Here is a 72,089-nt window from a genome sequence, read left to right on the forward strand (position 1 = left end):
GGGTAAAAAAAAAATCACTTAATCTTTGTCTGTTTCAGTTTCCCCATCTGTAAAATGTGGATAATAAGTGCATCTGCCTCCCAGGTTTGTTGTGAGGATAAAATGAGGTAACATTTTTAAAGTGCTACACAAAGGCTAGCTATTATTATTTAAAATTCATGCAAATAGTATAACTAGAAATTGCATGTAGTAGTTTCAGTAATTCACTACTAGTGAGAGATATAAATATAGTGACCACATTAGCAGACAGTACCACCCACAGCTCCCCAAAAAGAGAACAGAATGTAATTTTTCCATGTAGGTAAAGAGCTGTGGTTAAATATACAGTTTAACAGAGTTTTATAGTTTGGAACATGGGGATTTAGTGTACTGAGAAAAATTACCTATGATTAGGTATCACCTGCTGAAACCCTTCTTTCCTCCAAGGATCAGCTCAGGCTCCAGTTCCTTCCTTCCCTTTTATCTCCAGCTTAAAATTTCTCTACTTTGGATTTTTCCTTTATCTTCATCACAATCTACCTTGTCTTATTCTATTTGTGTATGGAATGAAGGTTTTGGATCCTTATGTATAAAGCTAGGTAAAAAAGGTTAAAAACTTCCCATCTCCCATGTAGCAGGAAGGGTAGTTAGGTATCCTTTACAGGTAGAGATCAACTTCATATTTGACAGTGGTCCCATATGAATATGATACAGTTTTAGAATAAACATTCACACCAATTGAGTTAATTGCATGGAGGACCATCTAGGTCCTGTCCTAGTATTTTTGGAATGCTCCTTGGTGATTCAGTAAATCCTCTTTGGAATTAAAGAATCATATAATTTAAGAATGAAATATTTCATAGACCCATAGACTTTTGAGATCATTAAATCTAGCCAATGGTCACACCGTGAAAAGCTTAGTGACTTTGAAGAGGAACTGGATTCAGCCATTCCCCAATGGAAAAATGGTCAAAAGATATGAAGAGTCAATTTTCAGAAGAAGAAATCAAAGCTATCTATAGTCATAAAAAAAAAGCTCTAAATCACCATTGTAGAGAAATGCAAATTAAAACTACTTTGAGATCCACTTCACACTAATCACATTGGCCACCACGACAAAAAAGGAAAATGACAAATGCTGAAGGGAATGTGGAAAAATAGTAATATTAAGGCACTGTTTGGTGATATCATGTTCTGGACAACAATTTGGAACTATGCCCAAAGGGCTATAAAACTATGCATACTTTGACGCAGCAATACCACCACTAGGTGTATAACCCAAAGAGAAAGGGTAAAGGACTTATTTGTATAAAAATATTTATAGTAGCTCTTTTTGTGGTGGTAAAGAATTGGAAATTGAGGGAATGCCCCCAATTGGGGAATAGCTGAACAAGGTGTGGCATGTGATTGTGATAGAATACTACTGAGCCATAAGAAATGACAAGGGAGGCGTTCTCTCCGCGTCTCCCAACATGGGGGCTTCAGCTAAAAAGAAGAATAAGAAGGGGAAGACCCTCACCTTGAGAGACTTCCTTACTGAAGATGGTGGCACCGGTGGTGGAGGAAGCACCTTTGTGCCCAAACCAGTCAGCTGGGCTGATGAAATTTACGACCTGGAAGGAGATGTTTCCACCACTTGGTACAGTAATGATGACGACATATACAGGGCACATCTAATTGACTGTTCCATCCCGCCCACAGCTCCTCGGGGCTGCTCAGGAACCCAATAGTGACTGGAGCCGTTTTCCCAAATTGCCACCCTACACTACTTTTCTAGGGAACTTGCCCTATGATGCGACAGAGGATTCTATCAAGAAGTTCTTTAGAGGATTGAACATCAGTGCAGTACGTTTGCCATGGTAACCCAGCAACCCAGGAAGGTTGAAAGATTTTGGTTATGCTGAGTTTGAGAACTTGGACTCACTGCTCAGCACTTTGAGCCGGAATGAAGAGTCTATAGGCAACAGAAGAATACGAGTGGATGTTGCTGATCAAGCACAGGATAAAGACCGAGATGATCGTTCCTTTGGCTGTGATAGGGATCGAAATCGGGATTCTGACAAAACCAACACAAACTGGAAGGCTTGTCCTGCCACAGACAGCTTTGATGACTAACCTCCTTGAAGGTGTGATGATAGCTTTGGAGACAAATATCGGGATCGTTATGATTCAGATTGGTACCGTGATGGTCCTCGACCGGACATAGACTGATATGGAGGCCAAGATCAATATGATGACAGGGGCAGCAGAGAATATGATAGAAGCTTTGATTCTAGGATAGGCAGTGGCAGAAGAGCATTTGGTAGTGGGTACCATCGGGATGATGATTACAGAGGAGGAAATAGCTGCGAAGACAGATATGATAGAGAAGATGATCAGTCATGGAACTCAAGAGAGGATTACAGCCAGGATGATTTTAGGCATGAAGACAGAGGTCCCCCCGCTCAGCGACCCAAACTGAATCTGAAGCCCAGGCAGTGCACCCAAGGACGAAGATTCATCAGCTAGCACCTCGAAGTCCAGCAGAGGAGCAAAGCCAGTCGACAGCTGCAAGGGAACAAGAAGTAGAAGAACAGCTACAAAAGGAGTAAGAGAAACTGCAGCGTCAGCTGGAGGAGCCGAAACTCGAAAGACGGCCCCGGGAGAGGCACCCAAGTTGGCGAAGTGAGGAAACTCAGGAACGGTCAAGGACAGGAAGTGAATCTTCACAGATTGGGAATACAGCTCCATCTGGCAGAAACACACGAAGGAGGGAGAGTGAGAAATCCCTAGAAAATGAAACATTCAGAAAGGAAGAGAACTCTTAGTCTCCAACTTCCAAGCCTTCTATATCAGATCAGCTTCCCTTAAAGGTGATGCCTGCACCCCCACCAAAGGAAAATGCCTGGGTGAAACGAAGCTCCAATCCTCCTGCCCGATCTCAGAGCTCAGACTCTTGGGTGCACTGCAAGTGGTGGAGGAAAGGTAACATCCCAGCAGTCTGAGGAAGGACCAGCTAATATTTCAAGGAAAGATGAAAATAAGGTAGATGGGGTGAGTGTGCTGAAAGGCCAAAGCAGGAACTCCAACTGTGGTTCAGTGGATGGAGGCAGTAAAGACCATTTGAAGGGGCCTGATAGGAAAGATGGTAGAAGAGATCAAGACTCAAGACCTGCATTTGAGCCAAAGAAACCTGAAGAAAATCCAGCCTCTAAATTCAGTTGTGCAAGCAAGTATGGCAGCTCTCTATGGATGGGGAGGGTGAGAACAAGGGCAAAGACTACAACTTTCTGGTAGGGCAAGATAAATTTCTATACTCCATTGCCTGTATATCTTATTTCCCAGTTGCATGTAAAAACAACTTTTTTTTTGAGCATTTGTGTTTAGAACTTTGAGTTCCAAATTCTCTCCCCTCTTCCCTCCCCACCCACCCTGCTTGAGAGGCAAGCAATTCAACATAGGCCACACATGTATCATTATGCAAAACACTTCCATAATAGTCATGTTGTAAAAGACTAACTGTATTTTCCTCCATCCTATCCTGTCCCCCTTTATTCAGTTTTCTCCCTTGACCCTGTCCCTTTTCAACAGTGTTTGCTTTTGACTACCTTCTCCCCCAATCTGCCCTCCCTTCTATCATCCTCCCCCTCTTATCCCCTTCCTCCTACTTTCCTGTGGGGTAAGATACCCAATTGAGTGCGTATGTTATTCCCTCCTTAAGTCAAATCCAATGAGAGCAAGACTTATTCATTCCCTTTCATCTGCCCCCTCTTCCCTTCCCTTCCAATAGAACTGCTTTTTCTTGCCACTTTTATGTGAGATAATTTACCCCATTCTATCTCTCCCTTTCTCCTTCTCCCAATATATTCCTCTCTTATCCCTTAATTTTATTTTTTTTTAGATATCACCCCTTCATATTCAACTCACCTTGTGCTTTCTCTCTGTCTCTCTCTCCACACACACACACACACACACACACACACACACACACACACATATATATATATATATATATTCCCTTCAACTACCCTACTACTGAGGAAGGTCTCATGAATTACAAATATCATCTTTCCATGTGGGAATATAAACAAAACTGTTCAACTTTAATAAGTCCCTTATGAATTTCTCTCGTTTACCTTTTCCTGCTTCTCTTGATTCTTGTATTTGAAAGTCAAATTTTCTATTCAGCTCTGGTCTTTTCATTGAGAAAGCTTGAAAGTCCTCTATTTTATTGAAAATCCATATTTTGTCTTGGAGTATTATACTCAGTTTTGCTGGGTAGGTGATTCTTGGTTTTAATCCTAGCTCCTTTGATCTCTAGAATATCATATTCCAAGTTCTTCAATCCCTTAATGTAGAAGCTGATAGATCTTGTGTTATCCTGACTGTGTTTCCACAATACTCAAATTGTTTTTTTCTGGCTGCTTGCAATATTTTCTCCTTGACCTGAGAACTCTGGAATTTGGTTACAATATTCCTAGTTTTCTTTTTGGGATCTTTTTAAAGAGGCTATTGGCGGATTCTTTAAATTTTTTTCCCCCTCTGGTTCTAGACTATCAGGGCAATTTTCCTTCATAATTTCTTGAAAGAGCATGTCTAGGCTTTTGTTTTTATCATGGCTTTCAGGTAGTCCAATAATTTTTAAATTATCTCTCCTGGATCTATTCTCCAGGTCAGTGGTTTTTCCAATAAGATATTTCACATTGTCTTCCATTTTTTCATTCTTTTGGTTCTGTTTTATAATTTCTTGATTTCTCATAAAGTCACTAGCTTCCAGTTGCAAAATTCTAATTTTTAAGGTGGTATTTTCTTCAGTGGTCTTTTGGACCTCGTTTTCCATTTAGCCAATTCTGCCTTTTAAGGCATTCTTCTCCTCATTGGCCCTTTGGACCTCTTTTGCCATTTGGGTTAGTCTATTTTTTAAGGTGTTATTTTCTTCAGTATTTTTTGGGTCTCCTTTAGCAAGCTGTTGACTTGTTTTTTCATGAGTTTCTTGCATCACTCTCATCTCTCTTTCCAATTTTTCCAATATTTCTCTTATTTGATTTTCCAAATCCTTTTTCAGCTCTTCCATGGCCTGAGACCAATTCATATTTTTCTTGAAGGCTTTTGATGTAGGCTCTTTGACTTTATTGACTTCTTCTGGCTGTATGTTTTGATCTTGTCACCAAAAAAAGATTCTATAGTCTGAGTCTGAGTCCTTTTGATCTGTTTGTTCACGTTCCAAGCCAACTACTTGACCCTTGAGCTTTTGGTCAGGGTATGACTGCTTTTATAGTGGCAAGTGCTTTGTCCCAAGCTTCAGGGGTTTTCTGAGCTACTTCTACACAGCAACCTCTGCCACTCCAGCACTCCTCCTCCCCTAAGAACTGCCAACCAGAACTGCAACCCAGATCTAAGCAGGCAAAGCAAGAGAACCCTACCTCTGCACCAGCAATGTGATCCCAGCTCTGATCTGCCACTTGATTCCTCCCATGGTGTGGGCCAGGGACTCTGGAAGCAGCTGATGCTGGAGTTCTGGAAACAGCTGCTGTAGTTTCCTGCTGCTGCTGCCATGCCACCTCCACCTCCCCCAGGGCTGGGGCTAGACCACGCACCTCTCTCACCCAGATCCAGCAGTTTTCCCACTAACCTGCTCTGTTTTTGTGATTTGAGAAGTCTGGTAACTGCCACAGCTCAGTGATTCAAGGCCCTGAGGCCTGCTCTGCCAAATCCTGGTCTGGTCTGTCCTGGCGGGGCCCATACTGGGCTGCGCTCCACTCCCGACATGGTGTGATAGACCCTTCCCAGCGACCATCCAGGCCGTCTTGGGCTGGAGTTATTTGGTGCATTCTGTAGCTCTAGAATTTGTTCAGAGCCATTTTTACAGATATTTGGAGGGATTTGGGGGACAGTTTAAGCAAGTCCCTGTTTTTCAGACACCCTCTTGGCTCCATCCTTCGTGCTTTTTATTTTTTGCAACAGGGTTAATATGGAAATAAATTTTGCATGACTTCACATGTATAATTGATATCATATTGCTTACTTTCTCACAGGGTGGGGAAGAGGCAGGATGGAGGGAGAGAATTTGGAACTTAAAAAATAAATAAGAAGAAAAGAGAACCTGGATTCAAAGTCAAGTCCAATTATTTTCTAGTTCTGGGACCTTGGGTTGGTCATTTTACCTCTCTGTTAAGTGAAAGATTAGATTAGAATTGAGGTATCAGTTCTCAGCCCTAAAGGGCAGTACAACTCCAGAGTGCAGTGTGGACCAGATTAAAATATATTTGGGAAATGTTTAACAAAATAAATTAAAAATACAATACAACAGAGGTAATATTGATTTGTGCTTTTCTAAGTTAAGCAACTTCTATCTGCGTTTTGCACCACTGGACTAGATAGTCTTTAAGGTCCCTTCCAGCTCTAAATCCATGAATCCTAATTTTATATATGAGATGGTTAAAGCCCAGACAGGTAAAGTTATTTGAGCAAGCTTAAGGCTCAGTTTGTGGAAGAGCCAGAGATCTTGATTTCTTGTGCAATGCTCTTTGAACTAATGCTACTGTTGTAGTAATAATAGCTAAACTTTATATAGCATTTAAGGTTTTGTAAAACATTTTATATAATATTATATACATATATTATATGTTTATAAATATGAACATCTATTTGTATAAAACCTGAATTGATAAATATAAATATATTATTTATAGAAAATTTATATAATGTAGCATATATTATAACATATCACACAATACATATAGTAACATATACATGAAATACATGTATAAACATATGAAACCATGTATTTTATAGATATATGTATAATTTATATAATATATGATGTTTTAATGCAACTATATTAATTCATATATAAAGTTATAAATAATACATTTTATGCTTAAATTTATTTCTATTGTTATTTCTTAAATTTTAAATTTTCTTAAATTGATTTTCATTAAACCATATTTATGTTTATATACTAAACTAAAGTATATGCAATATATTTTATATATAAGATATACATATAAGTATATTTTACATATTGGATATAAGTATATCATTTCTATATGTTTGTATGTATTTCCATATAGTATATGTTTGTGTGTACGTGTGTGTATAATTTCATTTTGTCTTCACAACAGCCTTTTGGAATGGTTGCTACTTTCAAATGGGTAAACTTAGGACCATAAAATTAAGTGACTTGCCAAGCATCATATAGTTATAAGTGTCTGAGTTTGGATTTGAACTCAGGTCTTCCTGATTTCAATAAAATTCAATGCTCTGACCATTATATCACCTAGCTGCCCTTAATGAAATTCTTCTTGAAATGCAGCTAGTAAAACAACTGTAGCCTATATTATAGACAGCAAACTACTGCTCAGATATGCCTTGCTATGTAGCAAGTGTTTAGATTGTTTTTACAGTAGTTATTACCACTGAAGCATAGTAGGTTTACCATTCCATTATTCATTTACTAGTCATTTTGGAAGAGGGAATCCCTGTAGATGATGGAATCTAGCTGCTCTCTTGCTGCCTCTTATATTACCCATTGACTAGTCATTATGAAGAAGGAATGCCTGTAGATAGTGAAATCTCTAAATGTTCCTGTTGGCAGATAACATCAAACTGATTGCTTCAACACGCTATAGGGCCTCTTTAGTGAGACACATGATCATACAAAAAAGAAACAGGCCTGACAATCCACACAGGAACTTAATTCAATTTGATAAACATTTATTGAATACCTACTATATGTTAGGTGCTTCATATCTACACAAATGACCCACTAAATGAAGGATGACTATTATCCAGAATACAACATATAGTTTGATGGGAACTTCATTAAGTTCATCAATATGTAGGTCTTTGATAGGCACTATAGAGGATAATATCAAGAATTAATAGTATTAACAACTATTACAACTAGTATTTGTACCATTTTTTAAGGCTTTACCTATGTTATCACATGGGCAATGAGATGGATCCAGAATTTAACAGAAAAAAAGAGTGTAACTGATTGTATTTTCAAAAATCCCAAGATACTCCCAGAAACAGAAACCCATCTTTTTAACATCAGCTCTTTCACCAAATATCCACAACCTGGAATCCTGAGTTTCCTTCCTTCCTTCTTGCGTGAGGCCTTTCCTGGTTCTCACATCTACTACAGTCTTTCCCTCTGGAGTCATATTGTATCTGATTTGCATGTGTTTTGTCTGTAACTATGTTTATATACATTGTCTCTTCTGGTAGAATGTAAGCTTCTTGAAGGCAAGGACAACTTAGTTTTTGACTTTGTATCTCCAATTCTTAGCACAATGCCTGGCACTTATTAAATGCTTAATAAGTGTTCATTGATTGAGTGCTTCTTATCAGTGAGGCCTATGGGATAGGTCATCTACATACATGTCTTTCCTCTCTGCCAGATAATTGATGCTGGACTGAGAGTTTGCAAGGACTGATATCCATCTCTAGTTGGCGAGGTCCAAGTTAGTGCTTGTCAGAATGTTGGTGGATTATTGTCTGTTCATATTTGTAATTAATCTTTATACACCTAGTCTCAGAACCCATCAGCATCAGCCATATTTAAAGCCCCAAACTCCAATTTGTGGATGGGATAATGAATCTCACTTTTAATAACAATCCTTTGTTTCTATTTTCTATAGACTTCTGATACACAGAAGTCTGGTATCTCATCGTATACAACTGTTCCCTCTATGCTGCTGTAACATAAAAGACTTACTTAATTTGACAAAAGCCCACACTGGGACACATAAAAGGCAATTAAGCAAATCATTAAATGTTCACATTCTCATAAGCTCATAGATTTAGAGTTGGAAGGAACCTCAGAGACTGACTAGTCCAATCTTCATATTTTACAGATGAGGAAATTGAGGACCCAGTGATGTTATGAGACTTTCCCAAGGACACATAGGTAATATCAGTTAGTACTTGAATCCTGCTCCTCTAACAAATGAGTCAGTTCTCTTTCCACTGCTTTGCATCCCAAAGATATTTAATTGGTGCTAGAAGCTTCAGGCAAAATATTTCCTTCTTCTCTCTGACCTCTGGTTCTTCTCAGTCATATGCCCAAGACTTAGATTGTTGATTTTTCAATGATGGTGCAATTCTCCCCTCTCATTCTGTAGCCAGTCCTTTTCCTTCAGATATCTCCCCTAGCTGATACTGAAGGAAGAGACAGTGTTAGCCACTTATCTTCCAGTCTGGTTCTCTGGGCACTCGAAGACCTCCTGGATGTGTGATCCTACTGCTTTTCCCTTGGCTGTTCTCCTTTACACCTAGCACAGGAGCATGGCTGTCATGCCCTGGAACCAGTACCCCATTTCCCTTTCTTTGCCCATGTCCTTTCTTCCCAGATTTGCATATCACTTCCATCTAACATAGCTTTCCTTATGTTATGTGTGTTTGCCTTCTGGTTCCTCCCAAACTCCCAGTTTCTTTCTTAAGTAAGCACAACCTGGCTCTCATTCAGCCTCAGAGGAAGAGGGGCCCCAGAGAAAAGTTCTGAAGGTATAGTTCTTCACAAATCACTATAGTGGCCACAGAATTCCAGGAAAGACTTCAGCTGTAGATAATGTTTTGGTTGTGGCCAGATAAGGAACATTTCTATTTCCTTGGGATTGGTATTCATTCCTTATTACGATACTATATGACTTGTGTTCTTAAAAGAAATGGAAGAACTGGCATTTGTCAACTTATAACTTTATACCAGAGGCTTCTACTATAGCTCATCTAACATTTTCATTAACCTACCCTCAACAGTCTTCCAACATCCTTCCAAATACATAGAACATATCCAGATAAACCAGAAAGTCTAAGTCATTTCTGTCACCAATTCATTTTTCTATGAGCTGCTGAAAAGCATCAAGACCCACAGGACATGTAAGCAAATTGGTAGAATGTCATTGGAATCTGTTTTTTTCCTTGTCATCTTCTGCCATAGGGATTTGATAATATCCACTATGCAGGGCAAAAGCTGAAAACCAGTAGATTGTTCAGTAGATAGTTCAAGGAATCTTGAAGTCTTGGTGCAATATACTGATCTACTTCAGTCTTCTTATCCAAAGGCCGAGAATCCACACACATCTAAGTCTTTCCAGTATACTTCTATCTTACTACTATGGCACAGCCTATAAAGCCTTCCAATGGTCTCTGATGGAGAATTTTCTAAGATCACTTTCAAAAATGTCATGAGTTGTTGAGAGGGATTGTATGTGTCATTCTGAGGGCATATCCTGAGTATACACTGAGAATGTACCAAGTGAGTTGCTTTTTTTCTTTTTTAAATTCAGATGATCCTTATATTTCTCAGGCAATGGAAAGTCTTCAAAGTTAAACAACTCTGGGTCCACTCTTGAGTTGGAATGTTAAATACTTTCTTGATTTTATCTGCCAGCATCAGTCAGCATGTTACCTTAAGCTTCTAAACAGGTGTGTAAGTACTGAGTGAGCCCCGCGCACTTCATGCAGTGTTCTGTGAAAACTCTAGATAGGCTGGAGTGGGTCCCAATTAATGCTGAAACTCTAGCCTGAAGGACACTTACCTGATGCCAATGCTCAGTGGAGTCAGGACATGTCTTTTCTGGTGCATGCATGTAATTCCACTAAAAATGATGCCATAGACCTGCTGTATATTTGCTGGATTTGGAGGTTCCAGTACTATACTTACTTTCTTGATCACTCCACACTTCAATCAGTCAACATTTATTAAGCACCTACTGTGTGCCAAGCACTCAAACTACAAGCATTAGGCAACTACTAGGTACCAGATACTTTACTAAGCACTGAGGATACAAATACAATGATTCATTATGAGAAAACCCATCTGTGAGTAGTCCTCACATAATCCAAAGAAGCCTAGGTCCTAAATAGAATCAAGGGTTCTTAACCTTGGGTCCATGAATTTGATTTTTTTTTGCATCTTGGTAACTGTATCTCAGTATAATTGTTTCCCTTTGTAATCTTATGTATTTTATTTTATACATTTAAAAATATTTGTCTGAGAAAGGGTCTATAGGTTTCACTAGTCTGCCAAAGGAGTTTATGACACAAAAAAAGGGTAAGAACCTTTGCTATAGAGGTATGTATAGCAAAAATCCTTCACAAAATATAAAATATTTGTATAAAATATGTAGACTATAATTGTCATGTGGGATCCACTGTCCAGAACAGCAGGACAACCTACATCTTCTATCCTCAAGCCTGTCTCTGTTTCACATGGTCCTTTGAATCCAGGTAGGAAAAACCCAGGAAATACTGATGGGTCAGAGAGTGAGCTGTTTTAGCAAAATACATTTTTTTGTTATAGTCTATTTTTGTTCTTCCTTAGGTGGGTCTCTTCAACTTCAGGTCCTAAGCCCCTTTGACCTTCTGGGAAGAGTGGCTCTGTATACTGATCTGATCTTCAGTAGACTTGTCTTGAGTTTCTAAAATGGCATCTTCTTGGGCTCTCTTTTGGTCTTTATAGTCCATAGCTGATGATACAGGCTGATATTTATCATTTCTAGTCACTTTCTCTGTCTACCATTGTCAACCTTAGATTCCCTTGATCAATCTTATGTAAAGGAAGATTCCCTGTTCCTTTAGATTGATGTTGTCAAGAAGAGTCCAGAGTATAATCAATAGGTTTAAAATAGGTATTGAAGGATTTTTGTACAACCTCACACCAAAGTATGAGTAAATCTTTAATCAATTTGAGAGACTTAGAGGACCTTGGCCATTGAATGACGGCAACTGACACCACACAGAAAACATAGTTGGCCAAGAAAATAATTCATGCACCTCAAGAATAAATATGCACATATTAGGGTGAAGCTAGGTGGTGGGTGTGGATAGAGAGCCAGATTTGGAGTTAGAAAGACTCCTCTTCTGAAGTTTAAATCTGGCCTCAGATAGTTACTAGCTGTGTAACCCTGGGCAAGTCACTTAAATCTCTGCTTCAGTTTCCTTATTTGTAAAATGGAGATAACAATAGCACCTATTTCCCGGGGTTTTTGTGAGAATCAAATGAGATAATAATTGTAAAGCACTTAGCACTTAGTACTATATGCTAGCTTCCACACCATGCAGTGTCACCAATGGCTAATTACTTTGACCACATGCGAACTTATACATATGCCTTAATAACAATGAACTTAAGTTTGAGTCTATTCTTTATGCTTTGTATTTGTGGTCTGATTAGCCAAAGGTAAAGGGTGTAAAGAGTGAAAACTTTTCTGTGGAATTTTCAAAGCCTTCAAAAAGTGATACTTTCTCTCTACCTTTCTAACTCTAGTCAAGTTGGAGAGGCAGATAAGAAAAACAGGTAAGAAGAAAAGCAATCTTTCTCCCCAGTCTGCAGAAATTTATGGCATCATAAACTAATTAGAGACTAAATTTGTGAGTAAAATATAATTTCTCTACTGTGAATTTCCAAATTGTGGTTTGAATGTTTTTATAAATGCTAAAATATCTTAGTAATTTTGGGATACCACTCTGTAGAATTTGTTTTAAAGAAACATAAGAATAAAACTTTATGAAATTTTTATGAAAGTTACATGGAAACAGCACTTAGATCTTTTATCACTCTTTCCCTGAAGACTAACAGATTGATTAGTGCAAGGGAGGAAGGCAATCTCACTGACTAAAGAAAAAAAAGAAGAAAGGAAGTAAGCTAATTTCAAAGTATTATCAGTGAAGTCTAAGAGAGAGAAAAAAAGATCAGATTTAGGTCTAGTTATAGAGCACAAAAAAAATATTCAAAGGATCCTTGAAATACTCAAGGAAAATATACAATGAAGTAGCCTTGGCTTGATCCAATATTAATTGGATTAATATCCTTAAATAGATCCTGCAGGACTACTCACAAACATAATAAATGCATTACATTCACCTTGGGCTCAATCTAGGGATAATATAGCCTGTCCAATGCCTATTATAATAATAGTACAGACAGTATTTACATACAGCAAATACCAAATTTAATTGGGGCAGAATAGCCAAGTAAAGAATAGTAGACATCAAGTAATAGATTAATTTTAACCTTATTTCTCCCACTCATACAGAAATGAGAATAATTTTCAATAGACAAATGTCAATTGGGTTAGGTCTTAAGGGGCAAATTCCTATTGTTAGCCTCAAAGCCCCATCAGGATGGCACATAATAGGACTCCTTAGGCAGATGTAAAACTTCCATACCATAAGATTTCCCTATGTTAAACATTCAGTGAATTGTTCCTAACGTTTGGGCACCTGAATTCTATTTACCTATTTCCCACCTTGGGGTATATGTAGACAGATTGCCTCCCACATGCTCAGCACCTCCTGGGCCAATGAGATCCTAGCTCTTAGAATATATGCAGTGTGCTTGACTTGAGGCAATCACTTATGTGGACTTGGAAAGATATGCAGGTGCTATTTTTAGCCTTTTGTTAACCGAGTAGTTGAGAGGCCAGCTTTTGATTGGCTTCTGAGCCATAAACAGGCATGCCTTCAAAAATCACTAACAGGTCAAGAAGTTTCCTCTTTCTTACCTGGTTGTGTTTCAGTGAAAGCTTCTGGATGGAAGGAAACCCCAGGTCCTTTCTATCTGTCCAGGGAAGATATGTGGCTCATGAATACAGGCCTTTGTTCTTTGCTTCTTTACATTTGTTCTTTCTAATTGTAGGTGAAAGGGTAGTAGAGATAGTTTTGATTTTGTGAGCTTTTGTCAAAGAGATTTGATAAAAGAGTAAGAGAGTGCGGTACCACAAGTCTAGGGATGGAAGTCTAGGTCAGTTTCCTACTAGCAAAGGCATCATTACAGCCCTGAATATCACAAGGCAGACCCAGTTATAGCTAAGATGCATATTCATCCAGTGCATTGTGGGAGGTGTTCTGCAGAACTAGCTCCTCTGGTGTGAGGGCTTGCTGAGCCCTTTCCAGGGCTGCTCATCCACCTTTGGTGTCCAGCTGATTCACCCAACTCTCACCTGTGGCTCCAAGAAGCTATAGCATGCACACCTGGTAAAACCATCTGGAAAGAAAGGGCAGGTTGAGGGTAACTGACAGGCCTCAAACCTGTTGGTGAGTTAGGGGGATGTCTACCCCAAACATGTGAAGACTTCCCCCTGCAAAATGGGTGGATGAGAACAATTTGTTCCAACAGACATGAAGGTGACTGAAGCAGGCACTGTGGGGTATTAAGAGTGTGGCCAGACATCAAAGACCACAAGGTCATCCACTGCATCCTGGGCCATTGTGAGTCACGCTGACTTTTGTCTTCCCACTGGACTTTGATGACCCAGGAAGAGAGAGTGAGGCTGATGACTTTGTGCAATTCTGCCTCACTTAAGTCCAATTCACATTCAAGTCAAGATATCACCCATGATGTCATTGGTCCTCTTTGAAACTGGAGGACAAACAACAACTTATCCAGTGGTTATGCTGAGTCTTTCAGATAATTCCAATCGTAAACCGGCTTAATCATTTATAGATACACCTTAGAGAATGACAAAAATTTCTACAATCAATCTGAACATAGTTCCTGTATGGTATCATTCTAGTTCCAACTAGAGTGGCACTTAGTTTAAAGCCTATGACTGAGTGATAGATTGAAACTCAAACCTATAATTAAGACTGATTGATTGATTGATTGATACCTTAAGGTATCCAGGAATCTTATAATTTACTTTAAGTAAGTGTTGGAGTACAGTGGGTTGATTTGATTGATATACTCAGTCAGTTCCACTCTTACACACTTATACCCCTTGACATTTGTCTGTCTAAATACCATTCCTGGCAAAGTCCACGTCCTCCTAACATATTAGATTTAAAGTATAGTTTCAGAAGTAGTTTGATAATCCTAGGACTTGTGTTTTAGAAATAATAATTTGGCTACTATGTGGAAGATGGATTAGAGGCAGGAAAGACAGGACAAGGGCAAGCCAATTAATAGGCAACGGTCTAGGCAAGACAAAATGGGGACCTGAACTAAAGTGGTCCCCATGAGAATGGAAAGATAATGTAAAGGTAGAATATAAAGCCTTGGAAATTAATTGAATATGGGAGTAGGGTAAGGGAGAGGGAAGAATGGGGTATGATTTTGAGGTTGTGAAACAGCTGGCTGCCTAGAAGTATGGTGGTGCCTTCAGTAGAAATAGGTAAGTGTGGAGGAAGGTTTGTTTAGGGGAAGATAGCGAGTTCTGTTTTAGATATATTGAGTTTGAGATACCAATGGGACATGTAAATGCAGAATTAACATCAGTAAATTGGTGATGTAAAAATTCATCGAGAAGTAGGTGTATAGATTTGGGAGTCATCTATATAGAGATGATAGAAATTGACTCATAGGAACTGTCAAGATCATTAAAAGAGAAGAGGACAGGTTCTAGGACAAAGGTTGGGGGACACCCACATTTGGTTGTCTGGAAGTAAAGGTTGATTTAGTATAAGAGACTGAAGAGTAGTCAGAACTGACAGCCATTCTGAAAAGCAATTTAGAGCTATGCTCAAAAAGTCACTAAACTGTGCATGCCCTTTGATCCAGCAATAACACTAGTAGGCCTATACATCAAAACATTCAAAGAAAGAAAAAAAGGACCCATATGTACAAAAATATGTATAGTAGCTCTTTTCATAGTAGCAAAAAACTTGAAACTAACATGGTACCCATGTATCGGTGAATGTCTAAATAAATTATGACATATGAATGTAAATGAATATTATTGTGACATGCAAAATGATGAAATGGATGGTTTCAGAGAAAACTGGGAAGACTTGTAAGAACTGTGTAGAATGAACTGAGTAGAACCAGGAGAATAATTTCAACTTAGTGATAAAAACATTCTGAAGAAAAACAATTTTGACAGACTTTAGAACTCAGTCAATAAACATTAAGTGCCCACTATATATGCCAGGCACTGTGCTAAGCACTAGGGATGTAAAAAGAGACAAAAGATAGTCCCTGCCCTCAAGGAACTCACAATCTAATAAGGGAGACAAGCAAATAAATATGTACAAACAAACTATATTCAGGGTAAATAAGAAAGGGAATGGACTGGAATTAAGCATGGTGGGGAAAAGCTTTTTGTAGATTTTAGCTGGGACTTAAAGGAAGCCAGCTGACAGAGATGAAGAGGGGCAACATTCCAGGCATGGGGGGGCAGCCAAAGAAAATTCCCAGAATCAGGAGATGGCGTATCTTGTTTGAGGAACAGCAAGGAGGCTAGTGTCACTGGATGGAAGTTGAAGAAAAAGGTATAAGAAAACTGAAAAAGTTTTTTGGGGGGAGAAGTTAAGCCAAACAAGAAGATTTTGTATTTGATCCCAAAGTCAACAGGGGCCACTGGAGTGGATGGGGGTGGGGTGACATGGTCAGACATGCACTTTAGGAAAATCACTTTAGTGATTGGAGGATGGATTGGAGTGGGGAGAGACCTGAGGCAGGCATACCCACCAGCAGGTTATTGCAATAGTCCAGGTGTGAGGTGATAAGGATCTGCACCAACGTGGTGGCAGTGTCAGAGGAGAGACAAGGGGGCATATTCAGGAAATATTGCAAAGGTGAAATCAACAGGCCTTGGTAACAGATTAGATAGGGGCAACACTGAGGGATAATGAAGAATCAAAGATGGTGATTCCTAGGTTTTGAGTCTGAGGGACTAAGAGGATAGTGTTGCTCTTGATAATAACAGGGAAAGCAGGAGATAGGGAAGAGTTAGGGGAAAAATAATGAGTTTAAGATGTCTACTGGACATCTAGTTTGAGAGGTCTGAAAAGGCAGTTAGAGATGTGAGAATGAAGTTCAGCAGAGATGTTAGGGTAGGATAGGTAGATTTAAGAATCATCAGCATAGAGATGGTAATTAAATCTATGGATGCTTGATAAAATCACCAATGATATAGTATACAGAAGGAGAAGAGAAGAGGGCCAGGGACAGAACCCTATGGGACACCTATGTTTAGAGGGCATGATCTGGATGAGGATAGGTAGAAGAACCAGGAGATAGTGGTGTCCTGAAAATTTAGAGAGAAGAGGGTAATAAGGAGAAGAGGATGGTCAACAGTGGCATAGGCTGTGTGATGGCAAGTAGTGTGGGACTTTTTCTTTTGTTTTTTCTTTAGAAGTGCTTCTCAGCACTAAGGCAGTCAAGTACCTTTGATGAGTCTTGCCTTTCAAATGTAATGGAAAGGGGGTGGAGCCAAGATGGCAGCTGGAAAACAGGGACTCACTCTCTCCCCCAAATCCCTCCAAACACCTGTAAAAAATGGCTCTCAACAAATTCTAGAGCTACAAAACCCATGAAATAACAGAGGAAACAAGTCTCCAGTCCAAGATGGCCTGAGTGGTCTCTGGGAAGGGTCTGTCTCACCATGCTAGGAGCTGAGCGCAGCATAGCATGGGCCTCACTAGGACAGACCAGATCAAGATTTGGCAGAGCAGGCCTCAGGGTCCTGAATCACTGACCTGTAGCAGTTACCAGACTTCTCAACCCACAAACACCAAAGACAACAGAGCATGTTAGTGGGAAAACTGCTGGATCTGGGTGAGAAAATTGTGTGGTCTGGCTCCAGCCCCCAGGGTGGCAGAGGTGGCACAGCAGCAGCTGCTTCCAGAGCTCTAGCTGTGGCTGCTTCTGGCCCCAGACCCACTCAGAGTTCCCAGGTCAAGGAGAAAATATTGCAAGGAGCCAGGAAGAATCAAGCAGTGGATCAGAGCGGGAGTGCAGGGAGTGCTTTGCTGGCCCAGAGGCAGGGTTCTCTTGCTTTGCCCTTTTTGGATCTGGGTCATGGTCCTGGTTGGCAGTTCTTGGGGGAGGAGGAGTACTGGAGTGGCAGAGCTTGCTGTGTAGAAGTAGTTCTGAAAACAGCAGCGCAGCCCCTAAAGCTTGGGTCAAAGTACTCTCTACTCTACAAGCAGTAATACCCTGACAAAAAGCTCAAGGGTCAAGTAGTTGCCTGGGAACATGAGCAGGCAGTGCAAAAGGACTCAGACTCAGACTATAGAATCTTTTTTGGTGACAAAGAAGGTCAAAACATATAGCCAGAAGAAGTCAACAAAGTCAAAGAGCCTACATCAAAAGCCTCCAAGAAAAATATGAATTGATCTCAGGCCATGGAAGGGCTCAAAAAGGATTTGGAAAATCGAGTAAGAGAAGTAAAGGAAAAATTGGGAAAAGAAATGAGAGTGATGCAAGAAAATCATGAAAAAAACACATCAACAGCTTGCTAAAGGAGACCCAAAAAAAATACTGAAGAAAATAACACCTTAAAAAAATAGACTAACCTAAATGGCAAAAGAGGTCCAAAAGACCAATGAGGAGAAGAATGCCTTAAAAAGTACAATTGGCCAAATGGGAAAGGAGGTCCAAAAAGAAAATACCACCTTAAAAATTAGATTGGAGCAAGTGGAAGCTAGTGACTTTATGAGAAATCAAGAAATTATAAAACAGAAACAAAAGAATGGATCTTGTATTATTCTGGTTGTATTTCCACAGTACTCAAATTGTTTCTTTCTGGCTGTTTGCAATATTTTCTCCTTGACCTGAGAACTCTGGAATTTGGTTACAACATTTCTAGGAGTTTTCCTTTTGGGATCTTTTTCAAGAGGTGATCAGTGGATTCTTTCAATTTCTATTTTCCCCTCTGGTTCTAGAATATCAGTGCAGTTTTCCTTGATAATTTCTTGAAAGACAATGTCTAGGCTCCTTTTTTTAATTTTTAGTTCACAACACTCAGTTTCACAAGTTTCTGAGTTCCAAATTACCCCCTCCTTTTCTCCCTCCCCAAGACAGCAAGTAATCTGATATAGGTTCTACATATATCTTTGCATTAAACTTATTTACATAATAGTCAAGTTGTAAAAAAAATATAAAAAAATAGTTAAGTTGTAAAGCAGAATTATAACCAATGGATTGTATCACGAGAAAGAAGAAACATAACCAAAAAAGAAGAGGAAAAAAAAAGAGAGCAAATAGTTTGCCTCAATCTGCACTCAGACTCTATAATTCTTTCTCTGAATATGGATAGCTTTTTCCATCATGAGTCTTTTGGAGTTGTCTTCGAACCTTGTATTGCTGAGAAAAGCCAAGTCTATCAAACTTAGTCATCACAGATACCATGTGTCTGTAATAGTGTATAATGTTTTCCTGGTTCTGCTCCCCTCACTCAGCATCAGATCATGTAAGTCTTTCCAGATTATTATGAAGTCCGTTTATTCCCCATTTCTTATAGTACAATAGTATTCCATCACATTCATATACCATTTTATCCATTCCCCAATTGATGGGCATCCCCTTGATTTCCAATTCTTTGCCACCACAGAAAGAGCTATAAATATTTTTATATGTACGGGTCCTTTTCCCACTTGTGTGATCTCTTTGGGATACAGTCCTACAAGCGGTATTGGTGGGTCAAAGGGTATGTACTTTTTTATAGCCTATTGTGCATAGTTCCAAATTGCTCTCCAGAATGGATGGATCAGTTCACAACTCCACCAACAATGTAACAGTTTTCCAATTTTCCCACATCCTTTCCAGATTTATGATTTTCCTGTTTTGTCATCTTGGCCAATCTGACAGGAGAGATGTAGTAAGGTACCCAAGAGTTGTTTTGATTTGCATTTCTCTAATGAATAGTGATTTAGATAGGCTCTTTTTTTGATCATGGCTTTTAGGTAGTTCAACAATTTTCAAATTATCTCTCTTGGATCTATTTTCCAGTTCAGTGGTTTTTCCGATGAGATATTTCACATTGTCTTCTATTTTTCCATTCTTTTGGTTCTGTTTTATAATTTCTTGATTTCTCATAAAATCATTAGCTTCAAATTGCTGCATTCTAATTTTTAAGGAATTATTTTCTTCAGTGATCTTTTGGACCTCCTTTTCCATTTGGCCAATTCTGCTTTTTAAGGCATTCTTCTCCTCATTGGCTTTTTGGACCTCTTTTGCCATTTGGGTTAGTCCATTTTTAAGGTGTTATTTTCTTCAGTATTTTTGGGGTCTCCTTTAGCAAGCTGTTAACTCATTTTTCATGATTTTCTTGGATCTCTTTCATTTCTCTTCCCATTTTTTCCTCTACTTCTCTTGATTTTCCAAATCCTTTTTGAGCTCTTCCATGGCCTGAGACCAATTCATATTTTTTCTTGGAGGCTTTTGATATAGGATCTTTGACTTTGTTGTCTTTTTCTGGTTGTATGTTTTGATCTTCTTTCTCACCAAAGTAAGATTCTATAGTCTGAGGTTTTTTATGCTATCTGCTCATTTTTGCAGCCAATTACTTGACTTTTTAGCTCTTTGCCAATGTAGAAGTCTCCTTCCAGAGTGGAGAGTACTCTGTCCCAATCTTCAGGGGTTTTGCTCTGCCATTTGCAGAGCTACTTCTACGCACTGTAAATTTTCAGTTCTTCTGAGGTGGTAAGATTCAATGAGCGGTGTTTACTTATGTCAAGCACTCTTTTCTGCCATGTAACTACCAGGAGGACTCCCACTCTGCAGCCATCACAAGCTCTGCCACACCAGTGCTCCTTCCCACCCCGGGATCGCCAACTAGGACTGTGACCCACATCCAAACAGGGTGAAGTAAGAGAATCCTGCCTCAGCACCAGCAAAGAGATCCCTGCATTCCTGCTCTGATCAGCCGCTTGATGCCCCCTACCATCTGTTGGCTTGGAGCTCCGGAACAGCTGCCACCACCACCACCACCACTGCTGCTGTCTCTGCTGACATAGCCACCTCCACTGCCCCGGGGCCTGGACCATGCCCTTTTCTTACCCAGGTCCAACAGAGTTTTCCCACTGACCTGCTAAGTTGTCTTTGGCATTTGTGTGTTGAGAAGTCTGGAAACTGCAACAGCTTGGTGAGTCAGGGCCCTGAAGCTTGGTCCCTCTGCTCAGTCTGCTCTGGCCTGGTCTGTCCCAGCACGGCCCACATTGGCCTTTGCTCTGCTCCCAGCATGGTGCTATAGACCCTTCCCAGCGACCATCCAGGGTGTCTTGGGTTGGAGATTTGTTTCACTCTGTCATTTTGTGGGTTCTGTAGCTCTAGAACTTGTTTAGAGTCATTTTTATAGGCGTTTAGAAGAATTTGGGGGAGAGCTCAAGCAAGTCCCTGTTTTCACTCTGCCAACTTGGCTCTGCCCCCTTGATGATCTCTATTTTCTTGGTAAAGTAAGGGAGATCATTTGTTGAGAGGCAGAGTGGAGGCAGTCATGTAGGGGGCTTTAGGCGAAAAAGGAAGGTTTGGAATAGTCACCCTGGTGAGTTTGCTTACCCATTAAGTATCAGGAAACAATAAAAGGATTGCCATAAAGCAGTGATGGCTCAGTTCAGATTAGGTCCAGTAACCTGGGCATAGAAATTCAGGTGAAAGCTTATAAATTCCTCCCTTTTTCTCCCTATATGTTGCTAAGTGATGTTTCAGGGTAAATTAATGGTATAGCCTTGGACCTAGCTGCTAAGAGAATGATTACAGTTAAAATGAATTTACTCACTCCAACTCAAATATCAAGCAGGCCTAAAGGAGTTCCCACTGAAGAGGAGCAAGGTTGCCACACAGACCTGACCTAAAGGACTTTTTTTTTGCCATCCTGGCTGGGTGAGGCTGTGGGCCTGATGCATCAAAGAGCTAAAATAGCTAGAACCATGAGCTACCTCCTCCAAAGAACTACACACACTCCCTGTGGGTAAGAAGCAGTGTTGGCAGCAGCAATTTAGAAGAAATGCATATGTAACAATTGCTAAGACAGCTTTCCACTGGGAAGCAGTGTAGGGAGTTAGTGCCGACCCCGGGGCTGCTCGGACCCTAGCGCTTGGCCTGTTTCCTGGGTAAAACCAGACAGGCTTAGTAGGAGTTGGAACGGTAGGCGCCTGGAGGAAAGACTTCCGTCCCTAGCAGCCCCCCTAACAGCACCCCTCTTGCTCTGATAGCCATCCTTTCTCATGCAGGCAGAGTCCATCCACCAAGGACTCACAAGCCCAGTAGGAGGAACATAGCTGGCCACTACCTAACGCTCTTGAACCAGTGCCTAACACAAACATGCTTTAATTAATGGGAACTTCTTTGATACTTTACAAGGGCATCCTGCCCTGTGCCTCACATAGCTCATACAGTTCTGATAATCAGTTTGCATCCTGCCCGAGCCTTCCCAGGCCTCTTTAGATACTGTAGAACAGCACTCCCCTCCTGTTCCCAGCCTTCCCTGTCACTGTAGAATAGCACTCCCCTCCTGTTCCCATACTCCTATGGAAACCACCTTACCACAGCCCTAGTTTTCCCATACGCTTGTAGGCAGCATAGTTTACAATAATCCAGATTCTTCCCACCAGATATCTAAGTGCAACAATACATTACTGAAGCACATCTCTTTTCCCATGCTTTCATCCCCTTGAACACCTGCTTCTGCTTATGTAGTGCAAAAACCTATAAATATGGATAATGGCTTCCGATAAATCGGAGTTATAACTATCATTGCTCCCGCCTCATCATTGTGTACTGAGATAGGGCAACTTGCTGGTCAAGACCCTAACAAAGCAGGTAATCTGGTTTTTGCCTGTTCAATTTTCAAGTGTTTAGGTACCAAAGAGACACAAGTTGACAATTGAAGACCCCTTGGGGTTAATCACAAAAGACAGCTATCAGTTTTCCCCCAGGTTGGGAGGTCTAGTACAATGTTTAGCTGGGCATAATCAATGCTCCCCTATTTTAATGCTCTTTATGTCTAATTTATGATAAAAAGTTAGCATTTATATAGCGCTCATTATGTGCCAGGCACTGTGCTAAGCACTTTATAAATATTATCTCATTTGATTATTTTTTGTTGATGGTTATTCCTGGCGTTGAGGCTATGAGTATAGGAAACACCCAGGGTTCTGACTGTGTGGTTGGCTCAAAGTAAAGAGTTTCTCCAAAGCCATTTCATGGAAGTACCTAATAAATAACTTGCCTCTTTGTTTCTAGCTATATTGGCTAACTATCATGAATAGACATGGAAAAAGGGAGGTGACCACACAAACTTCCTAGGTAGGAATTTTCCCAGCATTAGCAGCCAAAGTATCAGACCACAGGCTTCATCCACTGGGCTGCCAGCTGGAAAGTACAGATCATTAAACACTGGTCACGCAAAGGGCAAGGGGAGCTGAAGTTTGGTCAGTCAAATTCCCCTCTCAAATGTGTGCATGGGAGATGGAGAAGAGGATGCTTAAAAATTCTTCCTTTCAAAAGTCTGTCATTATACATATTTGTGTCTATGTTTGTAGTAAATGTATTTTCATTTAAATATTGAGTAATTCTTTGGAGCTCATGTTGAGAAGGGAAAAGGACTGGGATCTACTATGTGAGGACAAGAAACCAAGTGAATTATGAATCATATATTATTGGAATATCCTTGTGTGTGATCAACAGGTAGTAAATAGAGGTTGAAAGCTTAGATGGCTGATATTATTTGTGCATGTAGCGTCAGTAAATTGCCATCTTAAAGTTGGGAGTTGGGCAGATTTGTTTGCATATGCCCAAGAAAAGGGGCTTGTACCACTCCACCTCAGATCACCACACAGTGGCTTGACTGGATATAGCACACTGAGCCACTCTTTTAGCCAAGCCCACTAGTGCAAGATGAAACATTAGCAAAAGTATTGAATAGAAGATAGTAATGATCTTCAGAGAAGTAGTATACAGCAATTGTTCAGTAGAGGAGGCTCTGCAGAGAAAGCAGCTCAACAGCAGGGCACAACAGCTGTTCTGTACAAATGATGGCTTTGGGATTGAGTTTTCTAGGGAGGATTATTCCCTCTCTCATTGGCACTGATTTCCTTAGGTTTAGCAGGGTTGGGATTTTTCCTTTATTTTAATCTTTTTTTTTTAAATCCTGTCTACATCAATGCCTTTTGCTATGAATTAATGTATAATCTGATTTGATCTGTTAAAGGGGAACATCAGCAGGGGATTTATGAGCTGTGGATTGAACAGATTCAGATCCAAAGAATATCTTGATTCTGGGTGTAGCTTTTAAAAGATCATATTGAGGGGAAGTTGACCTACAATGACATAAATTTGTAGTGGACCTATGAGCATAGTTACTTGATTTTTTAAATAGTGTTCAGCTTCACTGAAGGAGTAGAGAAGGAATACAGTGAAGGTAACTCAGGGTTAGAGTTTTCAAAGGCCTGAGCTGAAAAAGAACAAGAGGATAAGGAATTTAAGAATAGATGATAATTGATTGTTGAACTGGTCAACTGTAAGATTAAGTTTGTGGTGAGTGAGGTGAACCAAGTGAACCAAGAAAACAGTGGAGAGTGGAGAAAGTTGAGGTTCCAATGAAGACAAAGAATAGATTTATGAGGAGTGAGGGGAAAGGGAGAGATGGAAAGATGGGTTAAGATCAGAAAGGGGAAGTTCAGAACTCAAGATCATGGAGGTAATACATTTATAAATATAAACATCCCTGTAGGTAAATAAGGTAAAGATGTAGGCCACGGGAGTTGAGGAAGTTGATAAAATAGGAAGACAGTATATTCAAGGGGGCAACATATATATTTAAGTTCCAAAGTATGAAGCCAGGGGTTGGGGTGGAAAGGAAGATTAGGAACAAGTTACTGAAGTCTTTGAAAAAAGAAGGGAAAATGTTATGGAGGTATACAGTGACAGCCAGAGTGGGAACATGACCTGTGACTCCACAGAAGAATGTAAATTACCTTGACTAAAGGTAAACATCAAAAGAAGCTCCAACTATCCCCTGGGAAAACTTGTGTGTGTTCCTGGGCCATCCCTGACACTATGCCTTCTTTGTTCTGGTCAGAACATGGGGTTGGTGGGAGGATAAATGATGTTATTTTTTCCTGCTGCCACCCAGGATGACTGGCCTCTTCTGAGTAGACACCCCAATTAACCTAATTAACCCTAATAAAATGTATTAATAGCCAAGCTGGCATGGACCCCTCTTTCAATATTCTTTTGGAGGATATGCCACCCTACAATTGGCATAATCAGGGCAGAAGATTTTCCCCCTTACAGAATGCCAGTAGATGTTAAAGTTTGCAAAGACCTGATATGAAACAAAACAAAGGCATAAGCACAATTTAAGAATAAAGGAAAATATATGGTTAAACTGGTCAATCACAGGATTAACACAGGTGAGATGAGAGAGAAGGTAGAACAGGGCTTCCTTTAACAAGGGTCAGGACTAGTTGACATAAATGGATGGAGTTAATGTCAGTGGAGGAGAGGTTACTGAGTGATAGTGACAAACTTCAGAAGTGTGAGTAGGGAATAAGGAATATGCCCACTCCTCCTGTTGGTCTTCAGTATTTGGGTATAGGTGGCTATGGAATAAGGATTAACAGGAAAAAAAGAAGCAACTAGTATTGGAAAAGGCAGTCAGAGAGTCTGCGTATTCTGGAGGAAGTCAGTCTCCCCTGAATGCCAGCAAATGGAAAGAGTAGGAGATTAAGAGATACAGCATACATTTAAAACATATGTGTGTGTGTGTGTGTGTATATGTATGTATTTATACATGCACATACTGTAGCCAGAATGGCCTTTGTTTTCTTTGAATGACTCAGCTTACCTCATTGAGCCTCTGGACACTGTGGCTTGCTCTTCCGGGGCAGGAGGCCCGGGGGGCATTCCAGGCAGCAGACAACTTCCTGTGTGATGAGTCATGGGGCTGGCTGAGGGGAGGTGTTAACGGCTATGCTAGGGGGAGGGGCCAGGTCAGGAACCAATCGGCCCTGGTCGTTTAGGCGGTGCTTGATGATGTCAAAGACTCTATGAGAGGGGAGAGGACAGCTGGAAGATTCTCTTTTCCTTTTCCGGTTGGAGCCAGCGACAGTTACAGCGACAGTTACAGCGACAGTTACAGCTACAGTTGGAGCCAGAGGCAGTTACAGAGGCAGTTACGACAGTTACGTCAGTTACAGCCACAGCCACAGACACAGCTGAAGCAGGAGCTGCCAGTAGCAGAGCTGACCTACGGGAGAAAGCTGAACAAAGACTTCAGGCCAGTGGGTAATCTTATTACCATAGAGGGGGAAACATGATTTTGCTTTACGCAATCATGCTTCTCTGTAGCCTCCTGGTTACTCTTTCAAGGCGTACTTATTGGGCCTGGAAGCTTTTGATCAATATATCAAAATGGGGTTGCTGGTTCATGGGTTGGTTACTGTGGAGCCTAAATAAATGTTTTGATTCTTCTGCCTTCTACTTTGAGAGTTTCTTATATCCGGCGGTTCCGAACGTTTCAGACATGTTTATGATCCTCTTTGAGATTATAAACTCTGCCCTCCTAATACACATACATACATACATCTTTCTCTCTCTCTCTCTCTCTCTCTATATATATATATATTGATATAGATATCTGGAGATCTAGAGAGCTCAGTGAAATAGAAGCACAGAGGACAATATTAATTATGGAGCTGTATGCCTGAGGGGGATAGGGTTTAAGGGAGAGGCAGAAAGGAGTTTTTCCTTCAGGAGGCAGCAACTGCTCATCACAAGGACAAAGGAAACAGGAAGTAGGATAAAGGAAGACCCAGTTGATCTGGCAGGGTCCACAAAATATAGAGTCCAATGAAACAGCATAGTGCAGCCTTCCCAAGATGGCAAGTAATGAGGAGACATCCCACGTGAGCAAGGAGCATTTAGCTCCCAATTTATGAGTCTCCCAATCTCAGGTCCTCCAATATCTTTGGTGTCCTGAGGTTCAGATATCTTACAGATCTTCAAAGCTTCCATTTGCTCAGGGTGAAGCTCTCAGGTACCAAGGCTCTCGTAGGTAAGTTCTGATTCTGCATACTAGGTCTAACAGGTCTAACCAGATTAGTTCTGGAGTCTGACCTACACCTAGAGAGGCCTTTCATATGCTCACCTGTAGCACCAATGCGATGTTCACAGAGCCTACCGTGGCTATGAGCGCCATAATGAATTACAAACTATAACAGATTCTCCACATGGAAGGCAGAACCAAAACATTTATTCAAACACCAGAAAGCCAAATCCATCATAACAACAAAGAAATCTATACACATTAGCAATGCAGGGGGCACCGCCATCCCCAGGCCTTCCCACAGATGAACACCCTCAAGTAAAATCACTCCCTCTCTCACTCACACTGGTTCCTCTGCCTGCTCCTCCTTCCCAGCTCTGACCAACTTCCTCTCAGCTCTGCTCCACCCTTCCCGCTCTACCCCTTCCCATTCCACACATTCAGCAAGCTCCTCCCACCACAAACTTCATGTGACTCAAACTCATGTGACTTAGGCTTCCATGTGACTTAAACAGGTCACATGGGCCTATTAATGGATGGGAAAGATCTTCCCATTTATTTTACCATTATACCACCTGAGAAGAGTCAATCTGAAGCTTTCTACTATGCCCACCAATAGAAGCAGAAAGACCTGGAACACCCAGTGCTGGCCTCCTCTGCTCACGATGAAGGAGGTCAAGAGACAGCAAGAGGGACAAGTTAGGAACTTAACCAGATGCAACTAGCACATCTCAGCTCAAAAGTGAAGAAAATAAGATGGGCTAAGAAGCCTTTGTTCGCTTGAACACCAGGGAGATCAAGGAAAAGGGCTTTTTGTTTTACTCTCCACTAGAAAAAAGAAAAGCAGAGCCAAGAACCTTTGCTTTCTTGCTCATCTATGAAGATATAGGGAGAATAAACTATCTACCATGCCTGCCTTTGCTTGCAATTATGCCTTTAGGCTTCATTTACTGAAGAATTTTCCCTTTATTTTTTCCTTTGATATTTTCATTCTAAAATCAGGTGATCTGGTCTAACACCACTAGGTGATCTAGTTTAATACCCCTCTGTGGGAATAAAACTTGTGAAGTCCCTCCGTGGCCTTGGGAAAATGGGCCTTGGGCTTGTTGGAACGTACTCTCTTACAAAGCAGCACCCGCAGCTAGCTGACCTGGCGAAAACATGCTTTGTAGCAGCACAAGACCCTGTTTTCGGACATGTGGGAAAACCTTCTTTGTTCTTTGTCTCTGGGCAAGACCCTGTAATTTTCCACTGCCTTTTGTTAGAAGATTCCCGAGAACATTCTGTGAGCTCCAGGCTCAGCCACTGGGATGAGGAGATGGAGTTAGGGAGGTGAAATGTTGCATTAGGGGTATAAGGCAGGGGCACGGCTCCCCAAAATCGTACTCCCTGGCGCTACGCTAAGCGACAAGGGGCTGTAGCCTTTCTTGTGAGAAAGTAATAAACTACTTTCTGCTTTCAAGGTATCCAAGTCTTTGTCTTGATTAATGGAGTAGTGGTCTTTTGTCCCACACACCACCAGTAATCTTCATTGACTCAATTATTTCCAATTCCAATTGAAAAGAATAGTGCTTCATCCTGAGTTGTGAACTTGTTTTGAGAAGTTGGGTTACAGACTTTGAATTATATGCCCTCCAAGGTTCATTCCAACTCTAAAATTTAAAATACCATAATTTTATAAGTGAAACTGAGATGCAGTAACTTTCCTACTTTCCTTCAGTAATGTTTTAAACCTATGTTGCTTATCATTTCCCTGTTGAATAAACTATAGTGGCCTCCTGTTACTTCTAGGATCAAAAAAAAAATTCCCGTTTTGCCTTTAAAGTCCTTCACAACCTAGACACTTCCTACTTTTCAGTCTTAGTACACGTTACTTCCTCCTATGTACCCTGTGAACTAGTGATACTGGCCTTTTTGCTGTTTCTCACAGAACATTCCACCTCAAAATTTCTCTTTTCACTTGGCTATGTGTCCAAAGCCCTTTTTTCATTTCTGCCTCCTGGCTTCCCTGGATTCTTTCAAGATAGCCCAAATCCTACTTTCTGAAAGAAGCCTTTTCTGGCATCTACCCCACCTGCTATTTCTCCTTTTCCTTCCCTTTTCTCTCCCCCTTCCCCCCCCTCCCCTAACTGTGGTGCCTTCCCTTCCAAGATTACCTACAATTTTCTCTAAATATGCCTTGCATGTACATAGTTGATGATATATTGCCTTTCCTGTTGGAATGTTTGCTCCTTGAGGACAGGGGCTATTTTTTTTTTGGATTTTATGTTTTTTTGGAGGGAGGAAGACAGGGTAATTGGGGTTAAGTGACTTGCCCAAGGTCACACAGCTAGTAAGTGTGTCAAGTCTCTGAGGCTGCATTTGAACTCAGGTCCTCCTGACTCCAGGGCGGATGCTCTACCAGCCACTGCGCCACCTAGCTGCCCCTATTTTTGCATTTCTTTGTATCCCCAGCCCTCAGCTCAGAGCCCAGCACCTAGTAAAGAGTTAAATGCTAATGGACTTGACTTCACTAAGCAGTTTCTACAACATATATTTGTGACTCAGAAACTGAGGGAAATGATTTAAATGTACTCCAAACATTGTTAAATTTAGGATTTCTTTTAAGTTTCAGGTTTGGACCAAGGGAAGGACCTGTGTGGGACAAACCACAGGCTCAAAATAAACAAAAACAGAGGTGTCTCGGTTTTCTCAAGGTAGAAACAAAACAGAAGCTTTATTTGATCAAGTCTCGCGAGAATTGGGCATCTCCCACTACCAGGGCAGGATGGTAGTGCAGAGAGGCAAGGGGGAGAAGGCAAGCAAGGGGATATATAACCTTGTACAAACAATTCTAAGAAATTCCACCCCTAGAGGCTGGACCCCTGTCCCTATTTGCTGGGACAGGTGGCCTCACGATATATCCCAGCATAAGTTTACCCAATACTAGCATAGAAACTACAGAATTAACTTATAGGGAAATTTCAATGTTAAGATGACGGCATGGGAGTAGGCTAGGGGAGGGGGAAAAGGGGAGACCACCTGATTTCCCCGAAATCATATGATTTACAGGAAAACGAAACTTAGGCCTAGTGAGGTTTACATCCTAACTAAATTTGTACTATTTGAGTATTACCTTGCCTGATTTATTCATGGGAAGCTTTCACAATCTTGTATCCCACACAGACCTATATAGCTAACCAGGTAGCTGTTGTAGCCATATTACATGTATAGTTCTAATTTCTAGAAAGTACGCTACCCGTGTCATTCTTTTACTCCTTTGCCCACAGGAACCATGGAGAAGTTTCAATTCAGTGGTTAAGAGGGACTAGCTATTCCTCTCTAGAGCCTGGAATAGTTTTCCAGTTCTATCAAAGAACACTATTAGGGTGTATGGATTCAAAAGGGATACCAAACTTAGGAGTGAAGAGGGTAAGAGGCAACTAGAAAAAGGTAGAAGAGTGAGTGCAAGAGTATAAATCATTCAACAAACATTTAAGAAGCACTTACTATGCATAACACACACAGGCAAATATTGGGAAAAGAAACAAAAATACAATTACCAATTACTTACCCAGGCAGGGAAGCCAGTAGGCAGAGCTGAGGAGAGAGTGTATTCCGGACATGGAGGACAGTTAAAGAAAATGCCCAGATATTAAGCAACACTTAATATCTCTGAACCTGAGAGATGCAGTGTCAAACAGTGAGGAGGCCAGTGTCACTGGATCAAAGAGGATGTTTCAGGGATTAAAGTATGAGAAAATTGGAAAGGTATGTGTGTAGGAGGGGAGTAAATTATGAGGTCTTTGAATATCAGAGGATTTTATATTTGATCCTGGAGGTGACAGAAATCATTGGAGTTTATTGGGGGTGGGGGGAGTGACATAGTCAGACCGGTACTTTAGAAAAAAATCAGTCTGGTGGCAGTATGGAGGCTAGATTGGAGTGGGGAGAGACTTGAAGCAGGCAGATCCATCAGCAGGCTATTGCAATAGTCTAATTGTGAGGTGATGAGGACCTGCATTAAGGTGGTGGCAGTGTCAGAGAAATGGGGGAATATTCAAGAGGTGTTGCATGTGTGAAACTGATAGGCCTTGTCAAAAGATTGTAGATAGGAGCTGACAGTGAAAAGTCAAGAATTACATCTAGGTTACAAGCCTGAGGGATTGGAAAGATGGTGTTGTCAATTGTAGTAATAGGGAGGTAGGGAGGGTTTAGGTGAAATATAAGTTTGGTTCTGTACATGTTAAGATGTCTGTTGGATATCCACTTTGAAATGTCTGAAAGGCATTTGATATTGGAGGCAGCTGGGAGGTTAGGACAAGATGCATAGATCATCAGCATAGAGATGGTAATTAAATCCATGGGAACAGATGAGATCACCAAGTAAACTAGTATAAAGGGAGAAGAGAAGGCAGCTCAGGTCAGAACCCTGTGGAATATCTATGTTTAGAGGGCATGACCTGGATAAGGATACAGCAAAAGGCTCTGAGGAAAGGTCAGATAGGTAGAAGAACCAGGAGAGAGAAGTGCCCTGAAAACTTAGAGAAAAGAGAGTATCAGGGAGAAGAGGGTGATAAACAGTGTCAAAGGCTGCAGAGAGTTCAGGAAGAAGACTGAGAAGAATCCACTGGATTTGGCAATTGAGAGATCATTAGTAACTTTGGAGAGAGCAGTTTTGGTGGAATGATGAGGTTTAAGGGATGAAGAAGTGAGGGGAGAGGGAGTAAAGGCACCTATTGTAGACAGCTTTTTCAGGGGGTTTAGTCACAAAGGAAAGAAGAGATATAGGATGATGGCTAGTGGAGATGGATCAAGTGAGGATTTTTTGAGGGTGGGGGAGACATAAGCATATTTGTTGGCAGTAGGAAATGGGCCCATAGACAGGGAGAGGTTGAATAGAAGTAACAGAATGGGGATGACAGAGGGGCCAGTCTGTTGGAGGATAAGGGATGGAGTGAGAATGCTTCTGCAGGTAGAGGGACTTGCTCTGGTAACGAACAGGGCTACCACTTTGTGTGAGATAGGGGTGAGGGAGGAGTTAGTAGCAGAGTGAAATGAGAAGAGGAAGAGGGAAGAGGAAGCTCACGGTAAATGGCCTCAATTTTTTTCTGTAAAAGATGAAGCAAGGTTTTCAGCTGAGAGAGTAGAGGGGAGGGGAAGCCATGGGAGGTCTGGGGAGGGATACAAAAGTTCAAAAGAGCCTCTGTGGAGAGTGGGATATTGAGTTGATAACAACAGGTGTAGAAGGACTATCTAAGCAGCAGAAAGGACTCATTTGCAGTTATGCAACAAATATCTAGTGACCCAGTTAGAATGGTTGTGTGATTTTCTCCACCTACATTCAGCACATGCATAGAAGTGAAGGTGACAGATGGTGATAGTGATCCAAGGCTAAGGTTTGGCAAGGCACATTTGGTGATTTAAAGGGACCAGCAACTCAAGAGAACAGGATAGTACAGAGTTGAACTGGTTCCCTGAGAGGTTAAGATGAGGAACAGAGGAGAAAGTTGGTAGGTAGTCTAGGGAGGATGGCCAGGGAGAGAACTGAAGGGTTGAGGTACTAGAAGTCAAGGTGTAAAATGAAAGACGGTTTGTTAATAGAAGACATGGGGAGAATAGATGGTGATCAGACCAAGAGATTTCAGCATTCTTGAACTTGGAGGTGGTGCTTATGTGGGTGATGGCAAGATCGATGGTATGATTATCTTGTATATGGCTGAGGTAGAGTGAAAGAGTAGGTCATGTGAAGTGAGCAGGCTGAGGAGCTCAGTGGTTAGGGTGTCCTAGTGAGAGTCAATATGTGTATTGACTGACGTCCCCTACTGTAAGAGCAGGAGTTGGGGAGGAGAGTACAATTGTGAGCCAGGTATTGAAAGCATTGAGGAAGAGAGTAACCTGCAGGTCTGTAGACAATAACTAAAGATTTTGATTGGAAGAGGAGTAAATATGAATAGCATAAACCTCAGAGGTGCGAGGTTACTGAGTGATAAAGGCAGAGGGAGAAGCTGGAAGAGGCAATGGGGGAGGGTGGGGTAAAGAGGAGTATTCCAACTCCCCTGTGAGCTGAGTCAGTGACCTGAGGGGGCTAAGTATTAGAAAGAGTGGGCAGGGAGTCTGTGTCATGGAGGGAACCACTGATTCCGATTTCTTGTTTAAAAGAGAATTGATATGAGACTTGAATGAAAAGATATGAGAAAACATTCCCAGCTTACTCTTTTGCAGAGGTGAGAGGTCAACAGGTATTACACATTGTATGTGTTTTCAGACTTTTTCAATGTACTGATCAGTTGTGCTGACTTTGTTTTTCCTCTCTAAATTTTTCAGGGATGCTTGAGGGAGAGGGGGAGGGATATATTGGATACTATGGTAAGGTAAGAAACAGAAAATATCAATAAAAACTTATAAAAAGAGAGATTTGATAGATGCATAAAAATCTTTTCAATCACTAGTAACACTAAATATCAAACTTATCTATCGTACTAGACATGTTATTAGAAATAACAGCAGGGCCAATAGCCAAGTACTGCAAAAAAAAAAGTCAAAATAAAATTCATTTAACATTTATTAGGGCCTTACTATGTGAACAGCACTGTACTAGGTCCTGGGGGAGGGGAGAGTTTACAAAGACTAAATAGGACCCTGTACTTGGTCTCAGTCCTCAAGGAATTTATTACGTCCTAGGGAGGTAGCATATTAAAAACTGAAAACGCTTATTCAAGGCAGCTAGGTGGCGCAGTGACTAGGGCACTGGGCTTGGAGTTGGGATGAACTGAATTCAAATCCAGATTCAAATCCAGATCCTGTGTGACCCTGGACAAGCCACTACTTAACTTGCTTCAGTTTCATCAATTGTAGAATGGAGATAGCACCTACTTTGCAGGGTTGTTGTCAGAATCAAATGAGATATTTGCAAAGCACTTAGCACACTGCGTAGTGCCCACAGTAGGTACTCATTCGATTCCCTTATTCCAGGGTCTGTAAAAAGACTTGGATAGACTCAGAGTGAAGAGGATGACATGGCATCATTTCACAGGTCATGAGATCATAGGAAAACAGCTTTAGAGCTGAAAGAAATCTTAGAAACCATCTGGTCCAATCACCTCATTTTTAAGATGAGGAAACTGAGGCCCAGAGAAGTGAAGTGACTTTTCCCACAGTCAAACTGGTAGTAAGTGACAGAGGGGATTCAAACCCATGTTCTCTGACTACTCTAAGTTTATGGATCTTTCCTCTGTCTCCCACTGCTTCCTGTGTCCCAATATTAACATTCCCTCCACTTTGGGAAAGATTAGCTCACATTTACATGGCATTTTAAAATACCCGGCTCACGATTTCATTGGTATAGACAACTCTCCATGGGGTGTTTCCTCTACTAATGTCAACTAGCACCTTCTCTGCAACGTACAGTCTTAGTCTTCTCTTAGAGGGAAATGCCTTAGTAGAGATCATACAGCCAACATGGACGGTTAAAGGATTGGACTTGAATTCAGTTTTTTCTGAAGCGGAGCCCAGCTCTCTATTACCATGTACAGTTTACAAAATGCTTTCCTCACAACAGCCTCACCTCCTCTGACAAAAGGTGAGCTTTCCTCAACTGTGAGGAAACAAATATTATTATTGATGGAATCCTAATAAAGTTGCCCCCAGCCCCAATATTCTAACTTCCTTATGGGCCCCACTAAACAGCAGGCACATCCTGATTTAACCACAATCTGGCTTTAACCACACCTCAGGCCCCCGGATCCAATACAGCCACTGCCCCTAGCTAGCCCCTGCCCTCAGATCCAATTCACATATTTGAACAGACGGGCTCCTGTACTCAACCACAATCATATTTAGCCCAAGACAGGACCACAATACCTAACTCTCCATCTTGACCAGACAGGAACACAATAGCTAGCCAATTAAACGGCAGCACAACCAGAATATATGACCACCGAACCATAGAAGGGATCCCTCCTCCATTACCTAATCCCTTAACAAACTCTTCCTACCTTTTTGATATTAATCATATTCCTATAGTCTATGTAAATTTTGATTGTGTAATCAGCATCTTTACCCTATAAAAATCCATCTTGCTTTCTCTGAAGTTGCTGGTTCCAATAAATGCCTATACTTGGATTAAAGGCAGTCTGACTCTGAATTCTTTGAGACAGTTCCACCTCAACATATCATGAAACCAAAAGTTTTTGGCATCCCTGAGTGGGCAGAGTCTCTGACTGACCTTCCCCTCAATGTGGAGTAGAGTCTCTGAATTGTACCCCCTCCAATCCAAAGGTAAACCTATCTTTTCCCCTTCTCTTAGCTGGGAGGTCCTTCAAGCACCTAGGATGGCTTGACTGGATTGCTTGGGCCCTAATGCCCAAAACCCCTGAGGCCAGCAAATTCCCTCTCTACAGAGGCTGTTTTGTTTGGGAATTTTGCGATTTTTTTTCTTCTTCATCCGTCAGTGGGACGCCACTGAAGAGATCAATGTGGCTATGGGGGGATTTCCTTAGGTTTACTGGCATTCAGTCCCAACTGCCATCCCACAGGACTCTTCAGTTGTAATAGCAACGGGTTTCTGAGTAATCTGAAGACCAAGAAAAGTTATCACTTATCTGTGCTTTCTGTTTGTATTTGTCTGCTCTGTGTCTGTATAAAAATCTCTGAGTCTGCCACCATAAGATTTAAAATGCAGCCAGCCAGAAAAGAAAAAAAAAACTACACCTGGGCCTGAAAGATTGATGGTCTCTTAAAGAAAGGTTGTCGGCAAAAAAACAAACAAACCCCCAACTCTCTCTCTCCCTCCCTCCTTGGACTCTGGCCAAGTTCTGGAGGTGAAGGGAGAGACAGAAAAAAGAGGGTCACTTCACTGATCAAAGAGAGGCAGGTTTCAAAGCTGCACTTTGGAATAGGACTAACACTTAACCCTTTCCTGGATTCCAGAAAGAGAACTGTGTAATATCACTGGGAATATAGATCCAGGTAACTGAATCTGATTGGAAAATCTCACTAGAACATTTGTGTTAGCAGAATTTATTATATTATTTGGCACTAAGATAAATTGGGAAAATGCATACAGCGGAAAAAAGAGACGCCTCAGAGACTAAGCTTTGAGCTCTTCAGTATGAGGGAGCTGGGACTAGAAGCCACTGGATCTTTTCCAGAGTCCCACTCACCTTGACTGGCAGGTTCAAAGCGCTCACTTTCAAAGAAGTTTTTAAGGATTGGTCACAGAAGTGAAGTTTACTTGAATAAAAGTTAAAAAAAAAACCCCACTAAGATTCTCTCCCTTTGGTCCTACTTGTGACTAGGCTAGAGGCTCGGGTGCCTTCTCCTGTGGTCCAGACCCCACAGTAAAAAGTCAGAACCCCTAAGGCCCCCCTCCCCGTGGTCCCAGTTCTTCCTAGGCTAGGGCTAAGTGCCTTCTCCCTGTCCTGGCTCTGACCAGCTGAGGGTACAGGGAAAAGTGAGAGCCATTAAGATCCTTCACCTTGTGCTGGCTCTGACCGAATACGGCTTCAGTGCAAAGCCAGAACAGCTAAAAACATTTTAGCAGATTCTGTTAACTCCTCTCATTCCAGCTCAGATTAAGGAAAGAGGGTGCTGAAGAATGGCAGGGAATATGAGTTACCCTCCCCCACCTGGCAAAAAGAACGAGAGTGGAGGCACAGCAGCTACACTGGGGACCCCACTGGCAACAGCCCTGGGTCCCTGGAGCCCAGCCCACTAGGGATGATAACAATAATCCCAAATAATTTAACTGACACCTCAACATTATCACTCCCATTTTACAGATAAGGAAACTAAGGTTCAGAGATATTAAGAGACTTGCCCGAGGTCATATGGGATAAATGCTGGGACAGGAATTCGATTCCAGGCATTTTGACTGCAAGACCTGAATGCTTCCTACTTTCCTAACCTCGTGACATAGACCGTGGAGGGAGGGATCTCTTGGGATCTGGGAACTTGAGAGACACCTCTGGAGGCACAACAATCTAAACCGCGCAGCCTGGCAATGACAGTTCCATGACCTGCCTGCCCTTCCCCCGCCCAGCCTCTGACGTGCGACATGCTCATGCGTAGTGCTGGCAGGATGCAGGCAGCCGTCAGCGCCCCCTTGCCATCTACATCCGGGTCGCAGCGGCCCGAAGCCGTTGACTTCCCCTCGAAGTAGCGACTTCAAGGGTTAGCTATCTCCGGAGGTTGCCCGTTTCTCTCTAAGGACCACCGCAGCGGCTCCCCTTTCCCTCTACCTATCTCCCCCTAGCCACCCCGACGTCTTCCCTGACTTCCGGTTCGGACGACCAATTCCGGTTCCTGTCCGCCACTTCCGGGCGGCGCCGCCGGTTCCGGTGTGGCAAGTTCTTGCATCCGCCGCGGCTGCCAGTCGGGACTCCGTTCCAGGTGAGGGGGCGGGACGCGCTGCGCTGTCCCGAAGCGAACTGACAGAAACCGGCGGAAACCTCTGTGGGGAGCCGGTCATCCCCCTTCCCTTCCCAGAGCGGTTCAGATCTCCTCTCCTGAAGGGCCTCGGGGCCTGTGGCGCGGGGACCCCGGCCCGAGGCCGAATCCGCTGCTGTCCCGCGGGCTCCCTGTGGAAATGAGCGAGATGGGAGGGGAGAGGACAGGACCCGGGTGTTGGTGAGGCGGCCTGGAGGTGCCGGGGTAGCTTTCCTACCCGTTCCCCCGCCCCAGGGCCCTCACAGCCTCAGACCCTCTCATAGACAACTTGTTTCCCCATCCTGTTTCAAAACCTCCTTTGCTGAAGTCCTGCCCTCTCGCTTCGTCTCAACCCTCCACAATCCTCCCTCCTCTTCTCCGCCCCCCCCCCCCAACCAATTCTCGGCAAGTCCCTCCGCCCTCCCTCCTGAAGCATCTTCAGCCTTCTGCCCTGATCCGAAGGCATCGCGAATATTAAGGGGCTCCTGCTTTTTTCACAGTTTTCTGCTGTGCCACTCAGTATGGCTAGTCGTCTTCTACACAGCCTTGCAATTACTGTAACTGCAAGTTCTGGCCCGCCTCCTCTTGTGCGGGGTGTGTGTGTGTCTGTCTGTCTGTTTGCACCAAGCTCTATGTGTGCATCTCTTTGCGTGTTTGCACGAAGCTCTATGTGTGTATCTCTTTGCGTGTTTGCACCAAGCTCAGTGCTTTGCGGAGAGCAGACGTTTAATAAATATTTTTCCAATTGGATTCCCCTGCTTCCTTCCTTCCTTCCCCGTGGTCTTTGAACTTTTCTTCAAAGTGTGGGTGGTAGCATGCCATTTATAGAGCTATTACAAATTACTGGAGGTAGTAATGCCGTGAAAAGAGCGCTGGATGGGGAAATCAAAGGATTCCCGCTCTGCTACTCATACCCTGTGTGACTTTGGTCAGGTCGAATACTCTTGCTCGGTCTCATTATTCTCGTCTAGATTATGAACGGGTTGTGCTAGGTGATGTCTTGAGATATCTTCTAATTATAAATGCTACTCCCCCCCTTTTTTTTAGATTTAATGCTAGTTTGAATTCTGATCTTTTTTTATATTCATTTTTTTAATGTGTTAGTTTTCCCCTAAAGTTTGTTTTTAAATAAATTTCTGTAACTATTGTTAGAAAATGTTTGTAGAGAGGAAGATCAAAAGAAAAGCCTTACTGGAAATATAATTGTGTATATCTAATTATAAACGTGCATTATTGCTGGTTTGCTAATTTTCATTTGAACATGACATCTGTTGGGTCTTCGAGCTGAAGAATATTGTACAGTGCAATCTCTCTATTAAGGGGGTTAAGAGAAAAGGTTTGTGACCTTCTGCACTGTTACTTTGCCCACTTTCATGAAGATGTCTAAGTTCTTTACGGAAGACGGAACTTCTTGAAGCCAGACAGGTTAAGTAATTTACGTGGTCACACAGCTAATTAATATTAGAGTTGAGATTATAAATCCAACTCTTAATACTATGTGCTTTGTACTCTACTATTTTCTTTTGAGGATTATAAGATTTGGAGCTTGAAGGGACTCTAGAAATCAAGTCTCATCCTCTTCTGTTTTACAAATGAGAAAAGTGATACGTAGAAGTTGTGACTTGCCCAAGAATTTGAAGTCATAATCCTAGAGCAGCAGGTTTGAATCCCAGCATCCATTTGTTGCTTAGTGTTTATGAATTTTTAAATATCTTTTATATTTATAGGGATGATGTTAATTGTAATGCTTGTACTACCAAATATGGTATACTGTTCTAGCAAATGATGCTTCAGCAATTGGCATTATGCAACACATTTGACTTTTTTCTCCCTCAGAGGAAATTGATTTTACACAAAGTTATAGGTTATTATTTTTATGCTAAATAGATCATTTCATTTGTATTCCGAGTGTTATTGGGGCTTATAACATTGAGGAAGTAAAATTGAATCTGGTATCTTGAATTATATTAATAGTGATTTAAAATGCATCAAATTTTGTTCTAATGTCAGTATAGTATGTTTAAATAGTTATAATAGATGTTACAGCTACTAAGACATGTTGAAGATGCCTACAAATAATTTTCATGCCAATACTAAGAGATTTTGAAATTCAGAGCTTACTTTTACCCTGACATTTGCTTGTCATAAATGGAGAGAGGAGGAGGTAAGGAACTAGATTTTGGAAGAATCCAATTAAATGTTTCATTAGCCAAATGAAAGAGTTTAGAAATACCTATATTTATTTTATTTTATTTTTTTTAAACTGGAATACCTTAGGGACTTATGAAGAAAAATGAGTTTTTAAAAAATCTGTAAGTGCTGTATGTTAGCTATGGTGATGATGATGTGATGATGATGGGAGTGGAGGGAGAGAAATGCATGATGCTACTGAATAACACAGTATCATAAATAATTATTTTAAGCAACCACATTTTAAATAACATTATGTCACCAAATTTTGGAACTCTACTTAGATCTTAAAGTATTGTGTATATATGTATATGTGCATTCCTTTTAATTTTTTATTTGCCCATTCCTTCCTTTCTAGGTCTTTTGACAATAAACTGCTTGATCGCATGCTTCAGGGATGTCGCTCTCTCTCATAATCAAATGGGGTGGACAGGAATATTCAATAACCACACTTTCCGAAGAAGATACAGTGCTAGACCTCAAGCAGTCCCTCAAGACACTTACAGGAGTGCTACCAGAACGCCAAAAGTTGCTTGGTCTCAAAGTTAAAGGTAAAAAACATTCATATTTTTTTAAATAAATAATTGTGTAGCGCTTTCCAGCCTTCTTCATTGAAGTATATATGTATTTTTTCCTTGAATGTTACTGTAATATTTAAATATCCTTTTGCTTTAGTACAGTATTTTCCCTCCACTTTGGATATGTATTTTAAGTGGATGTTTTGTTGCTCTTAAGTAGCATAAATAAGCCTGTAACATTTTAGTAAGCCGATATGTGAAAAGCTATATGAAAGAACTGTTAATAATGATAAGATTACTTTTTATTCTCTTGAGAATTGCCAATCCTTATTCTTTTTATAATTATTTTTTTCTTACAGTTCAATTTCTGACACAGAAGCATTAGATGAAACTGAATCTAGAGTATTTCTTAAAGTTCTGGGCCTTTTGTCCATCCCATTTAATATTTTCTCCCTTTAAAGTAAGGATGGTGTTCCACTCACACTAGCTCTGTAGTGGCCTTTCACAGCATTTATGGCATTTAACTGTTGTAATAATAGCTTTTGAAGGGTAAATTTTTTGTAGTTGAAGTGGTGACCATTTGGGGGAGGGATGGTATTGTTCTTGAGAAGAGTGTTTTCTTTAATTTGAATTACTGAAGAATGAATTTATAAAGGTGTAGGGTATTTTGTGGGGCAAAGGGGGCAATAGCACTACGATCAGCTACTGCTTTTTAGTATTTTAGACATATGGCTGTTACTTTACAGTAACATATTGCTCTGCCAGTTTAGTTTCACCTGCTGTGAAGTTGTACAGATTTTTATGTTAGGGTTTGTGTCATGGAATAGTGAAGTTGGCTTTTGAACTTTAGTGAAAAAACAGTCATTTGCTTGTATTGTAGGCAAACCTGCAGAAAATGACGTTAAGCTTGGAGCTCTCAAACTGAAACCAAATACTAAAATCATGATGATGGGAACTCGAGAGGAGAGCTTGGTAAATGTTTACAAACCATTTGTTCCTTTGAAGATGTTACAATCTACCTTACACTGTTGTACCATAGTTATAATTGTGATAGGGTTGTCATAGTCTAGGAGTAAATAAAAAAAAAGTAGCATAATATTATAGGCAAGCTATTGACTCATAGCAGAACATAAGTATATATGAAGTTGTTTTACATAGAGCCATATGTAGGTACTAAAGTAGCTGGAATGGGGATCACATTTAATATGCCAAACCTTACAGTGAAATGTTATCATTAGAAATCTTTCACAATATATTTTGAAAGACATTCTCCCTCAAATTGCTCACTGTTGTTTAACTTCATAATGTATATTTTTTAAAATAGAAAAACTATAGATAATTTTGGTTTAATTTGTTAAAATAAAAATGACAAGAAATATTAAAATAAAGGCTATACTCCTTTTCGATATTTATAGGAAGATGTCTTAGGCCCACCACCTGACAATGATGATGTTGTCAATGATTTTGATATTGAAGAGGAAGTAGTTGAAGTAGAAAATAGGTGAGTACTTACCACTTTCAGAGAAAAAATTGGATTTAAAATGAAAATTGAAAACTTCAACCATGTTTTTACTTTTTGCATTAGGGAAGAAAACCTGCTAAAAATTTCTCGAAGAGTTAAAGATTACAAAGTGGAAATTTTGAATCCTCCCAGGGAAGGGAAAAAACTTTTGGTTCTAGATGTTGATTATACATTGTTTGGTAAGTCAGCTAATAAGAATTTTTGCATTTTGGAGGAGTGACTTTTAAATTCATTTTTTACTTTTTACCCTGTCTTTTTATTTGTTTCCTTTTTTTTTTGGAGGGGGGAAGGTGGGGCAATTGAGGTTAAGTGACTTGCCCAAGGTCACACAGCTAGTAAGTGTGTCAAGTGTCTGAGCCTGGATTTGAACTCAGGTTCTCCTGACTCCAGGGCCGAAGCTCTACTCGCTGCACCATCTAGCTGCCCCAATGTCTGTTTATTTCTTAGTTATGTTCAAGAAGGTTTTTAGATTTTAGAATTTGTCATGTTGATTTGGAAGTTAACAACTTCAAAAAAATTGTACCGTGCAACATTGCCAAATGAATGTGTACAGTTTGTAATAGAAGAATAGACATATTGACATGCTACCATCCTGTTTATTAGAAATGTATTTGCAATCAGTAAATAGTAAATTAGTGCTTAATCAAAATTGAAACCAGTTTATCAGTGAATTAGCCTAGTTTTTGTTTTTTTTTTAATGAGGGGAGCTGGGTTTGGTTTGTATTGGGAATTGATGGAAGTAATCCAAATATATTTTTCAAAATAATTAAATTTAATTTTATATTTACACTCTTCTTCCTTCCCATCTTGACTTCAAATAGTGATATAAAAATATGTCTGTGTTTTTACTGACTTGACAGAATGTAGGTCCAAGAGAAATTTTACTAAAAGGATAGTATTCTTTTAGAATTTATGAAACCAGCATCAAACCCTTAGCAGTAGTTTTTCCAAGGGGATAATTCTTTCCCCAAAGAATGAATTTCTTCACTAACAATATTTGATACAGTACATACTACCCTGGATCCATACTTTTGTTTTCTGTTGTTTACAAACGTTTTACTTATGTTTATTAAACTTCACTTCAAGAGACATTGAGCATCTGCTATTTACAGCACATTTTATTAAATCCTGAAAGTAAAAGAGAAACCCAAATAACTTAAGACCTGGCTATTGCGCCTCAGAGAGATTTTCATTTAGTAGGAAAAATAAAACATGAACACAAATAACTATTATGCATAATGGAACATACTATGTGTACAAAAGAGGTAAAGATGAAGTCCTGTGAAAACTAAGGGGATCTCTTCTAGCCAGGGGTCTAAACGAAGGCTTCATGGAGGAAGCAGTACTGGAACTGGGTTTTGAAAAATGGGTAGAACTTCAGTAGTGGGTGTGGAGGAAAAAAGAGAGAAGAAGGAGAAGAGCATTCTAGGCCTGTGGTACATTGTGAGTAACAGTGTGAAGAGGCAAGATGTGTTCATTGAAAGACAAATAATCCAGTTTGGCCATCATATAGCATATAGATCACACTAAGGGGAGTAGTATGAGACAAGACTACGAAGGTAGTTCGGGGCCAGATTGTAAATGGCCCTGAATTCCATTTTGAACTTGAATTGGTTTGGTTTTTGGGAGCAATACAATCAGAGACAAGTGTAATGAAGAATAATTTTGCAGTAGTGTCCAGGATGAATTAAAAGTTGGGATAAATTAGAGTTAGGAGAGTTGTATGGCAATAATCTCAAATTAAGAATTGCCTCACTAATTTTCTTGATTTTCTTTCTAGATCACAGGTCCTGTGCAGAGACTGGGGTAGAATTAATGCGGCCATATCTTCATGAATTCTTAACATCTGCATATGAAGATTATGACATAGTTATTTGGTGTAAGCTATGTTTTTTCAGTTAAAGATTTCCTTGCATATCATTTAGCCTTCCTGAATGCTAATTCTTCAGCCCATAAATTGGTGTAAACCTAAAGAAGGAAGCCTCCTTCGGACTTCTGTAAGAGAAGGAGAATTAAGTCAGATTGAGTGAAGGACTCTTTTTTACTTTCTCATATGGTACAACAGGGCTGTCCAACCTTAGGTTTTTATTGAAACAATAGACAATATATTTCATTTTGCCATTTTAGTGAAAGCTCTGCAGGAGCTCAGCTTCATTTACTAAAGCATTTATGTAAATTTCTGTGCTTGTGGGCAGGCCGCATAAATTGCACTGCACGCTGCATGTGGTGGGCCAAGTTTTGGACAGTGCTATGGTACAATATGATGTTTTGTGGGGTTAGAATGGTGTAAATAGGACCATTTTCTTTATTGTTCTTCCAGTCTTTTAAAATGATGACATTTTAAGGGCGAAAAAGTTATTCTCCACAGAGCATGGTGTTAGATTAATGTTTTGATAATTTTTTTATTAGGGGCATCGTCATAAAAATATGGAATTAAAAAGTATAGTAGTATTCTGGCAGCATATTTTTCTGTGTCACTATTATTCCCGTTGTAGTGATAACAGTCCTTAAAGCTTTACCATTTAGATTAAATTTTTCCATTGACTTTAAACATTCCGATTGCTTTCAATTGTATATGTAAAGTAATTCTTTTACCACTTTTGAACTTTCCCCAAAACTTTAATTCCCTGGCTTCTTTCCTAACATCTTGGTAATAGTTTCATGTTCCTTCAAGAAGCATTTACTTAGTATCTTTTATGGACAGAGTACTATACTAGTTTCTTGAGGAGATACAAAAATTAAGTAAGACACTTCCTGGCCCTCATAGAGATTATTCTCTAGTGGTGATCTGTATGGCTTGCTCCACTGTTCTTTGGAGTAGAGGAGCTCATCTCTTATTGTTTATCTTTGGCCTACTTATGAACCGGTATCTATGGTTGGAAAATGGGCGCATTGTACATATGTATTTTGTTGGTTTTGGTGTCATAAGTAAAGGTTGCCTGGCTCAACAAGTGTTATGTCTGTCGACCCTGGCAGAGGACTGTTTATGGTTGGGTAGTAATCAATTGCTAACACATATAGGAGGGCACTCATAATTGTAATAATACAACCAGGAATTCTGTTTGAGGTAGCACCCTGTGTACCCCAAAATGTGCAAATATGTGGCTTAGGAATCATAATGTAATGGTACCATTTCTTAGAGGGTGTTTGTAATCTGACTTACAAATGTTCTTCATTTGTAATTATTTTAAGCAAAGGATATGTATATCTTATAGATAATAGGAATATAGATTTAGAGCTGGGAAGGATTTCAGAGGTTCTCTAGTATAAAGAGCTGGAGGACGGCCTAGGATTGAATGTTACTTCTCCTGTGTGTGTCCTTGGGCAAATCATTTAACCTCTCTGGACATCAGTTTATTTATCTGTAAAATGAGGTGATTGAACTAGATAACCTGAAATTCCTTCCAGCTCTAAGGAATCTTATACTCTGCACAGTGGTACAGAATTTTCTTTCTTGAAGATATACCAAAAACAATTGGTGTACATTTTTTGGTTGTAAAGATTGACAATAATGCTGTCAAGGCACTAGTGGATATCTAATGTTATTGCTTTGCTTTGGGAATTTTTCAGAGGAAAGCTCTGTTTACACAAGAGATAGAAGATTTTAGATAGAAGATTTTACTATTACATAATTTAAAATTTTCATATTGTATTGTTTTCTTTTGTATTTTAAAAGCTGCTACAAATATGAAGTGGATTGAAGCTAAAATGAAGGTAAATGTTAGAAAACAATTTTTATGACTACCGAAATTTCAATAGTTACTAGAAATATAAAAAATGTACAGTTTTAAGTATCATTAGAATGTAACCAACCAGATAAAAAGCAATACTATAGTTCTAGGAGAAGAGATGTTATTATAGTTTATTTGGATTTGACATTTGGTACTTTTCAACACAGAATTGCTTATCCATTCTATCTATTTTGTCTCTTAAAATGCCAATTTAAGTCTCTTTCATTTACTATGATTGTGATGATTGAAAAAGAATGATACTCTGGACAAATAAGTTATATGTTTTTACTTTTTTTACTTCAATTTTATCTACTCTTCACTGATCTTTTTAACTTCATCTAGTAAGGTTTGTCATCTCAGCATAGTGTTAGTTATATGGGTAGAAAATTGAATGACAGTTCGAATCTGTCTCTAAGTGAGCCAGTGTCCCTATGTACTGATATTATAGGAAAAAAAACAAGCCAAGCACTGGAGAAGAGCAGTCTTGAAATAATTGTCACTTTGATAATGGGTATTTTTGTTTATAGGAGCTGGGAGTAAGTACAAATACAAACTATAAGATCACCTTCATGTTGGACAGTGCTGCTATGATAACAGTACATACCCCAAGAAGAGGCCTAATAGATGTAAGAAGTGTTTTATTTGAAACTGTATTTACCTTTGGTTATGCTTGCCTGGGTTCCCACAAAATGTTAAAAGAATTAGAAGAATGCCTTTGGTACATTGAGTATATCATCTTTGTAGGACTTACAGAAACCTAAGAATTGAACAGAATAAGAAGATATAGAGGGTGTAGTAGGCCAGGCCTGACTTAGGCCAGTCTAGTGCTTCAAGTTTGAAATTGAAATAGAATGAGACACTTGTAGAGCATCTTATAGTTAACAGAAAGAAGTTTACTTAACCATACCAAAGGAGAGAGATGCAGAGCCAGTATCCTATAGTCATATTGATTGATTTGGGAGCAGCTTCCTTGGCTTTGCATTGCCCATGATGGTCTACTAGTCAGAAGGGTGAAGGAGGAACCAGTAGACTCTTATGCCTTGGCTTTTGGAGTCATGAGACCAGAAGTCTGAGTTGTCATCTGCTATAAACTGAGTCTTTAGTCCTTTGAATCAATCAGATTTAAGGATTGTCTTGATGCCTTTTAAAGAAAAACTAGTCTAGGCTGTGTCAGGGAGAACCTTATGAAAAACTAAATCATCTATGTCAGAGCCCTAGGAATTTTGTTTCTATGACACATGAATTTTGATCTCAGTAAAGGGAATGCCCACACAATATAATTTGAAGTATATGGTGCTTTACATTTATATTCTTTTGGTTAATAAAGAGCCAAACTGATGTACTATAAAAAGAGCTTATGGATTTATGCAGATGGACAGAAAAGTGGCAGATGAGTTTTGATTTGTGAAGGGAAATGCAGTTATGGAGGAAAAAATCCAAACACATACACACACAAACGCACACTTGCACACCCACACTCGCACACACTGTCTCTCTAATATATATATAGATAGATATGCATCTCTATATATAGCACACTAACCTGACAGCTTCATAGAATAAAGAGTCCACAGTCATGGGTGTGTGTGTGTGTCTGCCACCACAATCAAAAAAAGTTAGCAAAATATTACATATTAAAATAAATTAAGGAGGATATTAAAAACAAAAATTAAAAAAAATTTCCTACCTCTGTATAGAATTGTGATTCGTTGACATCTGAATTTACATGTGTAATTTTGGTTGTTGTCATCAATAAAGACATAATGGAATAGAGAAGGTCCAGAGAAGAACAACTAAAAAGATGGACATTAGGGTGCAGCTGTATGTGGATAGATTAAAATGATTAAGAATCTCTTTCTATGTACTAAGCACTGGGGATATAAAGAAAGGCAAAACATAATCCCTACCCTTAAGGATTCCAGATGGATGAGATAACATGCAAATAATTGTATACATATAAGTTCTATGTAGATCTCTATCTCTATCTAGTGGAAGTAGAAGGTCATATCAGAGGGAAGGCATTAGAAGGATTGGGAAGGGAATCTTGTATAATTTAGCATTTAAGATTTGAAGAAAGCCAAGGAGGCTAGGAGGCAGAGATTGGAGAAAGAACATACCTAGCACTGGGAACAGCCGTTGTAAGGCATAGAGACCAGAAATGGGATACCATGTTTGAGGAATTATAGATTATAGAGCTGGATTATAGAGCATATAGAGGACGAGGAAGGGTCCTGTTGAAATCTGAGCAATTTAAGTCTATGAAAAATGAAAGTGCAACTATATATAGCAGAAAAGTGAGTATATCCACATACCTATATTTATCTAGATTTATATATAGATATAGAGATTTCACTTATACCAAGAAGCATTTTCATGTTCAGAAAGAATTTGACAAAATGATGGAAGGCTACTAAGAGAAGCTGAGATATACATAACCTGAATCTGTGGAATGTATCCTTTCATAGCATGTCCCTTAGGCACTTTGTTATTGAAAGACTTTACAGATATAGTGTTGTCCCAATGCGATACTCCCTATGTATTTTTCTTAAAATATTTGTTTTGTATTTTTTTCATTCACCAAACTGCAACTTAGATGCAGATAAAGATTTAGTAGGTAGAAAAGTTGTCAGTAACAGTTTTCTTTGCAGTGTCATAGAGAATAAAATTGAATGATCGGCTTTATCCAGAATGAGTACTAAGCGAGATTCTGTCAGGGGACTTTGATTTCAGGATTCTGCCACCAGTGAGTGTGCAGTAGTAATGGTTAAGTGGTTTCACTTAGTAAATAAATGATTCTCCAAAAATGACAAACTATAACCATTTTAAAGACTGCCCCAAATCATTAATAATAAGAAAAATATAAATCAAAAGAACTCTGAGGTTTCAGCTCATACCCAGAAAATTGACAAAGAGGGAATAAGTACATTTTGGGGGTGCTATGGAAAGATAGACATACCAAAATATCATTGGTAGAACTATAAATTGGTCCAACTGTTATGGAAAGGAATGTGAAATTATGCTAAGAAAATAATTATATCCTTTGTCCCAGAGATCCTGCCACTAGGCACATAACCTAAGGAAGCAAAGACAGAAAGATTTCACATACAGCAAAATATTCATTGAACACTTTTTATGGTAGCAAAAAACTAGAAAAACAGTTGATGCCCATTGATTGGGGAATGTTAAATGAATTGTGATATATGAGTTGAATGGCATATCACTGTGAAAAATTAAGAGGAGAATGGGAAGACACATAAACTGATGTAAAAAATGAAGTAAGCAGAACCTTGAAAACAAAATACACAAGTGATTATGTAATTACATTAACCAGGTTTGACCTTGAGGATGCAGTGAGAAAATGCACTTATCTTCTATCCTTGCAGAGCAGATGTCTATGTGGATGTGGAGTATTGCATATGTTGTCAGACTTGGTTAATGTATTAGTTTTGTTGAGATGCATTTTACTCATCTTTTTTATTCTTGGGTACAAGGAATAAGTTTCCTAGGGAGAGTCTGCATGAAGGATAGTTTTGAAAACGAAGGTGACATAAATATAAGAGATGTCAATAAAAATTTTAAAAAGTGTAGTGGGTGGGTGACATCATTAAATCAGAGAAGCACAGAAGAAATTACTTTTCAGATAAGGGGAGAGTTCATGAACAAAAAAGGTGTATAGATAGGTTCATAGGAGGTAAAATGGACAATTTTGGTAACATAAAATTAAAAAAGTTTTTCTACAAGCAAAAACAATTCAGCTAAATTTTGGCTATAAGCAAGAAATTGGGGAAAAATCTATGCAGTAGGTTTCTCTGATATGTCTCAGTTCTAAGGGAGCTGATTCAAATTTATAATAAAAGCCATTTCCCAGTTGATAAATGATCGAATGATATGAACAAGCGGCTTTCAGAGGAAGAAATTAAAGCCATCAATAACTATATGAAAAAAATTTTCTAACTCACATTTAGAGAAATGTAAATTTAAATAGCTCTGAGGTATCACCTTAGTACACCTGAGGTGCATTCATCAGTTTGGCTAAGTTGACAAATGAGGAGAATGATAAATGCTGGAGAGTCTGTGGAGAAAACAGATACATTAATGTACTGTCAGTAGAGCTTTGAACTGGCCCAGCCATTCTGGAAAGCAATTTGGAACTATGCCCCCCAGAGTTATTAAACTGCATACTCTTTGACCTAGCAATACCACTATTAGCTCAAAGAGATTTTTAAAAAAAAATGAAAGGACACATGTACAATAATATTTATGGCAACTTCTTTTGTGGTAGTAAAAAATTGGAAACTGAGGGGATGACAATCAGTTTGGGGAATAGTTGAACAAATTATGGTATATGAATATGATGGAATACTATTGTACTGTAAAAAATGATGAGGGGGATAATTTCAGAGAAATCTGGGAAGACTTATATGAACCGATGCAAAGTAAAGAGAGTAGAACCAGGAGAACAGTGTTATTGGAAAGCCAAACAGCTTCGAAAGACAAAGGTGCTATGGTCAACACAGTAACCTCCCACAGTTCTAGAAGCCTCAGTGAAACATGTTACTCATGTCCAGGTAGAGAGGTGTTAGATTCATAGTGCAGATTGAGGCATACTTTTCAGGGGGACATGGCAAAGATTGGAATTTGTTTTGCTTGACTCTACAAGATGGCAGAGTTTTTATTTTTCTTGTTTTCTCAGTTGGGGTAGGAGGGAGAGAATTAGTAGCTGAAAATAAAATAAAATTGAATTTAAAAAGTGTGGTGGTTTAAAAAAGGAAATTTAGAATTTAAAAAATTTTTGAAACTATTTATGTTTATTATGAAGTACTTGTCATCATTACATGTACTATCATCTGTCAGAAAGGGGCTCCTTTCTTTTTAAATGCAGTATCACTACCAAATTAAAGGCAAGATAATGATTTTTAACAGTACAAAATTTTGAAATTGTGAGAACAGACACTAGAAAAACTAGGAACTAAAATGTTCCTCACTAAAATACTTTTGGGTATCTTAATCAAGATTCCATGATTTTGTATGTCAGATGAATAAGAGAAAATATCTAAAAGAATAGGTCCATATTTCACAGGCCACTTGAGTATTTCCACTTGATATACATTTTAGAAACTGCGAATGGTTTTCTTATTAATCAGAAGGTTAACTCAATGTGGTGATAGAAGATTTTCATTTTCTTATTTCAGAGAGACTACTTTGGTTTTAATTTTGTTTGGATATCAATGAACTATCTAGAAGTTGATTTTGTATTTTCTTATTTTGAGGAAAATGCCTAAGCATCATAGTTTTTTTAATTACAGAATTTGGAAGTTACTCAAAACAGAGACTCCTGTTTTTTCAGTTACCATTATTTGTTAATTTGCTAGTTACCAGAGAAAATGAACACTGTTGCCATTTGGTACTACAAGTTGTCATAGTTCTCATTTCTTTTTAAGTGGAAGAATTTTTGTTTAAGACTTTGAGGTCATATGTAAACAAAATTTCCTTTTTATCCTCAAGGTAAAACCTCTTGGTGTTATATGGGGAAAATTTTCAGAGTTTTACAGCAAAAAAAATACCATTATGTTTGATGATATTGGAAGAAATTTTCTTATGAACCCACAGAATGGATTAAAGGTAATCAGTCATTCTATTGTTACTTTTTTATCACCTAGAAGAAATGTCAGTAACAGAAATTGGAAGAAAGAATTGTTTGGAACTGTTCTTAAGACCACAGGCCAAAAAAACTTAAATTGTTTAGAAAAATTCATAAAACTGAATAGTTCTGTCTTATTGTTTTTCTAAACTATAAAATCTGTATGTCAAATTAAAATAGCATTTGAGCACTTGAATTTTCACAGTTTAATTTTATCATATAAGACATTTATAGCAAAATATGTAAGGTAGTTAAAAATACCTTATTACTTCATGCACCCTGTATGTTTGAGTCATGTCTCCTTGATTAACTGATTCATCCATGTTTGATAATTACTATGAAAGCAGTCTAACTGCAGAACAACATAAACTGACTGGCATTTTACTCACATCAAAAGTAAAATCTTCAGTTTATTTATTAGCATAGAATAGAAGTATTGGCAAGAAAATTTTTAGTTCTGTTTTTCTTAGCAATACATAAAAATAGATTATTTAAAAAACCCCAAGGCAAGCAAATTTTTGATATTTTCCTCACAAATTGACATTGGATAAGAATATTAATTTATTGAATTAATGGAACAGAGTTGAAATTTAGGCTTGGAAAAGAACATACTTGAAGATAGTATAATCCATATTTGGTAGTGATGACTTTACCTCTTTAAGTAAATAATATATAATGCTTAGGGGAAAATGCCCTTCAGGAATTTGAAGGTCAACATGTAATTGGTAGTATAAGTATTTGCTTTTTTCAACAAAATTTCATCTTAATACAAGAGCAATAATTGTGAATTTTTGCTTGTAGGGATAGGAATGTTAACAAATGCCTATCAAAAGCATGACCTTTGAGAAAAAAGAGTCCACTCTGTTGGATAATAAGTGGTTAACCTAGTATCTGCTTGAAAATATTTAGGTAGTTGACATATTACTTCATGCTACTTTTAGATGATAACAATTATTAGGAAAATTTTCCTTAATTCAGCTATTTGTTTCTTTGCGATTTCTATTCCATTGTTCCTAATTCTCCTCCCTGGGGCCAACCAGAGCAAGCCCTTTGAATACTTAAAATTAGTATCATGTCCTCCTTGAGTCTTCTTCAGGTTAAAAAGCCTCAGTTCCTTCACCCAGTTTGCCTGGATTGAGGCCCTTCACCATTCTCGTTTCCCTTCTTGAATGTTCATCAGCTTATCAGTGTTCTTTCCAAAATGTGCTACCCAGACTGGAAAACAGTACTTTAGATGTGTCCTCACCAGAGGAAACTGTAGGAGAAGACCTCTCCTTATTCCTGGACAATATGAGTCCCAAAGGTCATGAGCTTTTTTTAGCTCCCATATCATTGTTGACTTGTAGTGAGCTTGCTGAAACACTGAAACAAACCGCTATTGTCTAATTGTGCTTTCCCCATCTTGTACTTGGGAAGTCTCTGGCTTATCGGTATATCTTGTCAAAATATTTTTTGATCCTGATTTTGTCATCCATTGTGCTAGTGATTTCACCTATCTTTGTGAATCTATAAATTTGATGAGTATGGCCTCTATCCCTTTATTCCTGTTGTAAATACAGATGTTAAATGGCACAGGGTGAAGCATGCATCTTGGTGCATTTCTTTAGAGACTTTCCAAGTTGACATTGATCTGTACCTACTCTTTAGGTTGAGCCATTCATCCAGTTCCAACTGCATTAGGTACACCTGTCTAGCATACACCTTTCCCACAAAAGTGTTAGGAAAGACTTTAGCAAATGCTTTGCTAAAACATAGGTAAGCTTTATCTACAGTATCCCTCTGATCTAGCAGTTTAGAAACATGGTAAAAGAAGGAAATAAGATTAATTTAGTATGTATGACCTGCTCTGGATAAAATCATGCTGCTTTTATGTACAAATACTGCTTCCTTTTTTTGATTTTTTTTTCATTGTGACCTTAACAGTTATCCACAAATTCAGATATTCAAGCAAACAAAGAATAAAAAAAGAGGATTGCATATGAAACAATTTCTTTTGCATACACTGCATCATTTTCTAAATGTTCACAAAGTGTCTCTTTAATGTTACATTCTAGAATTTTGCTAGGAATCAGGCTCCATGGCCTGTAGTTTGCATATCAAATTCCTATCCCCTTTTTACCTTTAATTCTATGGTACTTGTCACATTCTTCATGATCTTGGAGATGTGGCTCAGGAATGTAGTTTGGGTTAAGTGACCTCAGCACATTGAGGGTAGCTAGGCGCTCTTATTATCTCTCTCTTTATCTTGAGCATCAACTTCCTGTTGACCATTTTTCTATTCTTTCTAGGTCACATTACTCTTTTTTACACTCATATGTTCCAATCAGGTTGAACTACTAGCTGTTCTCTAATCTGGTTCTGCCACTTCCTATCTCTGTGTCTTCCTCGAGGCCATTCTCCATGCCTGGAATGTACTTCTTCACTCTACCCATTCTAACTGCTCTTCCTCTGAGATGCGGTTCAGTGCTACCTTGAAACCTTCCCTGTTATTTCAGCTTAGAGCATTCGTTCCCTCAGGTTGTCTTAGGATACTTTGCTAGGTCTTTTCTTTGTACCCATCACACTCTACGTTGTATTGAAGTTTTTTGTATATATGTCATATCTGTTTTAGTAGACTATGAACTCTTTTAGGGCACAATTTTCGTGTTTTCTCTCTGACTCAGTGTCTTCCATAGTCCCTTACATACGTTGTTGTTGAGTTTTTCAGTTGTGTCTGACTCTTTGTGACCCTGTGGACCATAGCATGCCAGTATTGTCCATGGAATTTTCTTTGCAAAGATACTGGAGTGATTTGCCATTTCCTTCTTCAGTGGATTTGGCAAACAGGTTAAGGAACTTGCCCAGGGCTACACAGCTAGTAAATGTGAAGCTGGATTTGAACTCAGGTCTTCCTGATTCCCAGCCTAGTGCTGTATCTACTGAGCCATTTAGCAGCCTCTACCTTATACATATTAGGCACTTAATAAATGTTTGTTGTAGTGTGGTAGAGAGTTGCATTGGGCAGCCACTTAGCCCTTCCTCTTGATTTATTGGTAGGTAGTACACAATTCTTGTTTGTGATTGTTGCTACTGGCCACAGAATGAGAGGAGTGATTGAATAAAGATGGTTTGAGGTCATTGCCATCCTTATTTCTGAATGGTAATCCGTGTAATTTAGAGGTGACTTTGTTTCCTTAATTTGGTCAAAATAAGGGCAGATCAACAAAGATACTACAAAGTAAGATATTTTTTGTTTTATAATTAAGATTTTTTATTTTTAGTTTACGACACTCAGTTCCACATAACTTTGAGTGCCAGATTTTCTTCTCCCCCCTCCTTCCGCAAGATGGCATGGAATCTGACATATCTTCTACATATAACTTCACATTGAACTTATTTACACAATAGTCAAGTTGTAAAGAAGAATTATGACCAATGGAATGAATCATGAGAAAGAAACAAAACCAAAAAAAAACAAAACCCAAAGACAAAAACAAAAGAGAAAAAAAAAGGGAAAAAAAAGGCAAGCATGAAGTGTGCCTCAATCTGCATTCAGACTCTATAGTTCTTTCTCTGGATGTAGGTAGCTCTCTCCATCATGAGTCCTTTAGAGTTGTCTTTGCACCTTGTATTGCTGAGAAGAGTGAAGTCTATCAGGGTTAGTCATCACAGGACCCATATATCTGTGGTTGTGTATTATGTTCTCCTAGTTCTGCTCTGCTCACTCAGCACTATGTCGTGTAGGTTTTTCATAATTGAAGTCCGTATCATTCCCATTTCTTATTGCACAATAGTATTCCATAACCTTCATGTACCATAACTTGTTCAGCCATTCCCCAATTGATGGGTATCCCCTTGATTCCCAATTCTTTGCTACAAAGTAAGATTTTTTAGAAGTCACTATATAAATGTTAAAGGAAAGTGTGTGATACGTTAAAAGACATATTTTGCCTCTCAAAGTCTATTTTGTGGCACAAAATAATTCTTGGTCTTTTTTTGAAGGCTGAAATCCTTAATGCTTTGCTCTTAATCTGCAAAATATGCTCATGAACCCCTAGTTTAAGAGAAGATAGCAATAATAGTTACATATAATTGGTTTTGCTGAAACATCACAGGAGAGGTTGTCGGTTATTTACTGAAATGAAATTGAGTCTATGTTTGAAGTTGTCGTAGTGTAGATTCATTACTTTGTCCCAGCCCCTATCCTTATAGCTCTGAAAGACGACTTATAAACAAATTTTTTTCATTCTTTTTTTTATTAAGCTCATCACACTAGTCTTGATATTTAGACAAAAGATAAGAAATAATGAGATTATATTGTATTTTGACTCATTTTATCTGAATGAAATCTGTATTTAAGTAGTATAAGGTTTAGTTGAGAGGGCTGTTTGAATGTTAGAAGAGGAAATACAGAGCAGTAGAACTGCTGTATGTAGTAGCCCCTTGGGGAATACAAAACTTAGAAGAAAGTTAGACTTGTATTTTCAGTCCCTGAAATTGACATTTTAAGGAGGTGGCAAAATATTGTTGGATTCTGAAGATTTTTCAACTTGCTGTTTGATTGGCAGTTTAATAATCCGAGACTATTCATATAGAATGTTGCTGTTAGTGTTCAAAGTGCTTAGTAATTTTTTTTTTGAGAGGGGAAGGCAGGGCAGTTGGGGTTAAATTACTTGCCCAAGGTCACATGGCTAGTAAGTGTGTCAAGTGTCTGAGGCCGGATTTGAACTCAGGTCCTCCTGATTCCAGGGCTGGTGCTCTACTCACTGCTCCACCTAGCTGTCCTGGGCTTAGTAATTTTTATAAACTTAATTATTAAATAGTAGATCATTAAAGGATTGCTACAGATTTCTTTATTTCAGTCTAAGGTGTTGAACTTTGTTTCCTAATAGATAAGGCCTTTTATGAAAGCTCATCTAAATAGAGATAAAGATAAAGAACTTTTAAAGTTAACCCAATACCTCAAGGAAATAGCAAAATTAGATGACTTTTTGGAACTGAATCACAAACATTGGGAAAGGTAAGTACTAAATTTCCATTTTTCCTCTTAAACACCAACATGTTTACAGAATTAACTTGGAAACTCAAATACGCTTGACACTTTAACTTCATTTTTGTTTGTAATGGATCATTCTTTAAGTGTTTTACAATTTCAAAACCAGAGAATTCTTTTTCCTTATCTCTGAAACTTCACTTTTTTCAGAAACTGTCTTCTAAACATTTTGATGCACTAGCAGTACATGCTTTAAAAACCTTTTATAGAATTTAGAAAAATAGCCTGTCGTGAATTTTCTGTTTAGAAGAATGGGAATGAGCACTTTTGTTGTCTCTTCTTAATTGCAAGGATTTCCTGAGGTAGGTATTGTTTGGTATCTAGTTGAAACCCCTCATGGAACTGGGTTTAACACATTTGAGTTATAGTCTTATACCTTGGTACGTAGCTGTATGACTTTGGGCAAACCACTTAGCGCAACTTGATGGAAGAGCAATTTTGTCAGGCCTGGGAAGTTGTGGAGATAAAATAAAGCATTTATCAAAACTTAAAGTTCCAGAGAGATTAAAGAAATTGTTATGCCTTGCAAGTAATTGAATTCCTACTGGAATTAAATTTTTAAAGTTTAGTATTTTAATAGATTATATATTTAATAATAGTTAATATTAATGTTAATTTTATTTCAGGAACACAATAAAACATTGTTCATTTAATAATATCATATTTTTATAATGCTTTACACTTTATAAAACCCTTCCTATATGTGTACATATAGTATAAACATACACATACGCATATAAAGTTTTGTTTGATTTTTACAAGTATGCTGAAGGATGTGTAGAACAGCTATTATTATTGTGGTCATCTCCATTTTTTTACAAAGAAAACGGAGTCTTAGAGAAATTAGTTGAGATTATGTAGTTAGTGGCAGAGCAAGAACTACAACCTAGTTTTTTCTGATTCCCAAGCTGGCCCTCTTTCTACCCACCATTTATAGTTAGAAAATGTGAAAAAGATTTGGAAGCATATATAGTAGTCTAATGTAATTTCACTGTGGCAATAGGGAGGAAAAAACCCTTGCTTCTATTATCTGGGCATCTTTCCCCATTTCGTATTCATGATCAAGGTCTTTTGGTTCATTTTCTACAATGATTGTCATCCACAATAAGGTTTTTAAAAAGCACTTTGAAATGTGTATATCACAGTAGATTGGGGTTCTTAACTTGGGGATTGTGAGCTCATTCTAAAAAAATTTTGGTAATTATATTTGAATATATTCGGTTTCTTTGGTAATCTTATGCATTTTATTTTATGCACTTGTAAGCTTTTTTTTTTTTCTGAAAAGGAGTCCATCACATTACTCCTGTAGTAGATCTACATTTTTATTTCTATTTTAGCAGGCAAATCCTCATTAGTTTTAAGCATTACTTTAATGCCATGCTTTTTTTTTCTTTGAGGAAAGAAATACTAGAACTTTTTTTAGGGATTATATTTGGATCGTTTTAATAATCTCGGTGTGAGATAGCTTTTAAACCTTGATAATTTCATTTCTTGCAGGTATCTCTCAAAGAAGCAAGGGCAGTAGTTCTAAGATGCATTGGCATTTAACCGAAGATGATTGAGATCTATGGACCTTTCCTTGCTTTTATGCTAGATATTATGATGATAGTGCTGGACACTGAAGCAAACACCAGACTGACTGACTGCTTATACTTGGTCTTCCAGTTTTTTATTTTATTTTATTTTGTATTTTTTTGAAGATCATAGCAATAAGCTAAAAAGAAAAAAAATCCAGTTTCTTTTTCTTATATACACTTCAATGTTACTATTTAGAAATAATACCTACTTCTGCACTGCTGCCAAGGTATTATTGTAAATGTTTTGTTTTGTTTTTCCCCCACAAAAATGTAGGAAAATATGTTTACTGATTTTCCTAATGATGTCATTCAGTAACTTTGGAAACAACTTCAGGCTTTAGGTCTTTGTTTCACTAAATTTCCAAAGACCAAAACCCGTCTTGAAACTGGAAAGCAAGATTTTATTTTATATTTTTAAGACCAAAAAATTTGTGCTGGGAACCAATTTTGGTATCTTTTTATATTACCAAGGTTCTCCATCCTTCTGTCTTAGACACAGTTTTCCTTCTCTGTTCCAGTATTTAGATTTCTAAATACAAACTATCAGTTTGGTTTGTATTTGTGTGTCAGTGTTTCTTTGTGTAAGACTGGAAAGCACCAGCCCTAAGGCAAAATGCCGTGTTGGGAAGAGGTGGATTCCTGGAAAATAATTACTGACAAACAAAATTTGAAGGGAAATAAGTCCAGCTGCATTTGATGGCTAAGTAGAAGCATTTCTGCCTAAAAAGCATTGTCATAAGCAGTTTAAAAGCACTAAATTTCAAATAGGACATGTCTCAGATTCATCCCTAATAAAGCATGAACAAAAGCCCTTGTTCTGTTCTAGTTAAATCTTGTCCAGGTGCAAACACCATGTCTCAATTGAAATACCTAGCCATACAGTTTTCAAAAAGTCATTTACTTGCGATGCTTAAGCCTGCACTATAGAAGTGTGATGTGACTGCTGTTTTGCGTTATTGACAGTGTTACATTATACAGTTCTTGTATTTGAAAGAAGTCCGAGCCTTTCAAATAAACATGGTATATATTGTTCTGAAGGGACTATAGCAGTGGTGTAAATAATAAATACCTTTTCTTAAAACATTGGATATCTGTTTTACGTGGTCTTGTGTGTTTTGCCCTTTTTGCCACATTACACAGAAACATTAAGGTCAGGTGATGACCTCTTGAAAAACAATTAATTTTTATGATTTAAAAAGTGTATCAGTATCTTTTTGCATGTAAAATAATGCTGAACAGGCTGTAGTAGCTAAATACATTGAAACCTTTCATTTTTATAAGAGGTTGAATATTTGAGGACTTCTTTTTTTAACCTGAGAAGCTACAGTGTGCCTTCACTTAGAGATTAAAACGTCATCAGAAGATAATTTAAGTTCTTAAACTACGTTTAAACTAAAGATAAAGGTTTTTTTTCCTGAATTTTCCTTTTACATATTCACTTGCAGAAGACATTATCATCATTCCAATCTTCATTTCATTAGTGATTGAAATGATTTAATAACATCTTTAAAAACTAGTTATTTTAAAGAATTAAATTGCAAACATCTGGGATTTTGTAAGTTATTTCAAATGGAATAATTCAGGGTGATAACTTGAGAAAATTTGATGAAAGAATCTAAATTTTGTTTTCTGCCATTAGGTGGTGCCAAAGCCCTGGTTAATTAGCCACTATGCCTAATTAAACAGCAGAGGGAGAACTAGAATAACAAATTTAAGCATATTCAGAGAGTTTACTTGGAAATGCAATTGAGGAAAATACATAGTATATTGATGTAAGAAAGTACAGTTTCAGAATTGGAATCTATTATTTTTCCTCATAGTTGACTGCCAAATAAAATAAGACATACTACATGGAAGTCCAGAAAACTAATCAGAACATTAAGAGAAAATGGTGGTCTAGTTAATTGACTATAATGATAAGGGAGTTACTACTTTAAATATTAAAGATATATGGCTTACCAATTTTCACCTAATTAAAATACAACTAAGTATGTATTACTAAGGTTACTGGATACAATTTAATCCTTAATTTAGATGAATTTCAGGATTTGAAGTGCTGAGTCCTTAAGAACAATAATGTACTGATTGACTACCTAAGAGTCAGAAAATTTTGGGTCATAGATTTCCAGAGAAAACTAATACTGTAATGTGATTTTAAAATTTTAAGTTTAGAATCTCAGGATGCTAAATAGGAATTTTCATTCTTGAAACAACTATCATTAAGCAAAAACATCTACTTTGTACAATATTTTGGTGGCAATATGTAGGAGAGGGTGAGACATGCAAAAAGTGAACAAGAAGAGGCTCTGCTCTTAGGTAGTTTACAATATAATTTAGATCTGGTGGGGTAGAAAAATCGACCTTTACAATATCACCAATAGGAATATGGTCTTAATTTATATCCCACATTAGAGCAAAATTCCCTTTCTTCAACTTCATTTTGGGAAATTGGTGGAAAATATGTGAAGTGGTGGAAAAGTATGAATTAAAGGTAATGAATGAGAATTATTTGAATTTATCTACTACTAACAATCGCTAACATTTATATAGTGTTTGCTTCGTACCTGGCATCATGCTAATTGCTTTACAGATATCTCAGTTGATTCTCACAACAATCCTGGGAGCTAGGTGTTATTGTAATCCTCATTTTACAGTTGTGGAAACTGAGGCAAACAGGTTAAGTGAATTGCCCAGGATCACACAGATAGTAAGTATCTGAGACTGGGTATAAATTCAGGTTTTCCTGACTCCAGGCTGGAAGTCATAGATATCTGCCTTCTGCCAGTTGGTAGGTGAAGATCCTATGCCAAGAGCTCTTTATGTTCAGAGTGTTATTTGGTATTTCAAATATAAAATTATACAAAGTAGGACTAAAATGTGAGTGTAGAGTAAGACAGTCATTATAGACTTTTCTTATTTCAGATAGTCAACACAGCTCTCTCTAGAGGCAGATTATTACAATTTCCTCTAAAGTGTTTACATACTTCATCTCATTAATTCAGGTTAGCTTGAATATCAACCCAAGGGGCCCTCTAAAAAGGTATTAAACACTTATTAACACTGTATAGGGACTCAGGCTTTTGGGCTTGATTGGGGGAAGGATATGTATTCGTCTTAAAGAAAGTGCTGAGTGCTCAGAGCTAGTGGAGGAATCAAGGTTAGTTTCATAGCGAACTGGGGAATTTCTGGAAAATGAGTATGAAATTCGAGAATTTGGCTGCAAATTTTAGGTGTCTAGTATCTTAGCAATATAGAAAAATTAATGGTTGGAAAAGCATTATGTAAAAAACTTTCACTATAAAAAGAAAATCCTGGACGCATCTAAGATGGTAGTGGTGTCCCATTATCATTTGCATGAGCTGTTTAGAAATAATAATATTCAGAAATATTTATATTTAAGTATGTAGAAAATATTACATTTAAATACCATACTCTATTCAATCAATTAAATATTTGTATTATTTTTAAATATTTATTTTTCCTAATAGAAAATGTTAAAACAGCTTTGAGAAAAATGTTTTGTTTTTATGGCCACAGCCTGCAAAATTATTTGAGTCCAAAATGATTTTCTATAAAAAGGAGGAATATAGAACTTAGAGACACAGATTTTAAAATGTGTTTTGATTTTCTAAACAATGCTTCATTTCTACAAGGTAGTTATATAGACTGGCATAATTTTGATGAAAATCAGTTTATAAAGAAATAACTTAGACAAATTGGGATGACAGCTAACAAAAATATTATTTACTATATGCTTTTCTATGAATTTTCATCAAAAAGCTCTCTTACTGCATTTAAAATAGTCTTTTTGAGAACTTGCTTATTTCATAAAGTGAGGAACATGTGTAAATTACAGAGTGAAAACAAGTCTTTCTGCTATAACCATTTTTACCCTTTAACATCTTGGGGAACTTCTGAGTGTGTTATGCAACTTCTCTTTGCTTTCTCTAAGTAAGGGAAACAACAGTTATTTACTCCATAAGGTGGTATGAGGAACCAAGCACATGGCAAGTATTTTATGCATGTAACTCTTGAAATTATGAATAATGAGAATTGCACTGTCAGAAAGGGAATTTTGTCATGAAAATTATATATCTTTTGCAAATGCTAATATAGTTTTTTCAAGATCTAAACACTGGACCATATATTGCAGAGTTTAGAAACCACTCCAGGAAATTAGTCACCAACATACAGAAAGAGTGCTCTTACTGCTTCTAGGCCTGTCAAGGACCATTTAATAAAATGATTTCTCTAGGGCCACCAGGCTTACAAAGTAAGCGCTTAAAAAATGCTTGATGGCTGACTGACATTGAACGATCTTGCCTGTCCCAACGTTTTTAGTTTTTAATTAAATTTTATTTTTTTCCATTATCAAGTACATATATGTATGTATATATAATATAAGCATGTATATATGTATATATTATATGTAATATATACATATGTATGTTTTTTTTCTTTCTCTTATTTCTGTCCCCCACTGGAAGAAGGCAAACAAAAACACCCTTTTTAACAAACATACTTTGCTTGACCATTCAAGCAAAACAAATTTCCATATTGACCATGTCCAAAAAATGTGCATCCTATTCTGCACATGTAGTATATCACTTGTCAGGAAGTGGGTAGCTTTCTTCATCACTGATCCTCTGGAATCATAGTTGATCATATGGTCATCAGAATTCATAAGTCTTTCAAAATTTCTTATTGACAGTATTATTATAGAATAATTTGTTCTTCAGATGCTGCTCATTTCACTCTGCAAGTCTTTGCAGGTTTTTCTGAAATCTACCATTTCTTACAGCATAACAGTGTCTATAACATTCATAGATGCCTAATTTATTCAGCTGTCCCCCAACTGATGGGTACACCCTTAGTATCCAGGTTTTGGCCACTACACAAAGAGCTGCTATAAATACTTTTGTCTTATAGGACCTCTTTTTTCCATCTCTTTGGAGCATTACAGATCTAGCAGTAGTATTGTTTAGTCAAAAAGTATGCAACACAGTTTAATAACTTTTTGGAAACAATATCAAATTGCTTTGCAGAATGTGTATACCAATTTATAGCTCTACCAACACCATCAATGTGCCTGTTTGCCTGTGGCCCTTCCAACATCTGTCATTTTCCATTTTTGTCGTTTTTGTCAATCCACTATACGTGACGTGGAACTTAAGAGTTGCTTTAGTTTGCAATTCTTTTATTATTAATGACTTGGAACATGTTTCTTTGTAATTTTTTTGGGGGGGGGGTGAGGCAATCGGGGTTAAGTGACTTGCCCAGGAACACATAGCTAGTAAGTGTCAAATGTCTGAGGTCAGATTTGAACTGAGGTCCTTCTGACTCCAGGGCCAGTGCTCTATTCATTGTGCCACCTAGCTGCCTCAGAACATTTTGTGTCATATGTTACAAATAAATTAGATTTCTTCCCTTAAGAAATGCCTTTTTATATCTTTTGACCATTTGTCATTTGGGGAATTGCTCTTTTTTATAAGTAAATATTTTTAACATATTAATACATTTAAAACAATACATATATGGTATTTACACAGCCTCATTTTCAAAAACATTACTCATATTCCCTGAAAAAATATCACTAAATTTATAATTTTATAATTGCATTTTTAAAATAATGAATGTATGGTATTTAGAATTCTTAAGTAAACTGTGGAATTAATGCCTTTAGAATCTGCAAGTATTAAAAAAATATCATTTAAATACTATTTTTAGAACCTACTGTTCTAAATAAAATTTAATTCTATTCACTATAATTTATAATAAAGGGAAATTAGTTTCTACATGCTTATTTTTAATAGGCATTGGAATGTACTGTGTAAATTGTAATTTGGATTTAAACTTAGGTTATTAAAATTTCATATCAATTACTAAGACAAACAGTGCCAATAATTTTTTTTTTCTAAAAAAGCTCTTACTCCAATTAAATGTGCTACAAGCACCCCAAATTTAGAAAATTGTATTTTGATTTTGGAAAGATAGAAGGGAATTCCATTTTAATTTTTGGACATCTGTTCTCTGGGTGTTAATTTAGTCTGTACATCTTCTCAATAATAGCTCCTAAGTGCACCAAGTATGTAATACCATCAAGGTATTCTAGAAATTTAAATAGACCTGGATTTAGCTCCAGCTTCATTATCAGGGCAAGTCACTTAATCTCTCTTGGTTTGGGTTAGGTATTTTCTAAAGTCTCTTTTCTAGACTTTGAAAGGGAAGTCACATCCTCTGATTTAAATCTGCATTTTTCTAAATTGATTTGTAAAAAGAATTTCAAAATGTACTTAGTGCTACACTTTAAGATGAGGCATAAAATCTAAATTAAAAAATGTAAAGATGTACACTATTACAATATTGAAGCATCAGAAGGCAGCATGGTATTTTGGAAAGAGCAACAAATCCGTCCAAGAAATTGGGATCAAATCCTAGATCGCCACAAGCTCTCTATGTGACATTGGGCATTTTACTTTCCTTCTTTAGGTCTTAGTTTCTAATGAAGAGATTTAATGAGATTATCATTAATGTCTCTTCCAATTCTAAACTCTGTAAAAGTCTTCCAAACCTATACTAAAATACATTTTTGTATAAATGCATCTTTAGAATGCTTTTGAATATAGTTGAAATGTATATTCTTTTTGGGATTTTTTTCAACTAATGGAAACATAACAAATCTTTTTATCATGTAGACCAATTTATCAAGAACTTATTTTATAGTGAGGAATTGCTCTTAATCTTACATATTGGAATCAGATTTTAAGATATCTTGAAATTGAGACCAAGACATTTACCAGAGAAACTTGATTCAAAGATTTTTTCCCTCAGTTACCTGTTTCCCTTCTAACCTTAGTGGCATTAGATTATTTTGTGCAAAAACATTTTTTTTGTGTAATCAAATTGTCTGTTTTATCTTCTTTAATCCTCTCTATTCCTTGTTTGATCACAAACTCTTCTCACATCCTTAGATCAGAAAGGTAATTTCTTGTTCCTGTAATTTGTTTATTATGTGACCTTTTATGTCTAGGTCATATATCCACATGGAGCTTATCTGGGTGTGAAGTGTTGGTCTAACCCTAATTTCTGACAAACTGCTGTCCAGTTTTCCCAGGAATTTTTGTCCTTGAGATAGTCACTAACCCAGTAGCTGAGATCTTTTGGTTTGTTAAAAACTCAGCTATTAGGTCCATTTTCTTCTGTGTGTTGTGTATGTAGTCTGTTCCACTGATCGTCTCTCTTTTTAAAAATTATCAGTTCTGATAACTAATGTTTTGCAGTCTGGTCCTAACTTTGCACCTGTTTTCCCGCTCTCATTTCCCTTGAGATTCCTGACTTTTTGCTTTTCCAGATAAATGATTCTCCCCCCACCCGCCCCACCCCCACCCCACCCAGTTCTCTAAAGTAATCCTTTGGTAGTTTTATTGGAATGGCACCAAATAAATAATTTAACTTAGATAATGTCATTTTTATTATGTTGTTTCAACCTACCTATGAGCAATTAGTATTTCTTCAATTATTTAGATCTGTCTTTTTTTGTGTAAAGAGGATTTTGTAGTTACATTATATTATTCATGTTCTTCTTGGCAGATAAACTCCCAAGTGTTGTACACATTCTGTAGTTATGTTAAATGTAATTTCTCTATCACTTACTGCTGGGTTTTATTGTTGATAGAGAGAAATGCTGATTGATAATTTGTAAGTTTATTTTGTATCCTGAAACTTTGCTGAAGTTATTGCTTTAATTAATTTTTAGTTGACTCTCTAAAGTTCTCTAACATTTACAGAAAGCAATGTATATATTTTTTCTCTTTGCCTTTGTTTATACCCTCAATTTCTTTTTCTTGTCTTATTACTATAGCTGGAACTTTTAGCATTGTATTACATTGTAATAGTGATAATGGTCATACATGCCTTGATCATATTGGAAAAGCCTCTAATTTATATCTCTTACATGCAATGCTGGCTTTTCGGTTTAAACAGATACTATTTATCTTATGAAGGAAAGATCCATTTATGCCTATGCTTTCTAATGTTTTAAAAATTTTTTTTATTGATATCTAATTTTTCTTTCATTGTTATTACTTGTCCTAAGTATTTCTCCCTCTCCCCCCTCTCAGAGAGCCATGTTCTATAACAAATAGTATTTTTTAGAGTGAAAAAAAAATGAACACAGCTGACTGATATATTGAAAAAGTCTGAAAATGCATGCAGTGTGTATACCTGTGGGTTCCTACCTCCAGGAAGGGGTGGATTGAGGGTGTCCTCTTATATTCTTCATTCAAGTCCTGCTTGATCTTGGAAATTTTGTTACATTTACTTTTGATTTTCTGGTACATAGTTGTTCTTTCCATTTGCATTGTAGCTACTGTGTGTACTGTTTTCTTGATTTTTCTTCACTCTGCATCAGTTCACATATGTCTTTCCATGTTTCCCTATATTTATCACATATATAATTTCTTACTTAACGGTAATATTCCATTCTATTCCCATGTCACAATTTATTTAGACATTCCCAATTGGTGGATATCTACTTTGTTACCAATTTGTAACTATCACAGAAAGTTCTGCTATAAATGTTTTGGAGTATATGGGAACTTTCTTCTTGTCAGTGGCTTCCTTGCAGTATAAGCCCTGTAATGGACTTTCTGGTTCAAAGGGTATGGACATTTTAGTCTCTTTATTTCCATAATTCCAATTGCTTTCCATAATGGTTGCACCATTTCATAGCTCCGCCAACAATGTATTAGTGTGCCTATCATTTTACAGTTGCTCCAACATTGACTGTTGTCATTTTGTCATTTTTGCCAATTTGCAGAGTGTGGGGTGCGACACCTCAGGATTGTTTTGATTCATATTTTTCTCTTAGTGATTTAGAACATTCTTTCATGTGGTTTTGAATATTTCGTGATTTTTTCGGAGAATTGTTTATGTTCTTTGACCATTTATCAGTGGAGAATGTCTGTTAGTCATATCTGTCTATTTATAGTTAGATATCCATCTCTCCGTATCTCTCTATATATTTGTAAACATACATGTATATCTATCTATATCTACACACACATGCACACACACACACACATACACACACACACACACACACACACACACACACATACACCTTGGATACCAAACCCTTATCAGAGAAGTTTGATAAAAAGATTTTTCCCCCCATTCTGCCACTTTCCTTCTTATCCTAGGTGCATTAAGTTGATCTGTACAGAATCTTTTCAGTTTCAAGCAATCAAAATTATCTATTTTATTTTTTGTAACTTCTATTTCTTGTTTGCTTAAGAATACATCTTCTACCCATAATTGTGAGAGGAATATGATATGCTTCTTTTCTAGTTTTCAAATGGTACAATCTTTACAATCTTTAATATTAAGGACATATAGCCATTTAGAATATATTATGGAATATGGTGTAAGGCATTAGTGTAAGCCTAATTACTTCCAGAGTGCTTTCCAGTGTTCTAGCAGTTTTTTTTTTTAAATCAGGTAAGGACTTTTTTCATAGGTAATTTATATTTCCATTTTATCAAAAGGTTCTCTTGTTTCTTTTTTTTTTTCAGTAACTGGTATTTATTATCAAAATTGTAATGTCAACAAGATGCCACAACTACAAAAAAAATTGCGTACATTGCAATCTCAATGCAAACGGTCAAATGGAATCCCAGTCATTAAAAAAGTAATTAAAATCACCCCAGAAAGCAACTGAATTTTAACATCTTTATACATCCAGCCAACAAATTAAAATGGTTAACAAGGAAAACAAAATACAAATTTGGAAGTCTGGTATTGATGTTTTAAAAAAAAAAGGCAACAGCTTAAGCATTTCTATCAATTTGCACATCCATCTCTCTGCCACTGAATTTTATCCCATTCATCATCCGGCGGCTCTCTCGGCCAACTCTGGGGACTCAAACTTAACCACGCCACAGCCCTTGGATTTGCCATTCTCCATCTTGATGTCTGCATACAACACATGGCCACATTCATTGAATTTGTCTTTTAGCATTTTCCATGTAAAGTCAAAAGGGAGATTTCTTACAAATATCTGGCACGCTTTTCGAGTAACCCCAGGTACGTGGCCACCAGCACCTCCAAAAGGCCCTGCAAAACTGCCTCCAAAGTTTCCTCTATCCATTTCCATAGCTCTGTCAAAACTACCTCCCATGGCAAGCCCCATGTGCTCCATTCCTGAACCTAGGGCTGGACCCATAATGGGACCCATTCTCTCTATGTTATTGGCACCCATACGGTCCAATCCCATGCGCTCTATGTTATTGGCACCCATACGGTCCAATCCCATGGGCTCCATGTTATTGGCACCCATATGATCCAAACCAGTAGACATTCGATCCATAACTGGGCCCATGCGATCTGTGCCAGTTCCCATGCTAGCAGGCACCATACGATCCATACTTAGACCCATGCGATCCATGGTGGTGCCCATGCGATCCACACCTGATCCCATTCTCTCTATAGTTGAGCCAACCCTATCTACAGGAGCAGCCATTCTCTCAATACCAAAACCCATGCCAGCCCCCATTCTTTCTACACCTGAACCTATCCTATCCATGGTTTGGCCCATCCTTTCGATGCTTGTAGTCATGTGGTCTATGCCTAGGGGACCCATTCGTTCTATTCCTGACCCCATTCGCTCTACAGTTGACCCCATACGATCCATGACAAGGCCCATTCTCTCCATCTCAGACCCCACTCTATCCATTCCGTGGCCTAGGCCAGAACCCATTCTTTCCATCCCAGCACCACCTATGCGGTCAATCCCAGGGCCCATCCTCTCGATTCCTGGCACACTGCCACCACCACTACCCATTCCCCTGCCAACTGGTTCTCTAAAACTCCGAGCCATTCTCATCTCATTCCGAGCAAAATCTCTCTCAAATCCTCCACCCATTCCTCAATCTGTTTCACTCATTTGGCCCATGTTCATGCCAGATCCAAACCGACCCATGTTTTCCATGCCGCCACCACCAAAGGGGCCCTCCATGCCTCCCATTTTATTTATTCCAAATCCCATGCCTTCCATTCCCATTCCTGCAGGTCCTATGTTGCCCATTCCTATTGTTTCTAATTCTGTCTTGTCTAGTCTATTCCATGGGTCTATCTTATTTTTTAACCAATGCAAGATGGTTTTGATGACTCCTGCTTTATAATATGGTTTAATGTCTGGAAGCCTTCTAGTGTTTTTAACAAGAATGTATATTATATCTTGTCAGAAACATTTCTTGCAGCTAATGATATAATCAAGATTTTTTTTGTTATTAATATAGTATATAATGTTGACTGTTTTCCCAAAATGAACAAACTCTATAGTCTTGTTATAATTCCAGCCTGATTATAGTATATAATTTCTGTAATATGTTACGATAATCTCCTATAGTAAAAATTTTATTTACCCTTTGCTGGAGGTAGGAAGCCCGCAGATATATACATTGCATGTATTTCAATATAGTGGTCAACTGTGCTTATTTTTTTTTTCACTTTAAAAATACTATTTGTTGTAGGTAATGGCTCTCTGGAAGGGGAAGAAGGAGAAATACTTAGCACAACTTTAACAATGTAAAAAAATTAGATATTGAAAATTGTTTTTAAAAAACATTAGAAAGCATAGGCGCAAATGGAGCTTTCCTTCATGAGATAAATAGTATTTTTTTAAACTGAAAAGCCAGCATTATATGGAATGGGGACAAATTAGAGGCTTTTCCAATATGATCAGGGCTAAAGCATGTATGACCATTATTACCATTAATTACTATGTAATACAGTGCTAAAAGTTCCAATTTTATTTAAATTTTTTGCCTTTGTATTCATTAGGGATATTGGTCTATAGTTTTCTTTCTCTATTTTGACTCTCCCTAGTTTAGGTATTAAGAGGCTATAAAATAGTTTAGGTAAGAGATAATGAGCCTATGGCCATGGGAGTGGAAAAAAGGTTATAGATGCAGATATATCATGCAGGAAAAATAAAAAAGATGACAAATACACTAGTTACAAATAAATTATATATATATTATATATATACACATGTTAGATAAGTGTACACACACACAAACACACGCACATATTGAAAGTGAAAATTTGAGGATGACTCTAAGGTTGTATATCTGGGTTCTGGGGAGAATGGTGGTGCCCTCAATAGAAAAAGGTAACATGGTATAGTAGAAAGAACTCCGGATATAGAGGCAGGAGGCATGAAAACTGGCTCCAACATTCCCTGGCTGTGTAAAATTGGTTGTCGCTTCAGCTCATTTAGATAATTTCCTCACCTGCAAAATAGGAATAGTATTACTACCTATTTCATGATGATATTATGTAAGCCTTGAAGTGCTGTATGTGAGTCAGTACCATAAACCCTTTTTCAATGTGTAAGAATTTATGCTTGTTTCAAATGACTTGTTTTCCTCAGAACAAAGGGAGAGCCTGTCTGCTAACAGGCAGGTTTTCATTTGCCTTCTGTAAGACTTACATTCTTTGATCTAAAAGCACACTATTATATACTGTAAAAGGTATTCTGTCAATATATGAGGACAAAGCGACCATGCTAAAGCAATTTCAAAGTGCTAATTTTCCATTATACAAGGGACAAAGGAGACCAGCCAAGATGGCAGAGTGGGAGGAAGCAGTATAGCCCAGCTCCCTTCACAGCTACTCCAAAAAAGTTCTTAGAAGAGTGCCAGACTGACTAGTGATTGAAATATATAAGAAAAACTGTAATCAGCCAACTTTCCAGCTGAAAATCACAAAAATTAACCCATAAAAAAGTGACCAGGACAAGAACTATAGAACAGGAGTGGTCCAGGATCCCCAGATCCAGGACACAGAACCAGGCTGCAGCACTATCCCTCTGACGCAGACAAGGGCTTGCAGACTCCACCCCTGGCTATCCTTGTGACCCTAGAACAGAATCTCAATCCTCAAAAGTTAGAACAGGAGTAAAGAACAGGAGTCTGTTAGAAACAGACAACACTGTAACTCAACCTACAGAGTTTTGCAGCTTCCTGAGAAGGACTGAGGTCTGTAGCTGCCTATGGGATTTCACCTAGGTGCAAATCTTCAGCTATGTTGCTTAGAGGCAAACCAGAATCGGGAGCCTGGAAAGTCCAGGAGGGCAGCAATCATACCATGACCTTGATCAGATCTCAGGCAGTCCACCAAAAGTTTGCAATTCCTGGCCTGAACCTTCCCTATGATGCTTGAAGAATACAGCATATTAGTACCTGGAGAATATTGCATCAAAGCCCCAGATGAAATATGCTAGGGCCATACAAGGCAATGATAATCCTAGCAAAAGTGGAAAGAGCCTGGCCTTAACACAAAGTCTCAATTTGAGAAGAAAGAATAAAAAATATAAAGAGCCGTTGTGATGCCAAGATGTTTAAGACACAAACCTAGGGAAAGAATGACTCAAAAACACCTACAAGCAAAGCCTTAAAGAAAAACACAGGGTATCCCCAAGATCAATTAAAATTCCTAGAAGAAATTAAGCATGAAGCTTTAAAAAAATAAAAATATAAATGAAATGAGGGCACTAAAGAAAAGAAGTAGAAAGCAAATGAGAGAAGGAAGACCAGGCAAGATGATAGAGTAAAAGGAAGCAGTATAGCTCAACTCTATTCCATAGGCACTCCACAAAGATCCAGAACATGCAGTAGACCAAGACTTGATTGGGAATTCCAAGAAAGAAAATCACAGGGAGTAATTTTTTCAGTCTAGGTTAGCATAGAGAAATAGTGAAATATGCCAACACTGAGGAGTGAGTCTAGCCAGGATCATGCTTGACCTTGTGCAAGGAAGAGGAACAAGTGTTAACTGGCAGCTATGTTTCTCATACCCCAAAGCTAAGTCAGATATAATGTGCCCTGAGGTTCAACTAGAGTTCCTAGAAGAAACAATGTAAATTTTTTGAAATTTCAAATTATTTTTACAAATGAAATGAGAACATTGGAGGAAAGTAATTGAAAAAGTAAAGATTGTGAAGAGGGATTTAAAAGGACTGAAAGAAAGCATTAGAACATATGATTGGGCTAAGGGCCAGAGAAAGAGAAGATGAATAAGGGAGAAGAAAAATTGAGTGAATCAATCAATAAACATTTATTCAGCTCCTACTGTGTGCTAGGTATTGTACTAAAACACTGGTGATACAAAAAGAGGCAAAAGACAGTTCTTGCCCTTAAGGAACTTACAATCTAATGAGAGAGACAACATGCAAACATATATACAAAGCAAGCTACATACAGATAAATAGAAAGGAATAAATAGAGGCAAGGCACTAGAATTAAGAGGGGATGGGGAAGGCTTCCAGTAAAAGAAGGGATTTTAATTGAGATGTTGGGACTTAAAGGAAGCCAGGGTGGAGTGGAGGAGGTGGAACATTCCAGGCATAGGGGACAGACAGAAAAAATTCCCAGAGCTGAGAGATGGAGAGTCTTGTTCATGAAACAGCCAGGAGGCCAGTGTCAGTGAACTGAAGAGTACATGTCAGGGAGTAAGGTGTAAGAAGACTGGAAAGGTAGGAGGGGCTTGGGTATGAAGGGCTTTGAATGTCAACCAGAGCATTTTGTATTTGATTCTAGAGGCCATAGGGAGCCACTGGAGTTTATTGAATAAGAAGGTGACTTGATTAAGTTTCCATTTAAGGAAAATCACTTTGGTGGTTGAATGGAGGATGGATTGGATTGGGAAGAGACTGAAATAGGCAGATCTACCAACAGCTGCTGCAAAAGTCCAGATGTGAGATGATGAGGGGCTGTACTAGAGGTGTCAGTGTCA

At 38.3% G+C, this 72,089-nt stretch overlaps 1 protein-coding gene and 2 pseudogenes across 2 annotated transcripts; 2 read left to right on the forward strand and 1 right to left on the reverse strand.

Moving 5' to 3' along the window:
- Positions 1–1,451: 1,451 nt before the first annotated feature.
- LOC118842088 lies at positions 1,452–37,246 on the forward strand (annotated as a pseudogene).
- Positions 36,695–58,381, forward strand: UBLCP1 (ubiquitin like domain containing CTD phosphatase 1). Of its 2 annotated transcripts, none has more exons than XM_036752759.1 (11): positions 36,695–37,046; positions 39,631–39,823; positions 40,671–40,762; positions 41,206–41,291; positions 41,376–41,491; positions 43,093–43,191; positions 44,989–45,026; positions 45,571–45,669; positions 50,549–50,665; positions 55,556–55,683; positions 57,214–58,381. In XM_036752759.1, exons 2-11 carry the CDS (start codon positions 39,670–39,672, stop codon positions 57,239–57,241), a joined length of 957 nt encoding a protein of 318 aa, XP_036608654.1. In that variant the 5' UTR covers positions 36,695–37,046; positions 39,631–39,669; the 3' UTR covers positions 57,242–58,381. The 2 variants fall into 2 exon arrangements, with proteins under 2 accessions (XP_036608654.1, XP_036608655.1); XM_036752760.1 differs by lacking the exon at positions 36,695–37,046 and adding an exon at positions 37,123–37,283.
- Positions 58,382–67,120: 8,739 nt separating this feature from the next.
- Positions 67,121–68,376, reverse strand: LOC118843721 (annotated as a pseudogene).
- Between the last annotated feature and the right edge of the window lie 3,713 nt (positions 68,377–72,089).

This window comes from Trichosurus vulpecula, chromosome 3 (assembly GCF_011100635.1).
Source record: "Trichosurus vulpecula isolate mTriVul1 chromosome 3, mTriVul1.pri, whole genome shotgun sequence".
NCBI lineage: Eukaryota > Metazoa > Chordata > Mammalia > Diprotodontia > Phalangeridae > Trichosurus > Trichosurus vulpecula.

Bases quoted from the DNA above. Each gene is read 5' to 3' on its own strand.
- UBLCP1 (XM_036752759.1), top strand. From the start codon at position 39,670: ATGTCGCTCTCTCTCATAATCAAATGGGGTGGACAGGAATATTCAATA. The intron at 41,292-41,375 runs GTGAGTACTTAC...TTTTTGCATTAG, and splicing joins GTAGTTGAAGTAGAAAATAG to GGAAGAAAACCTGCTAAAAA. The intron at 45,670-50,548 runs GTAAGAAGTGTT...TTTATCCTCAAG, and splicing joins CAAGAAGAGGCCTAATAGAT to GTAAAACCTCTTGGTGTTAT.